This window comes from Manis javanica, chromosome 11, assembly GCF_040802235.1.
Source record: "Manis javanica isolate MJ-LG chromosome 11, MJ_LKY, whole genome shotgun sequence".
Classification (NCBI taxonomy): domain Eukaryota; kingdom Metazoa; phylum Chordata; class Mammalia; order Pholidota; family Manidae; genus Manis; species Manis javanica.
In genome coordinates this window covers 113,362,079-113,414,190 of record NC_133166.1, presented here as the reverse complement: position 1 = coordinate 113,414,190, position 52,112 = coordinate 113,362,079, and the positions used below count along the sequence as shown (strand labels likewise).

At 51.8% G+C, this 52,112-nt stretch overlaps 1 protein-coding gene and 2 long non-coding RNA genes across 5 annotated transcripts; 1 reads left to right on the top strand and 2 right to left on the bottom strand.

The window, feature by feature from the left end:
* Positions 1-829: 829 nt before the first annotated feature.
* On the bottom strand, positions 830-4,360 carry LOC140844548 (uncharacterized). Of its 2 annotated transcripts, none has more exons than XR_012123062.1 (3): positions 3,552-4,360; positions 2,277-2,562; positions 830-1,481 (listed from the first exon to the last, which is right to left on the bottom strand). It is a non-coding gene; the product is annotated as an uncharacterized lncRNA (long non-coding RNA). The 2 variants fall into 2 exon arrangements; XR_012123061.1 differs by having other exon boundaries at positions 2,277-2,458; positions 3,552-4,359.
* A 12,720-nt stretch (positions 4,361-17,080) lies between these two features.
* LOC140844547 (anthrax toxin receptor-like) lies at positions 17,081-29,241 on the top strand. Of its 2 annotated transcripts, XM_073217414.1 has the most exons (14): positions 17,081-17,238; positions 17,950-18,021; positions 19,180-19,261; positions 19,373-19,406; positions 20,399-20,478; positions 20,561-20,629; positions 20,998-21,078; positions 21,166-21,226; positions 21,774-21,866; positions 22,973-23,042; positions 23,606-23,696; positions 25,220-25,444; positions 27,379-27,465; positions 28,945-29,241. In XM_073217414.1, exons 1-14 carry the CDS (start codon positions 17,123-17,125, stop codon positions 29,161-29,163), a joined length of 1,380 nt encoding a protein of 459 aa, XP_073073515.1. In that variant the 5' UTR covers positions 17,081-17,122; the 3' UTR covers positions 29,164-29,241. The 2 variants fall into 2 exon arrangements, with proteins under 2 accessions (XP_073073515.1, XP_073073516.1); XM_073217415.1 differs by lacking the exon at positions 20,998-21,078.
* An 11,888-nt stretch (positions 29,242-41,129) lies between these two features.
* On the bottom strand, positions 41,130-46,775 carry LOC140844546 (uncharacterized). The gene is made up of 4 exons (XR_012123060.1): positions 46,205-46,775; positions 43,818-44,426; positions 42,543-42,724; positions 41,130-41,781 (listed from the first exon to the last, which is right to left on the bottom strand). It is a non-coding gene; the product is annotated as an uncharacterized lncRNA (long non-coding RNA).
* Positions 46,776-52,112: the final 5,337 nt, after the last annotated feature.

The following is a 52,112-nucleotide window of genomic DNA, read 5'->3' as shown; positions in this document are numbered from 1 at the left end:
TGTTTAAGTTTCTGTTCAAGCACCACTTTGGCTGCATCCCGTAAATTGTGGAATGTTGTGATTTCATTTTAGTTCAATTCAAAACATTTTCCAATTTCCATTGGGACTTCCTCTTTGATCCATGGGTTACTTAGAAGTGTGTTGTTTAATTTGCAAATATTTGTGAGTTTTTTCAGGTATCATTCTGTTATTGATTTCCAATTTAATTCAGCTGTGGTCAGGGAACATGCCTTCCATGCTTTCAATTATTTTAAATTTGCTAAGGGCTGTGTTATAACCCAGAATATGATCTGTCTTGATGAACTCCCGTATACTTTCGAACAGAATGCTGCTCTTCCACTGTTGAGTGAGATGTTCTCTAGAAGTCAAGTGAAATGCACTGATAGTGTGTTCAGGTGTTTCTGTCTTTGCTGATTTCCTGTCTCCTTGCGTTACCCATTCCTGAGACAGGAGTATGAAAGTATCTGACTGTAATCGTGGATGTATCTCTTTTGCCTTTTAGTTCTGTAAGTTGTATTATATGTATTTTGAGGCTGTCTTCAGCATGAACACTTGGGGCCGTCATGTCTTATTCAAGAATTGATTCCTTTGTTGCTGTGCCCTCTCATCCCGGGTAACACTCCTTATTGTGAAGTCTAGTTTGTCTGATGTGAATGGAGTCCCTCTGCTTTCCTTTGATGAGTGTTTGCATAGTAAATCTTTTTGCATTTGCATCCTTTTCTTTTTAACTTAAATATGGCTTTATATTCGTATTTATTGAGAGCATATTTGGGTCTTCCTTTTATTTTTGTATTTTGTAAGTTCAAAAATAGAAGTTAACCCACAGAATGAGTGAAAATATTCCCAATACATATAGGCAACAAAAGACCAATAAGGAAATAATGAAGAATTTCTACTAATCAACAGAAGACAGAAAACACAATAAAAAATGAGCAAAAAACTTGGAGAGACACTTCATGAAGGATGACATTCAAGTGGCCAATACATCGATGAAAAAGTACTCAGTTTCATTAGTCATCAGAGAGATGTTTACTAAAACCACAATGCAATACCACCACATGTCCCCAGAATGACTGATATGAAAAACATCACCAGCAGCAAGAGTTGGCCAGGACGTGGAGCAACTGGAACTCTTTTACACCGTTGGTGGGAATGCAAATTGGTGAATCACTTTGGAAGATTGTCTGGCAATGTCCAAACTGAGCATACATGAATCCCATGGCCAAGCAATTCCATTCTGAGGTATATATATCCCACAGAAATACATATATAATGTCGAGCAAAAACATTCACTAAAATGTTTATAGCTGCACCAGTAGAAGCACCGCAGTGGCTCCAGACCGGAAACCGTACGGACGCCATTAACAGGAGAACAGGTGAATCGTGGCGTATTCTCACTACGGGGTATCACGGAATGAAACCGGGTGGACCACGACTCTGCAACCGCACACACACCATGGGTGAGTCTCACTGACATGACACTGAATGGAGGAAGTCAGACACGAAGGATGACAGACTGTGTGGCTCTTATTTGTATAAAATACAAAATAGTGGATGTTAATCTATGATGTCAGAGTCAGGAGGGTCTCACCCTTGGGGACAGTGATTGGATGGGGGTCCATGGGGCTGTCTGATAAGAATATACTGTAACTGTCCCCTGATCTGAGTGGTAGTTGCAAAGTTGTGCTCACACTGTGAAAAAAAATCAAGTAGTATATTTATGATATGTGCACTTTGGGTATGTATGTTCTACGTCAATCAAAAATGTTAAGGAAGAAGCAAAAACAAAAAAATCCCATTATTTTTTGAGACTTTCACAAAAAACAACAGGTCGCTGATCCCTAGTTTCACCTCCATTCCTGTTTAGAGGTCCCGGTCTTTATTTTACTTGAGCTGTTTGTTTTGTTACTAATTTCATAGTTTTATTTATTGTTATCAAAGTTATTCATGCACACGGTGTAAAGGTCCAAACAGTTCTCTGGGGCTTGTTGTAGAAACCCCCTCCCCCAACCTCATCGGCTCTTGTCTCATCCCATCCGTCCAATACAGCTCACTTTGGTTGGATGGATAGTCGCTGTTCACTTGTTACGACTGCACAGGTGTGACTCGCTGCATAACCTCTCCGTTCCCCTTGATCTAATAAATGTCTTTTTGTGTACTGTTTGCATGTGCTTACCGTTCATTACTCTATAACCCCCAAATATTCCCCAGTTTGCTCACACACACTCAGTAGCCTGTCACGTACTCTGAATGACATCCCTTCTCTCAGTCCTCACCTGCTCCAGTGGGACCGGCTCCCCTCCAGCCCTGCTGAACAGCTGTGGGCTTCGGCACGCCCCTCACGGCCTTCCTGGGAGACCGCTCCCTCCTCTCCTGTGTTGGATCTCCTGTTTCATACGTACCAAGTCATCTTTATTTCCTTGTCCTGGTGGAGCAGGAAACCTCTTCTAAAAGTTTCCTGAGAAAAGGGGCATGGGAAGCAAAGCTTCGAGGTCTTGCATGTCTGAAAATGTATGTATGCCGTTCTCACACGTAAGTCATTGCTTAGTTGCTTACAGAGTCCTATATTGGAAAAATATTCCCTCAGAAATTTGAAGTCATTGCTTCACTGTGTTCTTTCCTCCAGTGGATGACATTCTAGCTCTTGATCTTGGCATAAAACCTGTTTTTCCTCTTAGTTCGGGTTCCCCAAGAGACCCTGAGACATGTGTGCACGTGGAGTCAGTCAGTGGAGACACGCAGAGGGGAGCAGGGAAGGGATCAGGGGAGAGAAGGCGGTCACCATGCTGACTGTGACTGAGGGACTGAGCATGTCTAAGGCTTAGCTCTGCATAGAGATTTTGGGGAAATGGTGGCAAACATACATCTCAGAGTTCATGTGTGCAAGGACAAGGAAACTGTGTGTGTGTGCACGTGACATCCTCACAGTCAGCGGCTGACAGCTGCTCCCAGGGAGGAGGGTAGTAATTCCCCAGCACTTCTGGCCTGCTATGAACCCCACAGAGCAGCCTTCCCTGGCTTTGGAGAGACTATCAGGCAAAAGAGAGCCAGATACTGGCAGTTAGACGTCAGCAGCAGTTCACTGAAGCGGGGCTGCCCAGGCCGTTAGCGGGGGGCGGGCAGTGATGTCTGCTGTGGCGACCTGGCTGGGCTGTTACTTGGGAACTCCCATCTGTATTCTTTTGTTTTTTCCTTTTGTCCATATTTTTCTGGACATCTCTTGTCTGGAGGGTTCCAGCCTGGCTGCCTGAGTTCTGAGCTCTCTGGTTCAAGGATTACCAGAAGATTAACCAGGGTTCCAGGGGAGGACCGGCTGGGAGTCTTGACATTCAGTGGGAGACTAAACTTTCACTTACTCTTCCTATTTCAGGATGACACCCTTGACTTCTGGGGTCCCCCTGACCAGAGACTCTATAATTGGTGCTTTTCATGGTATAAATTCTCAGACCTGTGCTGGTCGAGGCAGGGAAGTCACACACTTGCTCTCAGAGGAGAGGTATCGGGTTAAGTGGACTTTCAACCAAACATTCTGTTTTTAGCCCCATACTCACCTCCATAGGTGACTAGTGTCACTGATTCCTTTTGCAGCTTCTGTGATGTAAATCTGATTGCTTCTCTGCTTTCCCCAATCGGCTAAACTAGTCACAATTTACTTCTCAGATTTCAGAGTCCCAAACACGTTGCTGCTGCTGCTGCCGCCGCCTCTAGTGTCTCCGCTCCGCCCCGTGTGGTGTCAGTGCGTGCCCTCATGAGGCGCCCTTACCTATACGTAGGGAATGGATGGTGAGGTCAGCAGGCCCAGGGGGCAGGGTTTGGACTCCACCTCTTTCGTGTTTTAGCTGTGGAGCTTTGGATGAGGTATCCAACCTCTTTCGGTCTGTGCTCCTTCATCATTAAAAAATGAGAATGCTGCTACCTACCTCAGAGGATTGCTCTGAGGAAAAAATGAGGACACATACAGGAAAGTACAAAACATATTGTTGAGCATAGGGTTGCGACTCAAAAATATCTTGGCTTCATTTTCCTGCATTTGGAGGTTGGGGAACTGGGGTGATGACTCAAGGAAGACAGCGAGGTAGACAGCAGGCTGGGCGGCTCAGGGGCAGTTTGGTTGGGCCACACCTCCACTGTCCTCTCTTTCATCCCTATTGCCATTGCCTTAGACCCTGCAGATACAAGATTTTAAAAACATGAACTTACTATCCTATATTCTGGTAACCCCTGTCCCTATGCCAATCACAAAAAAAGGGGGTTCTGGGTTTATTATCTCTAGAAATGAATGACCGTAGAACACCAATTATAAATGAGTCAAAATTTTTTCTTTGGGATGTTAAAATCCAAAGACTCGAGGCATGATAAAAAAAACAGCTTTGGAAGAATAATTCAAGAGTTGATTTTTTTCAACACTGTCACATATATACATAAACACTGATACATGTGTGCACAAACAGACACACACACTGACTCACATCTGCATGTACACATTCAAAGAACTAGATAAAAATTCACTAGACTTTGGAGTAGGTAAGTCGGGTGGAAGCTGGGAGCTGGAACAGGTAATGTATGGAGAAACTACTGATGTCCTTTGATCTCTGCCCTCAGAAACGAAGTGACTTCCCCCTTTTTTGGTTGTGGCATCAAGCTGCTTGTGAGGAGGTTAGGATTGTTTCAGCAGGAATATAAAGAGAAGAAAAGAGCTAATTATGCATTTATTATGCATCTACTGAAATTCAAAAGGATTTTCTAGCAATGCAATAGGCTTGAAATCTGGACTCTAAGGGAAGAATAATATTCGCTTAGCTCCCGTTTAACATAATCAAGATCCAGATCTAGAGTCAACATTCTACTAAAGAAGGAGGTAATTCAATTTCTTGTCTAACATCCTCATCTGACTATAATGGTGATAATCACACCTACCTCAAAGGAATGCTTCTGAAAGGAACTCCTATGTTCTAATGTGGCAACTAGTGTCATGAGGTCAAGGATAGGATGTAAGAGGAACGAGAATCCTGCCCCTTCTTGGCGTGGGGATCAAAGAAGAGGAAAGCCGGGAGGAGTCAGGAGAGCAAAGCTGGAATCATAGAGGCTTAACGTGGAATTGGGGAAACGGCTTCAAAAACATCTAGAAAATGGAAGAACTTTCCTAAATTGGCACAAACTTGTGTCTAATTTAGATGAGTGGGCAAATTAGGGTGACCTGGCAAGGAGGTAAGGCCTCCCCCTCTAGTCCTTCCCCAGGTAGGTACTGAGCTGAGCCATGGGCCTGGCATGGGGCACAGTGTGACAAGAAGATAACGAATGGACAGCATGTGGTTGGGACAGCTTGGGTCAGGGACTAGATGAAGGACGTGGTGGACATTTAGGGGGTCCACTGGGCTTTCCAGAACCACAGGGAGGTTGCTTCTGCTCGTAAGTAGCGATGAGATCAGACCCAGCCAAGGGAGACCCAAGAAATACTCCAGCTATTGAGATGAACCAAAGGCCAGCAGGGTGACTGTAACCAAATACACATTGACCCATAAGCACCCCTCCGGTGGCAGAACCCCCAGGAGGCAGAGGACCCAATGCAATGGGCCACCCTGGGCGTCCCTACCTAGTAAGCCACATTCCCCTCCCCGTTTGCAGGGCAAAGCTGCAAGGTCTGGGGACCTGCCTAGACTCAGGGCGCGGGGGGCGTGGCCGGCAGGGAGGCGCCCCGACGTCACGGGGGTTAGGAGCTCCCCTAGTGTCGGGGGGCAGCACTACGCAGCCCATGCAAGCCTGGGTTGATCCGGAGTTGAAACGGGCCACCCCAGGCTCTCCCGGGATAGCATGGCCCCACCCACACTTCTGCTTGGGGGCCCCACGGCAGGCTGGGACAGGACCAGGGCCGACCTGCGAGGTGGCAGAGGCGGGAGGGGGGGGGCGTCTGGCAGCACAGACCCTGTGCAACTCTGATGGAGCAAATGTGGACAAACACCGCCAAGGTGGAGGGACAGAAAACCGCCACAAACTGTAGTGGCTTCATTAAGTCTGTCTGTTTCTCGGGAGGCCACCGGTCCAGGAGGAGCGGCACTTTTTGCTCTGCCGTCTTGAGCACATGGGCTCACCACACGGCTCAGAATGGCTACTCAAGCACCAGGCATCCCAGCCGCCTTCGAGGCAGGAAGAGGAGAGGGAGGGAGGCGCGCCCCGCCCTTCACAGGGACGGCCGCCGGCCACACCTCGCTGCAGGGAGCCCGGGAAGTCCGGCTGCCCTCCTGAGGACGAAGGTCGGCGGGTCCCGGGGGCACTCAGCAGCCTGCTCCGGCCGGAGGGCCTCGGCGCTGTTAGTGCTCAGGAACCGGACTCCGCAAGGGCTTCTGGGCTTCAGCGAGTGGAACTCAAGGTCCACATGCCCACTGAGCTGCTGGACTCTCCGTCACGCCCCCGTCTCAGGATGCTCTGCGCTCACATCTTCACGGTGTTGGGCCGCTAGCCGTCGGGGATTGATGGGTCATCTCCCGTGTCTACCCAGCCGCTCTCTTTTTCAGTGTCTTTACTCACAGTCCCTAGGTTATTCCCACAGAAACACTGCTTCTCGCTCCCACCTTCCCCAGGTGCTAGGGAACCTGAATTACATGGGGCCCTTGCTCCTCAACAGCTGTACCTGTGGCCCTCGGAGCAAAGGCAGCGCCTCTAACGCGGGCGGTTGTGGCGGGGGGTGGGGGCACTGGAGTCACTTCCCGACCCTCGGTGGGCGATGGGCAGTGAGGGCAGATTCTGCCTGGTCCCACCTGAAGAGAAGCCCCGTACAGCCCTTTCAGAACAAAGGTGAGCAATGAGAACCAAAAGCCTGCAAACTGGTCATACTTTGGTCCATTAATTTACTCTTTGGAAACTATCCTAAGAAAAAAAATCCAAAAGAATGCAAATATGTATAAATGTGGTCTTTGAGGCAAAAACTGTAAACCACCTAGATGTTCAGCACTGGGGACAGCATGGGCAGCCACGGAATACTCATGCTGATTGGGCTGCTCTTAAAAACGACCCTTTCGAAGAGTTTATGACAACGCAGGAAGATGCTCGTGTTACAATTGAAGTGAAAACACAGATTGCAAATATGCACTTTTACAAATCTCAACGAATTTAAAATGCATTAAAATACTGGAAGAGCACATTAAATATTTGATATTTATATTCGCTTAGTGATTTGAGCTGTGCATAGTAGAGTTCTTGTTTTCTTTTATTTGCTTTCTTTGAACTTTCTACAACAAACACACATTACTGCTATAAACTTTATTATTAGATTTACATTATCATCATGCTAAAGTCTTTCATTATGAATTTCATTTTCCCCAGACTCAGCCTTGCTCTGTGCGTGAGTCATGAGTGCATCTTGTGAACAATATGCAGGCAGGGGGGCCGCCCCTGCCGCACAGCCGACCCTGCCCTGTCTCGGGCAGAGAACTGCAGCGGAGGCCCGTGTGGGCCTCCTGCTCTTCCCCTGTGGACCCTGGACCCTGCTCCCCTTTCCTTCTTCCTCAAGCCCCAGAGAACCCTGTCCCCTGTCCTCTTCCCTCTGAGGGCCAAGGTGCCGCAGGTGGCAGGCCCCTCACTTCCCACTGTCCCCAGGGTGCCTCAGGCCTCTTTGAACTGTGGGCTGGGGGCCACCTCGTGGAGCAGGTCAGGAGGACAAAGCCACTAGGCGTGCCCCAGGCGAATCGCACAGGCACGAGTGAGCACGGCTCGTCCCCACCCGGGATCTGACTTCCCAACCCCAGTGGCCTGGATGTGGCCCAAAGACGCTCTGATGTCTTGCTGAGGATGCTTCTCAGAGGAAGCACAGCCAGGTCACTGGGGCTTGGGGCCTGCTGAGTTCTCTCTGGACTGGTCCTGGGCACCCCCAGTCACCCTGGCTGACAGCACCTGTTTGGGGAGGCAGACCTCCCTGGCCTCAGGCCCCTGCAGGGTTGACCACTGTCCTACAATGGGCCTCTGCTCCTCGAGCCTGCCAGAAGCCGGTCCTTGCTTGTCACACCAGGGTAGCATTGTGTGGGGACCCAGGCCCCTCACCCCAGGGACACTTTTATCTCCCTGCTGCACCCCCAACACCTTCTGTGGCCTTACATTTTCACCAGTTCCTGTTTTCTGTCTTAAGGAGCTTAGAGCTGTTCGTGGCTGAGTTGGCAGTCCTGCTGTTTCCAATTCTTTCATCAACCCTAAGAAAACTCCAGGTAGCAGGTGTGCATGTGCAAGGGTGTTTTTTGTGATCTACTCACCTTTACAGATTTGCCACACCAGTGGGAAGAGCAGTCATTGTTCTTTACAAATTCACAACTTCCTGTCCCTTCCCTGCAAGGATATTTTTAGAAAGCATTTTTGCCAATATTTCCCCTACTTACCACCATGAATTCCCACAGGCCTAAGGAGACCTTGGGGTGTAGGCCAAGCCTCACCCACGTGAGCTTTGACCCAGGTCTGTGCAGTCTGGTCTGGAGGGACAGCAGCTTCCGTGTGTGGATAAAATGAACGTTCCTGTGGCCAGGATCCTCAACTGGCCCTGGCTGGCTTGCTCACTACACACGTGTGAGCAATACGTTGCTACTGACTCTACATAAAGAGCACTGCCTAGGGCTCTGGGTGATACGGTGGCACGGCTGCAAGGTGCAGGAGAGCAGATCAGAGAACTGGCGTGGTGGCAGCGCTGAGGACAGAGGCCCAGAGGACGGCTGTGCGGGATGACTGCGGGCAGAGAGGCCCAGAGGCAGAGACCGGCTTGCTTCCTGCAGACTCACGCTGAGTGATGGATATTAGCGATTGACCTGCCACCGTGGAAATAAAGTTGGGTATAACCCTTTCACCCCAAGAACACTCTACTGTCATTTCTTTGGTCACATTGAACCATAGTGAACTTGCCCGGGGCTGAAACCCATTGGCAAGATAATTGGTGACAGTCGGCAGGGTTCATTGGTGACAAAGGATAAAACAATAGATTGCCCAGCCAGGGAGGATTTCCAAGCCAGGCTTTCTCCCCCTAGACACAAAGGCTTTGCTTCTTGATGGAAAACTCTTCTACCCACTAGACCCTGACCAGGTATAGCCCCCACTACCTCGGCTTATACTTTGAGACACACATTTCTCACTACTTCCACCTTCTTAGATGGTCATTTGGACATGGAATTGTTCATCATATGGCATCTACCATTTTTTAAGCCCTTCCTATCTGCCAGGAAACTGCTAGGTCCTTTAATGTCTTAATTTTCACAAAGACACCGTGAGGGAGATACTAGGCCAACCCCCATTTTACAGATAATGGAACCAAGGCACAGAGAGGTAAAGTGCCTTGTCCAGGGTCACACAGCGAGTGCATGGGAGAGCTCAGGCCTGCAGTCCCTTCGTATAACCTTGCAGAAAACGGAACTCTCCTCTCTGAAGGATGCTTGCAGTGTGTGCGTGGGATGCAATGCAAGGAGATGTAACCCAGGCCTCCGAGGGCCAAAAGGATGCTGAAAACTGAGCATGTGGTTTGTGTGAATGGTTCCAATGAGCCCTTTGCGCCCTTGACCACCTGGCTGGCGTGCAGTTGTCTCTCAGCCCTGGCCTTCCTTAGATCCTCAGACTCGCTCAGGCTGTGCACAGGCTGCTCCCTCTGCCTGCAAAGCCGCCCTCCCTTCACGTGGTCTCTCCCTTGTCCCCTGGTTTGGGCACATGCCCCCCAGTCGTAGTTAGGCGCCCTCTGCTCCCTCTAAGCAGCCTGCTGGGCGTTTCTCTCCACCATTGTACTGGCTGTGGGTCTCCCCCAAGGTGCAATTTGCCAGGAGGCAGGGGCTGGTTCCCAGGACCCAGGAAACCCCGTAGCAGGTACTCCACAGATGACTGCTGACGATTCAGCCCCTGACATTTTCTCCAATTTCTTGCCGCCCATAGTCTCTCCAGGGGCTGCCGACCCCTGTCACCCTCATATGGCCTCCACTCAACATATCCCGCCAGATTCCGGTGCCTAGAGCACTCCAAGTTCACAGCTGCTCCCTGCCGAGGAGCACAGCGCCCCCCCGGGGCTAAGCCCGGTTTAAACTGTGAGCAATGCCTGGGAGGGCGGTGGCGGCCGCTACCGACGACTCCGTGCCCCCAGCGGGTGCCATCAGCGCCAGGCTCCGCGGATCCCCAGTTCGCCCGCCTGCCCCCGCCGCTGGGGCCCGCACCTCCGCGGGCTGACACCGCCGGGGACCCTGCGCCGCCGGCCGCCCCCCGCCTCCGGCCTCAGACTCCGCGCACCACCCGCAGAGGGCCGCCCTTCCCGGGGACCCCGCTGCCTGCTCCCACGCAGACCTCGCCGCCTCCCAGCAGCAGCAGCTTGAAGTACGGAGCGGCCCGAACACTGGCGTTTTCTCCGGAAGTTTTGGGCCGGTCCAGGGCTCATTAGACTTTGGGAATGTATTCATCTCATTCATTTAACAATATGTGAAATGTGTGTGTGTGTGTGTGTGTGTGTGTCTCTCTCTCTCTCTCTCACACACACACACACACACACACACACACAGATACACTTACCGTCCAGCCACACTGTGCCTGGTGGTATGCGAGATGGGAGGAGATGGGAGGAATTTGGGACGCAGGCCCAGCAATAAACAACATAGGAAAAGGCAGGAAGTGAGGAAGATTCTTAACGTCCTCTTCAGCAGACAAGCACTCAGCCCACCTGGGGGGCTGGGCAGGTGGTCTTGTTTGATAGGCTCTCAGACCCAGAGGCCAGTTATCTCAGGAGAAATCAGAGCAGTAAACTTCCTGTATTAAGTTAATTTTAAATATTCAGGGACCGCTTAACAGGTCTGCACCCTCAGCCCATGATCACATTCCTGAAAAATCCTTAAAAGGGGGAACCCCCAACCTTTCAGGGCACTCCTCTCTCTGAGGTCGCCCACACTTTCTAAGTGTGTAACCTTTTAATCTTAAACTTTCTCCAACCTTTCAAGGCGCCTCTCCTCGCTGAGGTTGCCTGCTGCACTTTTTCTCTCTTTAAGGAACTTTAAATAAAACCTGTGCTCTGCTCCACTACTGTGTCTCTGCCCTTCATGTCTTTGTCGCGCCAGGGACAAGAACCGAGGAAAATACACAACGTCCCCCCAACATTAGTGCGCCAGACAGGTTGTTTGGTTTTCCTTAATGAAAAAATAGTGTATGCTCTTGTAACTTGCATGGCATGTTAATTTGCTAAGGATTTCCACATTTGAAACTGGGGACCCCTAAAGGAGCCTGTTCCGGAAGCCCCTGGGTCTGCCGGCCTCTCCGGGAAGGGTGTTTCCTGTGCAGAGTAAAGGTGCACAGTTTCCTGCGTTAATATGGGCACGAGCCGCATCGTACGTACTTGAGGGTTGGCTATAGCTGCGCAGTGGCCAGGAGGTATTTGCATGACAGTGTAGACATAACCAATCTAAGAAATTCATTTTATTTTCCAAAAGAATTGGTGGCTTTGACCTAATTTTGTACCTGGCAGGGAAAAGGGGATAAATAAAGAGATGAGAGAACTTTCTCCAGGTCACTTGATTCATGCAGAGGCAGACGCAGAAAGAGGAGCCGGGGCTACTGACTGAAGACCGCCTCGCACTCACTTTTGGGTGTTCAACTCTGTAAGAGAACTTGTAGAGTTAAAATTGTCTATAATGTCGTAGGGTTTAGGGCCCTTACAGATGAGATTTTGTAGTTTCTGTTTGTGGTAAGGTGAATGCCTTTAACTGGGGAGTGCCGACCCCCCTTGGGCTGGACAGCGGGTGATCACTGCCAGAATGCACCCGTGTTTCTCTAGGCAGGGCCCATGGAAGCTGCTTCAGTGGTGGTAGAGTGAGTCCAGGTTGGCACAGTCTGTTTTCTTGTTCAGCTGCCATCGGATTTAGTCTTTTTTCATCTGCTATTTTCTGGGTGTCTCGGGAAGTACCAGAGGCCCAAGAGAGCTAGCATTCTCCTTAGGGAAATTGTTTACTGGCCTTAATTTGCTAATCTTTGGATCTGTTATTTGCCAGCTGCCTTTGAAGCGGGTGACCAGGGAATCTGTAAGCCTCAGTAAACATCTTTTATTATGTAAAATCGTCATTTGGGGGTTGTCAGCTCTGCAGTGAGGAACAGGCATTTGTCGCTTCTTACTGCCTTCAGGATGTAGGAAGTTGAGGCGGGAAGAGATCTACTGGCACACGTTTGCGTCTGTCTGGCAGATGAAAAACACTTAAGAGCGATGAGGGCCAAGACTTTATCTTGTTTTTACCTCTTAGGGAAATGATGCTGTCTTAGGCTGTCACCCTGAAACACTGCACAGTTTGTTTAAAAAATTGCTGGTGTAATTGCAGAGGTTCCTTGGCGCATGCATCCGGAGAAACTCCTCATCTGAATTTTGTAGTGAGTTAACTTTTGAACATGTAAAAAGATTTGTGGCGACAAATGACTTGGGACAGGAATCCTTCCAAGATTAATTATGTGCTTTCATGTCCTTTTAAAACCCGTGTAAGGCGTTTAATCTCCTTTAAATGGCTTGATATCACCTCCAGGCACATCCTAGTTAGTTGTGAAAACCCGAGCGCTGCCCTCAACAGCCGTTGAAGCAGTTGAAGCGTGGAGGCTGCCGGCTGCAGTGTGTTGTTTGAGCTTCTGTGTCTGTGTAGTTTTCCTGACTCTTTCCTTCCTGCCCACTACTTACTTTCAGAGCTTCCTTGAGTTTCCCTGGTCTGCTCCCAATTATTTCTAATTCGACTTTTCTCCTCCATTTGTTGCTGGTTTGTAAGTCCTGTAATTTGCAGCCATCTGCACAGCAGTCCGGTACGTTGAAGGACCAAATTAATGTCATTAGTCTCCACTAGTAAGATCGTTCTGAAGGAGACGCTGCTACAAGCCGCCCTGGGGGGCTTTCCCAAGCGCACCTCTCTGCGGGCGTGGGGCAGGGTTTCTCCCGGGATCAGTCCCAGCAGTAGAATTGCTGCAGGCAGGGGACACACAGGTGAACAGTGGGTGCACAGTGTGGGAATTCTCTCCACAAACCTGCGCTGGGCAGCACGTGGTGCCCTAGCCCCCACCTGGCCGCCCCAGGGCAGGCACCTCCCTCTGTGCCCCTGCCAGTCCTGGTGGTCAGCCACCCTTCCTCACCGCCCAGCTCCACCTGGCCTTCCCGGGGAGCCGCCCGCCTTCAGTCCCCTGTCCTTGGAGCCCAGGCAGCCTGGTATGTAACTGTTCTCCCAGAAAGAGTGCCCTCCCTTCCAGAAAGGATCTGTCTCTGTCCTGGGGCGGCAGGTCCCTCTGCGCTCTCAGAGCCGGTGGGCAGCGGGAGTGCAGCGGGGGAAGTACAGCTGCCTGCAAGCCGGCTGTGCTCACTCTTGGGGTCACTTTCTCCTTGGGGTTCTTACTGGTGGAGGCACAGGGTGAGGGCAGATAGCATGTAAAGGGAGCAGCTGTCTGGGCAGAGCACAGTCCTTTACCTCAACATCTCTTCTGCTCAAAACCCGGAAACCATCCTCCTGCCCCCACTTACCTACAATTCCCAGGGTGAACCAGACCCCTGGGAGCTGTAGTTCCTACAAGAGGACAAGCGGTCAAGAGCAGGGCCTGCAGGGCAGCAGGGACGCAAGGCAGGGGACGATGCACGGAGCAGAGGGGCGCTGTGCACCGTTCCCAGGAGTGCCGGCACCTGCCGCGCTCTGGGCTCTCAGCCCTGCCCTCAGCTGCCACACTCCCTGCGTGTCTCAGACATGCGAGTAGAGGCTGTGGCCAAACTTCCCCACGAGGCTCAGGCCAGCCAGGTCCCCTCTAGGGTTTCAGGCTCAGCAGTCACAGCCCCACGCGTTGAAAACAAGAGCCCAGGGCATTCCAGAGGAGCTGCGTGACAGCTGTTCAGCCGGGTCTAGAGCAGAGGTGGCATCCTCTGTGGCCCTGGATTGGGCACGGACAGCAGATCCTGACCCTCTGACTGCCAAGTGTTGGGGGAAGCCACGTACCCTGTTGAAACCCCACATTCTCTTTCCTCAAGCACGGGTCTGGCTTCTCTGGCTTCCATTCTGCCGTAGGCCCCCAGAAAGACGGGGGTGGGGGGAGGGTTAGACAATTGACTCCAGGCGGCAGAAAGTCCCCAGGCCCCCAGGTGTGCGTGTGCAGCTCAGACATGACCCAGGGCTGACTCACCAGGAGGTCTTGGCTCCTCTCTCAGTTATGTCGGGGTTGCCTGGTCCCTGCCTGCACTCATTAGCGGGCACCTTGGGATTTCAGAGCAGAAACCCCTGGCTGGGTTTGCACCTATGGAGGGAAGTAGGCCGGGGGCTGGTTCAGATGCAGGCACATCCCCACAAGTTCCTGGGAGTTCTGTTTTGGGGGCCGCCTGCCATAGTTGTGATCTGAGGAAAACACTTCAGCCCTTCCTCGCACAGACATATGGATGTTACTGTTGCAGTTAACGAGAAATCGAAGGTTATCGGAAAAGGCTTCCAAGATGTAGACAACAGGGAGGAAGTTATTTGTCAATTCAGATTTGGTAACGAGAAATTCCCGATAAGTAGGCCCTCCTTTCCTCCAGTGACAACCGTCCCGCATCGGGCTGCCTCCCCACAGTGAGCCCAGCCTGGACACCTGCCAGTGACACCCAGGAACTAATCCGTCCCCAGCACCACCGGGCACCAGGGAGTAGCCTTCACTGCAGCTGACGCTGGGATTGGGGCAGGGTGGCCCTCAGAGCTGCGTCCCCCTCTGTGCGCCCCTGCCTGCACCCAGTAGGGGGCACCTGGGCATTTCAGATCAGAAACCCGTGGCTGGTTTTGCCCCGAAGGAGGGAAGCAGGGCGGGTGCCTGATGTTCACTGGTGGGAGTGGTCCAGACAGCAGATTCAAATCCCTCCAAATGTATCTACATATGTAACTTTGTTTTGCTAAAATACTAAGAGAGGTTTAGGAGAGTGGAGAATGTATGATATGATTCCAGAATTTACATGAAAGAGCAAGTGGGTTTTCCATGGAGGAAAGTCAACCCGTGCCCGCTCAGACATCTCTGAATTTCTAATCCACAGAACCTGTGCGCATATGAAATTTTCCTGCTTTATGTCCCTAGGTCTGCGATGGTTCAATACACAGAGCAGATAACTGGAATGTCCCGCATTCACAAAGGACACTGGCCTGCTTTCACAGCCTTCTTCTAGATCCTTCTATCCCTTGGGTGACTTCAGTGTCCCCACAAATAAACTTAGAGCAATCTTCTCTCCACCTCCCCACACTCAGTGATGTCTGTGTGGAGGCCCCCTCAGCTGCCCTCTGTCAGTTTACCAAAGGGCCGGGTTTCCTTGAAATTGTAGACTCCCTGGGAGGGTTTGGGATAAGGGACAAATGGAGGCCTCATCTTACTGCCCCTTCAAACTCCTGCCTGAGGATGCCCACAGGGAGAGCACCGGGCAGAGCTGCAGTTCACAAGGTCACCAGGGCAACCTATTGTCCATCATAATGGACCTACGTCAGCAGGGCGGGGTGAAGGTGCATAAGTAGCGGGGCCATCACCCCACAGCCCACCACTTGCTACTTGGACCCACAGGGCAGGTATCAGGTGGCTGCTGGCAGGTGCAAGGTATACTGATCAGAGCGTGAGTAGCGCTGAGGTCGGGAGTGCCGAGGACCCTGAGCCCGCGAGGAAGCAGAGGAGGTGTTGGCCTGAGGTGGCCTGCAGTTTACGGGGCCCGCCTGGGCCCCCAGGGACTGGGCGGAGGCAAGAACAGCGGCCCCAGGATGCGGGGCCCCGTGCTGGTGGTCTTCCTGCTGCTGCTGCCGCCATCTCCGCTCCCGACCACCAGGAGCACCCTCCGCCACCCCACCCAGGACCAAGGTCACGACCCCAGCTCCAGGCTCCAGGAGAGCCCAGCAGCTGGGGAATCCTGCTGGAGCACTTACGACGTGTACTTCGTCCTAGACTCGTGAGTGGCCCACCTGCTCTAGTCGCTGCCATAGAACAGTGCTGTCCCTGGGGTCAGTAGGGGGCCCCAGGCTCTGAGAGAGGGAAGCAGGGACTGTCCGGTCACATTCAAGGAACAGACTCTCTGCGGACTCCCTGGGGCAGAAAGAATGCCCCAGGCATTTGTTCCCTGGGACTTTCCTCTTGAAAAGGATTGAAGGCCACCATGTGGTTTCTAGAGGACTCAGTCCCTCCAACCACATGGCCCAGATCTGTGGCCTGCATGCCCCTTAATCAGCAGGCGGGGAAATTGCTGTGCTGGGATTGGGGTTCCTGGGGTTCCTGCGTCTCTGTGTCTCCTGCTGCTTTGGGGTTCCATGTGTGCGTGATCTTTCTGTCCCTCTCTGTGTAGAAGGTGGTGGTCACTTCAGTCTCCACTCTTCTTCAGGGTGAAAGACTCTGTGTGTAAGTGTAGATCTGGTGGAGAAGGTGACTTCAGGCTCTCTCTACTCCACCATTTACCCAGAATCCTGTTTCACTGGCTCTTGTTACCATTTTTGGCTTGAAGACTATTTTATCTGATATAACTATGGCTGATTTCTTCTGATTTCCACTTGCATGGAATTTCTTCTTCTATCACTTCACTTTTAACCGACATATATCTTTAGAGCTGAATGAGTCTTTTGTAAGCAGCAAATATTTGGGTTTTATTATGTACTCAGCCACCCGGTGCCACACACATTTAGAGTGATGCTTGGTGTGTAAGGCCTGGCTGTATCATCTTATTGTTTGCTTCTGCTTGTCTTGTATGTCCATTCTTTCTTTTTCCCTCGGTTTCTGCCTACCTTTGTTGTTTTCCGTGGAAGTATACTGTTTCCAGTTTAAACCTCTGTTTGGTCAGTGTTTCTTTGTGGAAACTAAGGCTTAGAGCTTCCCAGTCTGTCTTTTTCACACTTCATGCCACTAGTTTGTCTGTAATTTCATTTTTAAATTTATCAAGGAAATGCTTGAACATAAATTTAAGATAGAACACATTACAAATGCACACAACACACACACACACACATACACGCACACACACGCACACACACACACGCACGCACGCACACACACACACACACGCACGCACACACACACACACACGCACGCGCACACACACACACACGCACACACACACACACACGCACGCACACACACACACACACACGGAGGAGCCTGCTAAGGGCCAGTGGAAGGCAGGGAAGGCAGCAACCGTGCTCACATGATACATGCACCTCCGTCTCTGACTCACGTCTTCTTCTTTTTCAGATCACAAGGTGTACACAACTGGATGTTCACACAGAGCTTTGTGCGGGATTTGGTGAACAGATTTAAAAAGTACGGCTTTTCAGCTCTGTGTTGCAGGGCGATTTCCTCTCTGAGTACTTTGCTGTTTAGATGCAGTGGACCCGGGCCTGCCTCAGGTCGCAAAGCTCAGGTCACTGTTCCGAACAGGAGAGAAGGACAGATCACACTTGTTTCCTAAAATCTCTGCAGCCCTGCTTGGCTCCTTCCTGGGGGTCTGTCCTTGTTTTCAGGGGCACATCTTCCCTGGAGGCCCTCACAGATTAGGAAATATGAATGGCTGAGGAGGGAGCATAATTTCTTTGAGGCGAGGGGGAGGGAGGTGGGGAAGATCGTCCAGGGAGGAGGAGAAGGGAAAGGACCAAGAATCTGTCAGGAGGGGAGAGGGGCGGCCAGCGAGGGAGGCCCTCGTGAAGAGCAGGTAGCTGCCTGTCTCCTGTGCACGCAGCAGCCCTGTGCGCGTGTGTGTGAGTGAGAGAGAGAGAGAGGCAGAGAGGGAAACAGACTTCCGGGCTTTGGGTCCGCAGGGCGCTCTGCCGCACTCTGACAGGAGGGCTGCGCGCCTGCCGGGCCTCATGATCCTTCACTAAAGTGATGAGAACTTGTGGAGTCCAGGAAATGGGCTCCACACTAAGAGACAGAACGGAGAGCAGGGAACTTGGGGGGCGCCCCCTGCCTGTTGCACACCAGCATCACTTTCACCCTGTGTGTATAGTTGCTCACAAGTCCATGTTTCCTCCCAAGCCCTGAACAGCGCATGTCATTCATTACATACTCGACGCAAGGCCACGTCAATATGCAGCTGACCTCGGACAGGTAAGTGTTTCATTGATCCCCTAGAGCAGACCCAGCGATCAGGCCACAGGGAGGGCCAGGGAGCAGAGGGGGTCCCTGAGCCGCACCGAGGAGCACACGGGTGTGCAGGCACGGTGTCCTGGGCCCTCCCCTCTCTGCCCACCCCCACCTACAGCCCTGGCCCCCCGGGCCCCACTGCAGCCTGTGCACTGGCCCTGGCCGGACCCTGTGCTGGTAGGCAGACTCCTCCCCTCCGAGTCCAGCCCTCCATGCTCAACCCTTTCCCTAGAGCAGGCCGACTGCGAAGATTCCCAGATCAGGTGGAGCAGATGTGGGGGCCTCTAGGGACACAGCCTGGCACCTGCGGTTGTGTGTCACTTTCTGCCCCGGGCCACTGGGGAAGAGGGGACAGTCAGAACCAGGGACGAAGGGATGGTATCACCCAAGTGTGGGTGCTGCAGTGGAGGGGAGCGTGTTCCCCCCGAGTCTGGTGAGGGGAGCCCAGGAGTGGGTCCTGAACACCAGGCTGGGGCAGGGTGCTGGAGGAAGGCCCCGTGGGCCTGCATCCCAGGAGGGTCTAGGCGGGAGGCGGGAGGGGATGGAGCTTCTGAGTAGCAGGGAGGTTCAGATTCTCATGGAGGAAAATGGTTGGGAGTGGGAGGAGCAGCAGAAGGCCCGAGGACCCTGCACTGGAGGGGCCCAGGGCCCGTGGACAGGAGGGGCCACGGTGACCTTCCCAACCTAGCCTTAAGGGTGGGAGAAGAGTGCGCCCTCACCAGGGCCCCCGGGGGGCGGGCGTGCTGCCAGTCACACTGTGATGGAATCACACTTGGCATCTCCCCATACTCACCGGGGGCAGTCAGGGTGTATCCCGGGGTGAGGTCCCCAGTTCTGCACGGCTTAGACAGAGCTGAGCGCAGAGAGCCCAGGCCACACCTATGGGGCTAGACAGACGCATGCCCTCCCCACCCCACTCACCGGATACGGGACTGGGACGGTGGGAACCAGGCCAGCCAATGCCAAAGGCACGGGGCAGAGGGCCGGGCCAGGGCTGCTTGACGTGGCCCTCACCCGTCCCGGAAGGGCTGCTCGTGCAGACGGACAAGGACAGCCTGGGGCCGCTTGTAAGAGGCAACCCCTCATTCCATCTCCCACCTGCTCTGATTTTTTTCTTTTCAGAAATAAAATAAACACTGGTCTTGTCGATCTGTTGAATGTCATACCTTCAGGAGCCATAAATATGCAGCACGGATTGAAAAGGGTACGGAATCTGGATTTCTGGGATGTGCCTCTGCTTTATGAGGTTGGCAGAGGGTCATCACTGGGTCGTCTCACTGTCCCCCCCCCAACATCTTCCTTCCTTTTGCTGCAGGCGAATGAGCAGATGGAAAGAACACGTGCTGCAGGTAAGGGAGCTGCTTCCTCCTTCCTGGCGGTGGAGTCCCGGGAAAGAGCCAGGCCTGGGCCTTCCTGAGGCCGGGGCGGCCCTGCCCAGGCCGCGTCCTGGCGCTGACGCCGGGACCAGCTGCTTGCCCTCTCTGAGCGGCAGCCTCCCGCTCTGAGGGGTGGGGCTGAAAGCCACCCCGTGATGTTCCGCAGCACAGCCAGGGGTCCCGCGGACGACGCCATGGTTCCTAGGAAGTGGGGGGCGCTGGCCCTGGAGCCGGGCTGCAGGAAGGAGAGAGGGGGAGACCCAGAGGGTCCTGGAGCGGCGGGGCCTCAGGGTGAGGAGGGAGCCCGCGCTTCCCCCTGCTGAGCAGGCGCTCCGCCCTGACTCCTTCTCCCTCCAGCTCCCGCCCTTGGGCTGAGGCTCCTGCTCTGGGTCTCCCGCAGTGTGAGCGACTGTGCCTGTCCCAGAAGCATCCTCACCTTGGCTGTAGGGTCTAGGGAAGCTGTGTGGCCCCGGGAGAGGCACTGAGCCTGGGAGGGGGTCTACTGCTCACCTGCCTCTTACTCGAGCCCTGAGCCTGGGTGTGCAGGTGCCCGCGGGAGAGCTGTGGGTGAGGCCCAGAGCTGGAACGGGCCTGCGTGGCCGGGCGGGAGTCGTGCACAGTAGGGGTGCCCCCTCCTGCTTTTGCTCCTCTGGAAGGCTGGTGCTTGTCCTGTGAAATTGCTGGCGTTGCCTTTCAGGGCTAAGGTTGTGCCATCTGGGAGAAGTGACAGTTCTGTAGGAGGAACCCTAAGCTGGGCTCAGTCTCCTCATCTGCAAAGTGGGTCCTGGGCTGGAGGCCCTCCTTGTTGCATGATAAGCTGCAAAGCCTTCCAGGCATGTGGTGGCAGGTGCTCAGGTCGGGGTGGCCTCTCCCCAGGAGGGTGAGGCATGGGGAGCAGTGCTCGGGTCCTGGAAGCCGGTGGCCGTTGCTCTCATTGACCCAGTCACGCCCTGCCTCTCCCGCAGGAGAGAGGGTCCCCAGCCTCATCATCGCGCTGACAGGTGGACCACTCCTACCAGAATCCTTTGCGGAGACAAAAGTTGAAGTGAGTTAAGCCCATTGTTACCAGCCTTTGGGTCCACATATTTGGACCAAATTTATTATACCCAACACTTCCTCTTTCTCAGGCTGAAAAATCCAGGCAGTTGGGGGCAACTCTGTATTTCGTGGGTGTGCAAGATTCCCAGAAATACCAGGTAATTCTGAGCAGCGAAAGAGGGGTCCCTTGGGAGCCTCGCAGGGGAAAGCTTCAAAGACGGCGCTCTCAGGGTCGCCCAGACGATGGGCCTCCACCCCCCAGGAGGTCCCTGGGGAGTAGGAGGGGGGGCTGTCCGCTTAGGCTGGGCCCAGGGAGTTGAAAGATGTGCAAGGTGGCCGTTCAGAATGAGTAGCAAGTGTTGTGTAAGACCTGCACAGCAGAGGTGAGGGTGGAAGGGTTTTCCCTCCCCTGAGGGTGGGCTGCTGGAGGTGCCAGGGTGTAGCCCTCCGTGTCTGTGTCCTGGGATGGGGACCTCTGGGTCATCACCCCTGGCTGTGGGCCCAGGCTGTCTCCTCTCCCTTTCAGCTCCTGGAAATTGCTGGCACAGTGGGTCATGTGCTTGCAGTGGACACCGGATACAGCGGACTGGAAGACATCATTGACCCCGTGAGTGAGGGGGATGGAGGGGGCTGCACGCCGTGCCCCCGCCGTCCACACCCGTGACCCTGCCACTCCTCTCTCTCTCTACTGCAGCTCATAGCCAGGTCTTGTGTAGAGATTACGTCTGTGGACTTCTCCTCTCTCTGCACTAGAGGTGATAACTGGGGTCGCTGTTGTAAACGCAGGAGTGTGTGTGTGTGTGTTTTGTGAATGTGCCATGTGTGTGGTGGGAGTGTTGTATGTGGTTCCAGTCTGTGTGGTGTGTATGAGCGCACCGTGTGCATGTGTGTGTGTGTGTGCGTGTGTGGCACATGTGGTATGAATGTGTATAATCTCAGGGTTGCCTGGTCCCTGCCTGCGCCCATTAGGGGGCACGTCGGGATTTCAGAGCAGAAACCCCTGGCTGGGTTTGCACCTATGGAGGGAACTAGGCTGGGGGCCTTTAATGGATGGACTTCATGGGTCATGGGAAGTGGGGAGAGGCACCTAAGGCTGCACCCAGCCCAGGCTCCCGGGAGTACGCCGTCAATGACCGAAAGGAGAAGATTTGGCCAGGGGGTTGCCCAGATGTGGGTTCAGCTACAGCTGCACGCCCCAAGGGTTCATGGGAATTCTGTTGTGGGGGCGGCCTGCCATAGCTGTGATCTGAGGAAAACACCGCCACGCTTCCCCACACAGATGTCTGGATATTACTCTTGCAGGGAAAAAGACCGTCAAGGTTATTGGAAAAGGTTTTCAGGGCGTCCGCAACGATGACGTTGTCTGTCAGTTTCGCACTGGGAAGGAAATCATCCGTAAGCAGCCCCTCCTGTCCCCCGGTGACAGCTGTCCCCCAGCAAACCAGGGCCCATGCTGGCCATTCACTGTGCACACCCCAAAAACCAGCAGCATGGACAGTGGAAGGGGTCACTGGCTGGGTGCTTGGGCACCTGCCGCTCGTGCCCAGGACTGAATCGATCCCCAGCACCATCATACCCCCGGGAGCAGCCTGTCCTGTAGCCCTGGCGGGGTGTGGGGTGGGGTGCGCCCTAAGAGATGCACGCCCTCCCTTTCCTGGGCTCTCCCTTCCCTTGGGAGGCAAGGACTCGAGTCCATGAGTCTATGGGAGGGAAGTCGACGCAGCCCCAGGGCTCTGAGTCTCTGCCAGGTCTGCCAGGATGGTGTGTTCACTTGAGATTGAAACATGATGCCATAAAAAACCCTAAAGGCTCCATTCCAAAACTACTGGAACTAATATCTGAATTCAGCCAATTCTCAGGATACAGAATTAGTACACAGAAATCTGTTGCATTCCTATACCCTAATGATGAACTAGCAGAAAGAGAAATCAGGAAAACAATTCCATTCACAAATGCATCAAAAAGAATAAACTACCTAGAAATGAACCTAACCAAGAAAGTGAAGGACACTCTTAAGAGAAATTAGAGAGGACACTAATAAATGGGAGTTCATCCCATGCATGTAATACTGGTTTGAAAACTCCTTTCCAGTCACTCATGCCTGTCCAGGCCCCTCTGCGTGCTGGGCTGCCGTCCCATCCTCCTCCTCTCCGGACTGGGCACATCCAACGGGAAAGTCAGTTTGCACCGCTTTGGGTATTTTTGCCCATTTAATCCTAGCCTTTCCCCACCCAGACACCAATCCTTTCCCCTGACCATACTTAGCATTGAGTTTTCATTCTGAGCTCCAACGAAGGGTAAGAATGTTCAGAAGGTCGCAGCTGAAATGACAGTCGGGTCAGCAGCACGGCACTTGGTGTGAGGCAGGTGCTCCCAGGCAGGCAGAGAACGGAAGCCGACATCCGCCAAGGGGCGAGCTCTGCTTGCCAAGGGCCACAGGAGGGGCGTCGGGGATGTGGGGACATGTCCATTGACATTATTTGCGTGTCACTTTCTTCCAGGAATGAAGGCTTTATCGGTGGAAGACACCTCCGTTACCTGCCCAGGACTGAAGATGAATAATCGGGGCCGGTAAGCGTAAAGCTCAGGGAATGTGGTCAGTTATGGGCACTATGGCGGGACCAGCGTGCGTGATGCGTCCTCTGGAGGAGCTGCTCACACCAGTTCTGGGAGGGCTCAGGGCTTCCTCTGCACCCACCTGTGCGGGTGGTCCCCTGAGGGGCTGTGATCCCCTGTCACCCAGGCTCTCTCAAGGAGGGCAGGATGCAGGAGGTGCCGGGCCCCAGGGACGGTACCTGTGGCCCAGGCACCTTTCAGGGCCAAGCCAGCATGCTCTGTCATGGAAAAGAGTTTGGGAGGTGACACCAAACAGCCCGCCTGGCCACTTGGCCCGTGGCCACGAGGGCATCTGGGCCCTGCAGGGCTCCTCACAGCCTGCTCAGCCTTCATTGCACAGGGGGCCTCATCTGTCCTGGGGTGGGCCCTCCTGCCCCGTGCTGCCCCCTACTCAGGGTCCTGAATACCCGCTGATCAGAGCTGTTACAACGAGGACCACGGTCGGGTGCAGGTTGAGCCAAGCGCACGCACGGTGCCGTCTGGGCTGCGGGTCACCGTCTGCCCTTTCTGTGCTCTAGGGCCGTCCTCATCGATATCAGCCTGGATAATGGCCTCACCTTCATCAAGAAGGATTTAGAGATCAGCAGGACGACCTGTGCGACGTCCAGGGTGAGACTACTGCCGCCCCCTGGGACTGTACTCTGTGCATCCCCGGACAGGGAGACACACTGGGAAGCCAAAGGCAGGAACAGTGTCCAGGGCAGGCCCAGCAAGTCGCTTGGGCAGCTGGGCACCTGGGCAGCACCTCACAGCCACGGCAGCCCCTGAACCTTTCCCTGGGGAGCGGTGCCCCCGCTCAGGCTTCAGAAGTGCCCTCGGGGTACCCCTGTGAAGGTGTCTGCGGCCGTGCAGCTCCTCTGCCCTGTTGCAAGCCCAGGGTCCCTGAAGGCACATGGCACCCTGCACTTGGAGCTCCAAGCAGACTCCGGGACAGTGCTGAGAGCGGCCCCTTGACTCCCACCTTGCCGCCTCCCTGGCCTGGGTCTCCTGGTGGGGAGTTCAGAGCTCCCTCTGGGTCTGGCTTAGGTGGGGGGTGGAGGCTGGAGGCTGTGTGCAGGGAGCTAGAGTCCAGGCCCTCAAAACTGGGGTCTCAGACCCAGGAGCCCTGGAGGCTGGGACCCCCTCCGGCCCTGCATAGTGGAGGTGAATTCCACTGCACTGGTGCTCGGGCCCCGCTGCGGGTACAGCCCCTGCTCCCACGCCTGGCTTCCGACAGCACTGACACTCCTGGGCATGTCTGTTTATACTTATCCCTGGATGTCTGCTCCCGGCAGCAGACGGAACTGACCCACTTGCCCATTGGGGTCCCACCTGGTGACAAGCGCCCTTCAACAGGCACATTGGGAGAAGAACTCAGGAGCCAACCGGTGTCTACTCCCAGCACAGTGGCTTCCCCCCCGCCCTGGCCTGGCCTCCCCTCTCCTCGGCCCTGCCTCCTGGGCACGAGTCCACGTCGCCCTGTCCCTCTCCCCCTAACCTGAAGCATCGCACTTGGGTGACCGGTTCAGGCCTTGCAGCCCCTGACTGCACAGATACAGTGGGCTTCTCCGTGACTATGAAGAAGAACAGGACAGGAGCCCCCATTCCTTACGGGCCTGCCCTGTACCAGGATGGGGTTTGAACCCTAAACCTCACAGGTGTCCCCTCACTCGCTCCTCCGGATGTGGAAGTGCAGCTCAGAGGGGCTGAGCAGCTCTGGGTAGGGGCCAGGGAGGGCCAGGCTATGGGGAGATAGACCCAGGGTGCTGCCCTGATGCTGCAGACCCCCTTCATCCCGGCCCCAGGAGCCCCCCTGCACCCCATGTGTGCCTTCACTGGTGGGCACCTCCCCAGGCCCCTGTGCTGTCAGCCCGGGCATGCAGTGGGCACTGCCTGTGGCCCAGCACGGAGGATGCCGGACACCCTGGCAGGGTTCTGGGTCAGAGCCTCTGAGCAGGGTCTGTGGCCCAGGGTGCTTCAGGGCCCTCAGGGCCCAGCCCCTGGCTCCTAGTCCTGCTGTGGCCTCTCAGAGTGGGGTAATCTGAGTGTAAGGGGGAAAGGTGGATTTGGAGGTGTGGGGTGGGATGCCAAGTGATGGGCACCACAGGAAGCTGCCCAGGTGCACGAGGACTTAACACGTGTGCTTTCCTCAGGAGGGGACCCCACCTGCCTTACTGGGTGCCACACCACCGCCTGCCCAACAAAGAGCCCTTCCAGATGGTGGGCCGGAAGACAAAGAGGATACTCAGCCAGATGGAGGGCCTCCCAGAGGGGTGTTCCTCAGTTTACACTCTCTCTACTGGGCTGTGCCCCTCCTGACGCTGCCCTTTTTCCTGGTGCTGTGCTGCTGCTGTATCTGGCGATGGCGCAGTAAAAGTGTGAGTGACCCCTGACTACACAGCCCTGTGGCCCAGGCACTCCCCAGCCGTCCCCCAAAGTATGGGGACTCCTGGCTGCCCCGGGATTCCACCTGTGGGAAGGTTCCCGTCAGTTCTGAGGTCATCACCTGCGCACATGGGGGCTCAGAGCCACCCTCCCATTCCTGGGCACACAGCCTGGCCTCTGAGGGGCTTTGTGCCTCAGGCTTGGCCCAGAGAGGGGACCTGTGAGCGGCCCTACCCCTGAGGAGAAGTGACCCCAGGCCCGACTCAGGCTTCTGAAGGACCCACAGGGACAAAGGCCAGGGAGGGGCCTCTGCTGTGGATTGGAGGAAAGCACAGACCCTGCCTGGGCAGCGATGGCCCCAAAGGGAGGGCCAGGTGCCCCCCGAATGCTCTCCTCTGGGTCAGCTGTACCTTTCAAAACACACATGGCCTCTGCCCATCTCTGGAGCCCTGTCCTTCCTTCCCAGTCACTACTCAGGGCCCAGTTGTCAGGGCTGGGCGCCAGGCTGGGCAGGGGACAGATGTGAAGTGCCCCCATTCCTGCCATGGCAGCTCCAGGACTGGTGTCTCGATGGGCCTTGGTCCCTGAGATACTGGGGGAAAATGTCACCTTCATGGCATGTGGCCATTGTGCTGCCTAACCAGGGCAACAGCAGAGGGCAGAGGCGGGCCCCGGGTAGGGCGGGCGCAGAGGCCCGGCTAGCTGGGCTCCCAAGGGCAGGCCCGGGAGCACTATGGGAGGAAGGACCCCGGGGGTGTGAGGGCGCAGCCCCAGCAAGACGCCGGAAGGCCTGAGGTCTGCACACTGGGGGCCTGAGGACAGGAAGCCAGGGTGCCAGGTGGACTTCCCTGAGGGCCGGGCACAGGGGCGGTTCAGGGTGTGCGGAGGAAGGGGGGAGGAGCAGGAAGGGAAGGGGAGGATCTCTTGTCTTCATAAGACGTATAGGGTGCTGATGAAAACCCCCCGTTAGATGCCTGCAGCAGCACCAGGCATCCTAGGCTGAATGTCTCCCCGGGGACCCACAGGGAAGGGTGGGCTCAGCGCAGGCAGGTGGAGCCAGCCGACCACAGACCCACACGCAGCGAGCACTCAGGTGGACACCCAAGGCCCTGCTCTGTCCCTCTGCTGCAGAGCAGGCCCCCTCCTGTGTACAAGGCTGAGCCAGAGCCTTCCAACCTGTGTTTATCACTCCATCTTTCTATTTCCCAGAAGCCACCACCAGCACCACACAAGGTAGGTCGTGTTTGCTTTGGTTGTGATGGTGTCAGAGCCTGCGGGCACACTGGCCTTCACAGTGAGCCCCCCCGCAGCCTAGGGCAGTCTCCCCCACCCCCAGCCCTCATGACCTGGGCAGGGAGAGCTGGCAGAAGAGGGTGACAGGGCCATGGTGGGCCCCCTATAAGATGTGGGGCTCCCAGTGTCACACAGAGGACACCCTTCTCGTGCTCCCTTCAGAGCCTGACCGAGGGCCTCTGTCACTGAATGAGCAACTCAGGGGCCTGTTTCAGCAACTGCTGTGATTCCCTCTGAGACAAGGGGCTTTTGTTCAAACGCCTGTGTGTAGGAGGGTCTTCCATAGGACGCAGGTGGGTTATGGTAAAGGGGCTCGGTTTCAGACCTGGTCCCCTCCTCTGAGTCCCAGAGTCCCAGGGCCAGGCTTCTCTAAGGAGGGCTGCCCCGGGAACGAAGGCGAGGTGATAGAATTTCTTGCCCTTTTGGGGAGCAGCCTTATTTGCAAACTAAGAGTTTGCCGGGTTTGCACTAGGGCGGCTCTCTCCTAAGGGACACGGTGCTGCCCCTTGGTCCTTGAGTTCTCCCAGCAAACACTGGCGGAGTGGCCAGGAAGTGACAGGTGCAGGGCAACAGCCACAGTGTCCCTACCCCAGGAGCTGCCCGCCAAGAAGCAGACACTGTTTTCTCCTTCTAGAGCCCAGCCGCACTGGCCCAGAAGTGCCCCTCGGTCATTGTATCGTGCTGTAGGAATCCTGATAAAGAGAAGATGAAGGTACCAGAGGTGAGAAGGGCCCTAGACAGGTGCTGATGCCCCAGGCTGGGCCGAGGGCAGCCAGGGGCAGGCGGCTCCTGCCCCACAGACACGGGCCCAGAAGGCCTGGCTTCTGTGGTGGTGAGGTTATGGGTGCTGGGCTTTGATCACCCGGCATCACAGTAAGGACATCATCTGGGCCCTAGAGGCCTGGGACAGAGAAAAGGCGTGAGGGCCCATATTCCCCACCCCCAGCTGGTCCCCGTCCCCGGGTCTCCCCTTATCACAGGCCCAGGCTTCTAGATGTGGGTGGCTGCCCGACAGGTGCCCCCGTCCGCGGTGCTGGCAGAGCTTGTCGTCCACTCCAGCCAAGCTCGGGCTTCCTCGGCCCTTGGGTGGATTGGTGAGAACACACGGGACGGCAGAGATCGCCCAGGTCAGGAAAAACCATGGAAGTTTTGTGCCAAGTTCTTCCTGCCATGAACACTCCCCAAAAAGCAGAGTGTCACCTGCTGCTCCTGCAGACGTCTCCTCAGCAGAGTGAGGGAGAGGACTGCAGGTTCCCGGGAACCCACTGAGGAAGGGAGACGGGCACCTGGAGGAGGGGCCTGAAGTAACCCCCACCCCAGAACCAGGGCCCCATGCAGTGAGGAGAACCCCGTCCTGCAGGGCACAGAGATGACAGGGGTGGATGGGCTCCCGGTTGCAGGTGTTGAGAAAGAAAGAGCCCTGTGGTGTCTGTCAGGCTCTGCCCCGGTCTCCCTGATTCTACATTAGTTTTGACAGATCCATTAAGTCCTTCTAAGTGTCAAGGGGCAGATGAGAGCCGTCCTGCTCTCCCTGCAGGCAGTGTGGGGCCCCGGGGAGCCCAAAACACACCTGCCAGAGATAGAAGCCCCTTGCTGGGGTTCATTCTGCCACAGTGCCTGCCCCATGCAGGGCAGGGTCACAGGCTTTGCGTGCACGCAGGCCAGGCTGCTGACAAGGGCAGGGCGTGGTGGTGAGGAGTCTAGCAAGCCAGCTGGGCCCCGGGGCTGGAGGCCCGGGCAGAGGGGAAGCACAGCTGAAGGTGGCAGCTGCCAGGAGCTGCTTCTCGGGGAGGGTGGTTGTGTGAGGCCTGGAGTAGGATAGGGCAGAGCCAGGTGCCCAGGGGAGAGGAGACGCTCGAGGAGGCCTGAGCAGGGAGGCCAAGGGCCCGGCCAGGCAGTAGGCACACAGGAAGGTGAGTGTGGACTTCCGGCCAGAGACAGAGGCGCCCAGGACAGGATATGGGCAGACTGCGCTCTGAGGCTGCATGCAGACAGGTTCTCGGAAGCCTGATGTTAGCACGCTACACGGTGCCGCTAGGCAGACCTGGGTGTGTATCCGTGGAACTCGGGCCATTAGGACAAGGGTGGGCTTGAGAAGACAAGGAACCTGGCAACCCCAGGAGTGAGGGAAATCACAGCCTTCAGCCCCCAATTCCAGTGGCTTGTCAGTGACATTTTCTCTCTCTCCTCTTCTCCCCAGAGGTGTGATTCTGCCGTCCCCCTAATGATGCCCCATTGTGAGTCGTTGTCCTGCGGCACGTGGATCTACCATCAACCCAGCGTCCATTGCTCCCACTTCAGCAAAATCTGCTCATGGTGCCAGCGTGCGCAACCCATTCGCTACCAGCGGAATGATGCCATTCATACCTGCTGCAACCTGGAGGCTCTGGAAAGCAGCTGTGAAAGTCTCAGCCCATAACGCGATTTCTACGGCACCCAAATCCCCGTATTGTTTTTTTAATATTTTGGTGTGATTAATATACACTTACATGAGCAACACTGTGGTTACTAGATTGTCCCCATTATCGAGTCCCCCCCACATACCCCATTACAGTCACTGTCCATCAGCATAGTAAGATGCTCTGGAACCACTGCTTGTCTTCTCTGTGATGTGCTGCCCTCCCCGTGCCCCCCCACATTAGTGTGCTAATCATAATGCCCATTTCTCCCCTTATCCCTCCCTTCCCACCCATCCCCCACAGACCCTTTCCCTTTGGTAACTGTTAGTCCATTCATGGGTTCTGTGAACCTGCTGCTGTTTGGTTCCTTCAGTTTTTGCTTTGTTCTTAGACTCCAAAGATGAGTGAAATCATTTGATACTTGTCTTTCTCCGCCTGGCTTATTTCACTGAGCATAATACCCTCCAGCTCCATCCATGTTGCTGCAAATGGTAGGATTTGTTACCTGCCACTTGAGGAGTATCAGACCCTCAGTTATCATCCCAGGTTGCTGTGGGGCTTGATGTAAGTCCCTTTTATGTATTTTATTTTTTATTTTTATTAAGGTATTATTGATAGACACTCTTATAACGGTTTCACATGAAAAACTGTGGTTACTACATTCATCCATATTATCAAGCCCCCCCATACCCCACTGCAGTCACTGTCCATCAGTGGAGTAAGATGCCACAGAGTCACTATTTGCTTCTCTGTGCTACACTGTCTTCCCTGTGATCCCCCCCACACCATGTGTGCCAATCATAATACCCCTCAATCCCCTTCTCCCTCCGAACCCACCCGCACTCCCCCACCCCTCCCCTTTGGTGACCGCTAGTCCCTTGGAGTCTGTGAATCTGCTGCTGTTTTGTTCCTTCAGTTTTGCTTTGCTGTTACACTCCGCAAATGAGGGAAACCACATGGTACTTGTCTTTATCCACCTGGCTTATTTCACTGAGCACAATACCCTCCAGCTCCATCCATGTTGTTGCAAATGGTAGGATCTGTTTGTTTCTTATGGCTGAATAATATTCCATGGTGTATATGTACCACATAGAAGAAACTTCATTTAAAATAAACTTCGGAGGACTTTCTATACCAGAGATTGAGCGGACAGGCTCTGTGGTTCTGCGTATTGTTCAGGGGCAGTGGAAGAAGCAGTTCCCGCGGGCAGATCGCGAGGGGCCAGTGGGGGTCAGGCTGAAGCTGTTACCTGAGTATAATCCACAAGGCCACAGAGAATGTCTTGCTTCAGAAGTAGCAAAATGACAGATTGTAGAAAGTGATATGAAGGCAATGAACAGTTTGAGAGGGAGTGTAAGTCCCGGGAGAGGAAATCCTGGGGAAAAATACCTCACAAACTGCAGTCCAGGGCCGGCTCCCCCCGCAGCTCTGGCAGAAGCAAGCAGGCCAGCAGCCAGCGCCTCCCCTTAAACTCTCAGGTTCAGACACGTCCTTGGTTGCCCAGGCAATTACCCGTTGACATGGAGATGCACTTCTCTCCACTCCTGAGGTTATGCAAATGCACTAAAGCCGGCGAGATACTCTGGAAATGCTACAATTTTACCCTCAGGGAGTTAGAGAGATAGTGTTTCTAGTAACAATCAGTTACTAGAAAGAGTGGCGTGGAAAGGCCTCCCTAAGGTGACTTGAAGTGGGAGAATGAACAACCCCAGCATTCCAGGGAGCAGCTAGTTGGAAGTCTCACGGCAGGAAAGACCTTGGCATATTCTAGGACAATGGCTTTCTTTCTTTTTTTTTTTTTTTTTTTTTTTTTTTTTAATGTGCTTTGCTGGATCTTTTTTTTTTTTTTTTTTGAGAGGGCATCTCTCATATTTATTGATCAAATGGTTGTTAACAACAATAAAATTCAGTATAGGGTGGTCAACGCTCAATGTACAATCATTAATCCATCTCAAGCCTAATTCTCGTCAGTCTCCAATCTTCTGAAGCATAACGAACAAGTTCTTACATGGTGAACGAATTCTTACATAGTGAATAAATTCTTACATGGTGAACAGTACAAGGGCAGTCATCACAGAAACTTTCGGTTTTGATCATGCAATATGACCTATAAACAATCAGGTCAAATATGAATATTCGTTTGATTTTTGTACTTGATTTATATGTTGATCCCACATTTCTCCTATTATTATTATTATTTTTATTTTTAATAAAATGCTGAAGTGGTAGGTAGATGCAAGATAAAGGTAGAAAACATAGTTTAGTGCTGTAAGAAGGCAAATGTAGATGATCAGATGATCAGGTGTGTGCCTATGGACTAAGTATTAATCCAGGCTAGACAAGGGCAGCAAGACATCCACGGATGCAGAAGATTTCTCTCGAAGCAGGGGGGGTGAGGTTCTGAGCCTCACCTCTGTTGATCCCCAAATTCTCACCTGATGGCCCCCCTGCGACTGTGCCTGTCTTAGGTTGTTCCTCCCTTGAGGAATCTTACCCGTCTCTGGCTAACCAGTCATCTTCCGGGGCCATACAGGGAAATGTAAAGTTGGTAAGTGAGAGAGAAGCCATATTGTTTGCAAAGGTTAGCTTTTTACTTCTTTGCAGATTTATGCCCTGTGGCTTCTATGCCCAGCATTTGTCTCGAGGTATCTTTACCACCTGGAGGAATTATGATACTCGGTAAATTCGATCTGAGGCACGAATTCTATTTAAGGGTTGTAATTAGGAAGGAAGAAGAAAAGCTATAGATGTAGCATATGAAGGAAACTTGGGAGGATTGATTATTTCTTTGACATATCTTCTTGTAGAGTACCTTAAGTATGTATAGGTTTTAAACTACTAACTAATTTGCACACACATATTAACATAATAGGAATACGGTGACATAAACAAAGCAAATCTATAATTACCATCCATCTCCAGTGAAGCCAAGAAAAACAGTTAGGCACCCTAGGCATTTGTGAAAATTTATCTATGATATGATGGATATTGTCCAACTGTACTTGAACCATCAGACAAATTAAAGCAGCCCATTTCTGGGATCTGTTCACATCCCATATGTTCTTTTAACCATAGATAGTCTATAGTCATGAGATTTTGGGGTGCTACAACTTGCACCCCTCCCAACTCCTGGTTGAGTTCCAACAGTACAGATCCGGTCAAATTCGTTGTCTCACTGTATGCACATGCCAGCCTAGACATCTCCCTCCTCATTCCTATGGCAAGTCCAGGAGACGGTGGGCTGGATGCAGCCACAACCGCAGCATCGCCCGGATCCCTGTGGAGGCTTTTTGATGATCATCCCCCGGCACGAGTCCTCCAGAGAGTGCTGATGCCGGAAGCTCCTCCTCATATCGTATCTTAGTTCATTTTCTGGGTATCCAAGCTAGGCCTTGATCTTCTGCATAGAAACAAAGAGACCCTTTGCCCACACTTTGACATGCCCTCTATACCACTGTGCAGAACTCATTGGAGGTCAGCACACAGTAACTGCTTTTTTTTTTTTTTTTTTTTTTAAATTAAGAGAAAGGAATATTATCAGAAAAGAGTACCTCCATAGCTGATCATCTGACACCCTTTAAGTGATCAACATTAAGGATATTTAAAGCATGCGTTGATCTTTGATTTACCAATAGTTTTATCCTGTTAAGGAGTAATCCCCCTTTTCTTTCTTTCTTTCTTTCTTTCTTTTTTTTTTTTTTTAATTTTTAATCTACACTTACATGAAGAATACTATGTTAACTATGCTCTCCCCTATATCAGGTCCCCCCTAACAACCACATTACGGTTACTGTCCATCAGCTTAGCAAAATGTTGTAGAGTCACTACTTGTCCTCTCTGTGTTGTGCAGCCCACCCTCCCCTTGTTCCCTCCCCCCCATGCATGCTAATCTTAATACCCCCCTTCTTCTTCCCCCCCCTTATCCCTCCCTGCCCACCCATCCTCCCAGTTCCTTTCCCTTTGGTACCTGTTAGTCCATTTTTGGGTTCTGTAATTCCACTGCTGTTTTGTTCCTTCAGTTTTTCCTTTGTTCCTATACTCCTCAGATGAGTGACATCATTTGGTATTTCTCTTTCTCCGCTTGGCTTATTTCACTGAGCATAATACTCTCCAGCTCCATCCATGTTGCTGCAAATGGTTGGATTTTTCCACTTCTTATGGCTGAGTAGTATTCCATTGTGTATATGTACCACATCTTCTTTATCCATTCATCTACCGATGGACATTTAGGTTGCTTCCAATTCTTGGCTATTGTAAATAGTGCTGCGATAAACATAGGAGTGCATCTGTCTTTCTCAAACTTGATTGCTGCGTTCTTAGGGTAAATTCCTAGGAGTGGAATTCCTGGGTCAAATGGTAGGTCTGTTTTGAGCATTTTGATGCACCTCCATACTGCTTTCCACAATGGTTGAACTAATTTACATTCCCACCAGCAGTGTAGGAGGGTTCCCCTTTCTCCACAGCCTCGCCAACATTTGTTGTTGTTTGTCTTTTGGATGGCAGCTATCCTTACTGGTGTGAGGTGATACCTCATTGTAGTTTTAATTTGCATTTCTCTGATAATTAGCGATGTGGAGCATCTTTTCATGTGTCTCTTGGCCATCTGTATTTCTTTTTTGGAGAACTGTCTGTTCAGTTCCTCTGCCCATTTTTTAATTGGGTTATTTGTTTTTTGTTTGTTGAGGCGTGTGAGCTCTTTATATATTCTGGACGTCAAGCCTTTATCGGATCTGTCATTTTCAAATATATTCTCCCATACTGTAGGGTTCCTTTTTGTTCTATTGATGGTGTCTTTCGCTGTACAGAAGCTTTTCAGCTTAATGTAGTCCCACTTGCTCATTTTTGCTGTTGTTTTCCTTGCCCGGGGAGATATGTTCAAGAAGAGATCACTCATGTTTATGTCTAAGAGGTTTTTGCCTATGTTTTTTTCCAAGAGTTTAATGGTTTCATGACTTACATTCAGGTCTTTGATCCATTTTGAGTTTACCTTTGTATATGGGGTTAGACAATGGTCCAGTTTCATTCTCCTACATGTAGCTGTCCAGTTTTGCCAGCACCATCTGTTGAAGAGACTGTCATTTTGCCATTGTATGTCCATGGCTCCTTTATCAAATATTAATTGACCATATATGTTTGGGTTAATTTCTGGGGTCTCTAATCTGTTCCACTGGTCTGTGGCTCTGTTCTTGTGCCAGTACCAAATTGTCTTGATTACTATGGCTTTGTAGTAGAGCTTGAAGTTGGGGAGTGAGATCCCCCCTACTTTATTCTTCTTTTTCAGGATTGCTTTGGCTATTCGGGGTCTTTGGTGTTTCCATATGAATTTTTGAATTATTTGTTCCAATTCATTGAAGAATGTTGCTGGTAATTTGAGAGGGATTGCATCGAATCTGTATATTGCTTTGGGCAGGATGGCCATTTTGACGATATTAATTCTTCCTAGCCATGAGCATGGGATGAGTTTCCATTTATTAGTGTCCCCTTTAATTTCTCTTAAGAGTGACTTGTAGTTTTCAGAGTATAAGTCTTTCACTTCTTTGGTTAGGTTTATTCCTAGGTATTTTATTCTTTTTGATGCAATGGTGAATGGAATTGTTTTCCTGATTTCTCTTTCTATTGATTCGTTGTTAGTGTATAGGAAAGCTACAGATTTCTGTGTGTTAATTTTGTATCCTGCAACTTTGCTGTATTCCGATATCAGTTCTAGTAGTTTTGGAGTGGAGTCTTTAGGGTTTTTTATGTACAGTATCATATCATCTGCAAATAGTGACAGTTTAACTTCTTCTTTACCAATCTGGATTCCTTGTATTTCTTTGTTTTGTCTGATTGCCGTGGCTAGGACCTCCAGTACTATGTTAAATAACAGTGGGGAGAGTGGGCATCCCTGTCTGGTTCCCGATCTCAGTGGAAATGCTTTCAGCTTCTTGCTGTTCAGTATAATGCTGGCTGTGGGTTTATCATATATGGCCTTTATTATGTTGAGGTACTTGCCCTCTATTCCCATTTTGCTGAGAGTTTTTATCATGAATGGATGTTGAATTTTGTCAAATGCTTTTTCAGCATCTATGGAGATGATCATGTGGTTTTTGTCTTTCTTTTTGTTGATGTGGTGGATGATGTTGATGGATTTTCGAATGTTGTACCATCCTTGCATCCCTGGGATGAACCCCACTTGGTCATGGTGTATGATCCTTTTGATATACTGTTGAATTCTGTTTGCTAATATTTTATTGAGTATTTTTGCATCTATATTCATCAGGGATATTGGTCTGTAATTTTCTTTTTTGGTGGGGTCTTTTCCTGGTTTTGGTATTAGGGTGATGTTGGCTTCATAGAATGAGTTTGGGAGTATTCCCTCTTCTTCTATTTTGTGGAACACTTTAAGGAGAATGGGTATTATGTCTTCTCTGTGTGTCTGATAAAATTCCGAGGTAAATCCGTCCGGCCCCGGGGTTTTGTTCTTGGGTAGTTTTTTGATTACTGTTTCAATTTCTTTGCTTGTAATTGGTTTGTTTAACTTTTGTGTTTCTTCCTTGGTCAGTCTTGGGAGGTTGGATTTTTCTAGGAAGTTGTCCATTTCTTCTAGGTTTTCCAGCTTGTTGGCATATAGGTTTTCATAGTAGTCTTTAATAATTCTTTGTATTTCTGTGGAGTCTGTCGTGATTTTTCCATTCTCATTTCTGATTATGTTGATTTGTGTTGACTCTCTTTTTCTCTTAATAAGTTGGGCTAGAGGCTTATCTATTTTGTTTATTTTCTCAAAGAACCAGCTCTTGGTTTCGTTGATTTTTGTTATTGTTTTATTCTTCTCAATTTTGTTTATTTCTTCTCTGATCTTTATTATGTCCCTCCTTCTGCTGACTTTAGGCCTCATTTGTTCTTCTTTTTCCAGTTTTAATAATTGTGATGTTAGACTATTCATTTGGGATTGTTCTTCCTTCTTCAAGTGTGCCTGGATTGCTATATACTTGCCTCTTAAGACTGCTTTCGCTGCATCCCACAGAAGTTGGGGCTTAGTGTTGTTGTTGTCATTTGTTTCTATATATTCCTTGATCTCTATTTTGATTTGTTCATTGATCCATTGATTATTTAGTAGCATGTTGTTAAGCCTCCATGTGTTTGTGAGCCTTTTTGTTTTCTTTGTAGAATTTATTTCTACTTTCATACCTTTGTGGTCTGAAAAATTGGTTGGTAGAATTTCAATATTTTGGAATTTACTGAGGCTCTTTTTGTGAGCTAGTATGTGGTCTATTCTGGAGAATGTTCCATGTGCACTTGAGAAGAATGTATATCCTGTTGCTTTTGGATGTAGAGTTCTATAGATGTCTATTAGGTCCATCTGTTCTAGTGTGTTGTTCAGTGCCTGTGTGTCTTTACTTATTTTCTGCCCGGTGGATCTATCCTTTGGGGTGAGTGGTGTGTTGAAGTCTCCTACAATGAATGCATTGCAGTCTATTTCCCTCTTTAGTTCTGTTAGTATTTGCTTCACATATGCTGGTGCTCCTGTATTGGGTGCATATATATTTAGAATGGTTATATCCTCTTGTTGGACTGAGCCCTTTATCATTATGTAGTGGCCTTCTTTATCTCTTGTTACTTTCTTTGTTTTGAAGTCTATTTTGTCTGATGTTAGTACTGCAACCCCTGCTTTCTTCTCACTGTTGTTTGCCTGAAATATGTTTTTCCATCCCTTGACTTTTAGTCTATGCTTATCTTTGGGTTTAAGGTGAGTTTCTTGTAAGCAGCATATAGATGGGTCTTGCTTTTTTATCCATTCTATTACTCTATGTCTTTTGATTGGTGCATTAAGTCCATTTACATTTAGGGTGACTATTGAGAGATATGTACTTATTGCCATTTCAGGCTTTAGATTCGTGGTTACCAAAGGTTCAAGGTTAGCTTCTTTAGTATCTTACTGCCTAACTTAGCTCGCTTATTGAGCTGTTATATACACTGTCTGGAGATTCTTTTCTTCTCTCCCTTCTTATTCCTCCTCCTCCATTCTTCATATGTTGTGTGTTTTGTTCTGTGCTCTTTTTAGGGGTGCTCCCATCTAGAGCAGTCCCTGTAGGATGCCCTGTAGAGGTGGTTTGTGGGAAGCAAATTCCCTCAGCTTTTGCTTGTCTGGGAATTGTTTAATCCCACCATCATATTTAAATGATAGTCGTGCTGGATACAGTATCCTTGGTTCAAGGCCCTTCTGTTTCATTGCATTAAGTATATCATGCCATTCTCTTCTGGCCTGTAGGGTTTCTGTTGAGAAGTCTGATGTTAGCCTGATTGGTTTTCCTTTATAGGTGACCTTTTTCTCTCTAGCTGCCTTTAAAACTCTTTCCTTGTCCTTCATCCTTGCCATTTTAATTATTATGTGTCTTGGTGTTGTCCTCCTTGGATCCTTTCTGTTGGGAGTTCTGTGTAATTCCATGGTCTGTTCGATTATTTCCTCCCCCAGTTTGGGGAAGTTTTCAGCAATTATTTCTTCAAAGACACTTTCTATCCCTTTTCCTCTTTCTTCCTCTTCTGGTATCCCTATAATACGAATGTTTTTCCTTTTGTATTGGTCACATATTTCTCTTAGTGTTGTTTCATTCCTGGAGATCCTTTTATCTCTCTCTATGTCAGCTTCTATACGTTCCTGTTCTCTGGCTTCTATTCCTTCAATGGCCTCTTGCATCTTATCCATTCTGCTTATAAATCCTTCCAGGGATTGTTTCACTTCTGTGATCTCTTTCCTGACATCTGTGATCTCCTTCCGGACTTCATCCCACTGCTCTTGCATTTTTCTCTGCATCTCATCCCACTGCTCTTGCATTTTTCTCTGCATCTCATCCCATTGCTCTTGCATTTTTCTCTGCATCTCTGTCAGCATGTTCATGATTTTTATTTTGAATTCTTTTTCAGGAGGACTAGTTAGGTCTGTCTCCTTCTCAGGTGTTGTCTCTGTGATCTTTGTCTGCCTGTAGTTTTGCCTTTTCATGGTGATAGAGATAGTTTGCAGAGCTGGTACAAGTGACTGCTGGAAGAGCTTCCCTTCTTGTTGGTTTGTAGCCTTTTCCTGGGAGAATAGCGACCTCTAGTTGCTTGTGCTGGGCAGCTGTGCGCAGACAGGGCTTCTGCTTCCCGCCCAGTTGCTTTGGGGTTTATCTCCGCTGTTGCTGTGGGCTTGGCCTGGCTGGGGCTGTTCCTCCAAAATGGTGGAGCCCCATTGGATGGGGAGCGGCCAGGAGGCTATTTATCTCCGTAAGGGGCCTCTGTGCTCCCTGCTGCCCAGGGGGTTAGAGTGCCCAGAGATCCCCAGATTCCCTGCCTCTGGTCTAAGTGACCTGTCCTGCCCCTTTAAGACTTCCAAAAAGCACTCTCCAAACCAAAACAACAACAGCAACAATGAGAGAGGGAACAGAAAGAAAGAAAAAAAAAAGGAAAAAACAAGCGATTTTTTTTTTTTTTCCCTCAGTTGCCGGTCCCAGGCACCCACTCACTGGTCCTGCTGCCCTGTCTCCCTAGCACCAGGGTCCCTGTCCTTTCAAGGTTTCCAAAAAGCACCCACCCACCGGTCCCGCAGGGAAGCAACGCTCGATATTCTTTGTCCTCAGGCACTGGTCCCAGGCACCCGCTCACCAGTCCCGCCGCCCTGCCTCCCTAGCACCGGGGTCCCTGTCCCTTCAAGGCTTCCAAAAAGCACTCGCCAAAAAGAGAGAAAAAAAGGGGAAAAACACGCGATTTCTTCCGTCCTCAGGTGCCGGTCTCAGGCACCCACCCACCGGTCCCACAGGGAAAAACGCGGGATATTCTTTGTCCTCAGGTGCCGGTCCCAGGCACCCGCTCACCAGTCCCGCCGCGCTGCCTCCCTAGCACCGGGGTCCCTGTCCCTTTTAGGCTTCCAAAAAGCACTCGCAGAAAAGAAAAAAAAAAGGGGAAAAACGCGCGATTTCCTCTGTCCTCAAGTGCCGGTCTCAGGCACCCGCCCACCGGTCCCGCAGGGAAAAACGTGGGATATTCTTTGTCCTCAGGCGCCGGTCCCAGGCACCCGCTCACCAGTCCCACCACCCTGCCTCCCTAGCACTGGGGTCCCCGTCCCTTCAAGGCTTCCAAAAAGCGCTCGCCAAAAAGAGAGAAAAAAAAAAAGGAAAAACGCGCGACCTCCTCCGTCCTCAGGCACCGGTCTCAGGCACCCGCCCGCCGGTCCCGCAGGGAGAAACGCGGGATATTCTTTGTCCTCCGGCGCCGTTCCCAGGCACCTGCTCACCGGTCCCGCCACCCTGCCTCCCCAGCAACGGGGGCCCGTCCCTCTAAGGCTTCCAAAAAGCGCTCGCCAAGAAAAAAAAAAAAAACCGCTCCGGTTTCTCTCCACCCGCCGGGAGCCGGGGGTCCCGCCGGGCCGGGGCTTGTATCTTACCCCCTTCGCAAGGCGCTGGTTCCTTGCAGGTGTGGATGTGGTCTGGATGTTGTCCTGTGTCCTGTGGTCTCTATTTTAGGAAGATTTTTCTTTGTTATATTTTCATAGCTCTATGTGTTTTTGGGAGGAGATTTCCACTGCTCTACTCACGCCGCCATCTTGGCTCCCTTGTCGCTTTTTTTCTTTTTTAACCACAGTATACGGGATTCAGAAAAACACATTTTACCCTGCATTACACACGCATCTAAAACAAAGGTGTCGTGAAATTCTTCATAAATTGCTGAGATGCACTCTGGTATTTTCTTCAACATCAGATTCATTGAGATATAATTTACACACAGTGAACTGCATTCTTTTGAGGTGCACAGTTTTCTGTTTTTGACAAGTGTATACAATAGGATACATCGCCACGATCAAGTCAGAGAACATTCCATTTCCCTCAATACTCCTCTGCTCCTTTGCAGTGAACTCCCTCCCCAGTGTGAAATTACTGGTCAATAGTGATCTGATTTCTGCCCCTACAGATTTTTTAAATAGTTTTCCTTGATGTGTTTGTGTAGAGGCTTATTGATTTTAATGATCTTTTCAAAGAACGCAATTTGGCTTGATTTTTCTTTATTGTTCTTCTCAATTTAATTGATTCCTGCTCTTTTTTTATTCCCTTCCTTACTCATTTTGGATTTAATTAGCTTTTCTTTTTCTGGTTTCTTAAGGCAGAAGATTAGCTTTCTGATTTGAACCTTCTCTTATTTCTGGTTTAATGTTTAAGTTTCTGTTCAAGCACCACTTTGGCTGCATCCCGTAAATTGTGGAATGTTGTGATTTCATTTTAGTTCAATTCAAAACATTTTCCAATTTCCATTGTGACTTCCTCTTTGATCCATGGGTTACTTAGAAGTGTGTTGTTTAATTTGCAAATATTTGTGAGTTTTTTCAGGTATCATTCTGTTATTGATTTCCAATTTAATTCAGCTGTGGTCAGGGAACATACCTTCCATGCTTTCAATTATTTTAAATTTGCTAAGGGCTGTGTTATAACCCAGAATATGATCTGTCTTGATGAACTCCCGTATACTTCCGAACAGAATGCTGCTCTTCCACTGTTGAGTGAGATGTTCTCTAGAAGTCAGGTGAAATGCACTGATAGTGTGTTCAGGTGTTTCTGTCTTTGCTGATTTCCTGTCTCCTTGCGTTACCCATTCCTGAGACAGGAGTATGAAAGTATCTGACTGTAATCGTGGATGTATCTCTTTTGCCTTTTAGTTCTGTAAGTTGTATTACATGTATTTTGAGGCTGTGTTCAGCATGAACACTTGGGGCCGTCATGTCTTATTCAAGAATTGATTCCTTTGTTGCTGTGCCCTCTCATCCCGGGTAACACTCCTTATTGTGAAGTCTAGTTTGTCTGATGTGAATGGAGTCCCTCTGCTTTCCTTTGATGAGTGTTTGCATAGTAAATCTTTTCGCATTTGCATCCTTTTCTTTTTAACTTAAATATGGCTTTATATTCGTATTTATTGAGAGCATATTTGGGTCTTCCTTTTATTTTTGTATTTTGTAAGTTCAAAAATAGAAGTTAACCCACAGAATGAGTGAAAATATTCCCAATACATATAGGCAACAAAAGACCAATAAGGAAATAATGAAGAATTTCTACTAATCAACAGAAGACAGAAAACACAATAAAAAATGAGCAAAAAACTTGGAGAGACACTTCATGAAGGATGACATTCAAGTGGCCAATACATCGATGAAAAAGTACTCAGTTTCATTAGTCATCAGAGAGATGTTTACTAAAACCACAATGCAATACCACCACATGTCCCCAGAATGACTGATATGAAAAACATCACCAGCAGCAAGAGTTGGCCAGGACGTGGAGCAACTGGAACTCTTTTACACCGTTGGTGGGAATGCAAATTGGTGAATCACTTTGGAAGATTGTCTGGCAATGTCCAAACTGAGCATACATGAATCCCATGGCCAAGCAATTCCATTCTGAGGTATATATATCCCACAGAAATACATATATAATGTCGAGCAAAAACATTCACTAAAATGTTTATAGCTGCACCAGTAGAAGCACCGCAGTGGCTCCAGACCGGAAACCGTACGGACGCCATTAACAGGAGAACAGGTGAATCGTGGCGTATTCTCACTACGGGGTATCACGGAATGAAACCGGGTGGACCACGACTCTGCAACCGCACACACACCATGGGTGAGTCTCACTGACATGACACTGAATGGAGGAAGTCAGACACGAAGGATGACAGACTGTGTGGCTCTTATTTGTATAAAATACAAAATAGTGGATGTTAATCTATGATGTCAGAGTCAGGAGGGTCTCACCCTTGGGGACAGTGATTGGATGGGGGTCCATGGGGCTGTCTGATAAGAATATACTGTAACTGTCCCCTGATCTGAGTGGTAGTTGCAAAGCTGTGTTCACACTGTGAAAAAAATCAAGTAGTATATTTATGATATGTGCACTTTGGGTATGTATGTTCTACGTCAATCAAAAATGTTAAGGAAGAAGCAAAAACAAAAAAATCCCATTATTTTTTGAGACTTTCACAAAAAACAACAGGTCGCTGATCCCTAGTTTCACCTCCATTCCTGTTTAGAGGTCCCGGTCTTTATTTTACTTGAGCTGTTTGTTTTGTTACTAATTTCATAGTTTTATTTATTGTTATCAAAGTTATTCATGCACACGGTGTAAAGGTCCAAACAGTTCTCTGGGGCTTGTTGTAGAAAACCCCTCCCCCAACCTCATCGGCTCTTGTCTCATCCCATCCGTCCAATACAGCTGTTACGACTGCACAGGCGTGACTCGCTGCATAACCTCTCCGTTCCCCTTGATCTAATAAATGTCTTTTTGTGTACTGTTTGCATGTGCTTACCGTTCATTACTCTATAACCCCCAAATATTCCCCAGTTTGCGCAGACACACTCAGTAGCCTGCCACGTACTCTGAATGACATCCCTTCTCTCAGTCCTCACCTGCTCCAGTGGGACCGGCTCCCCTCCAGCCCTGCTGAACAGCTGTGGGCTTCGGCACGCCCCTCACGGCCTTCCTGGGAGACCGCTCCCTCCTCTCCTGTGTTGGATCTCCTGTTTCATACGTACCAAGTCATCTTTATTTCCTTGTCCTGGTGGAGCAGGAAACCTCTTCTAAAAGTTTCCTGAGAAAAGGGGCATGGGAAGCAAAGCTTCGAGGTCTTGCATGTCTGAAAATGTATGTATGCCGTTCTCACACGTAAGTCATTGCTTAGTTGCTTACAGAGTCCTATATTGGAAAAATATTCCCTCAGAAATTTGAAGTCATTGCTTCACTGTGTTCTTTCCTCCAGCGGATGACATTCTAGCTCTTGATCTTGGCATAAAACCTGTTTTTCCTCTTAGTTCGGGTTCCCCAAGAGACCCTGAGACATGTGTGCACGTGGAGTCACTCAGTGGAGACACGCAGAGGGGAGCAGGGAAGGGATCAGGGGAGAGAAGGCGGTCACCATGCTGACTGTGACTGAGGGACTGAGCATGTCTAAGGCTTAGCTCTGCATAGAGATTTTGGGGAAATGGTGGCAAACATACATCTCAGAGTTCATGTGTGCAAGGACAAGGAAACTGTGTGTGTGTGCACGTGACATCCTCACAGTCAGCGGCTGGCAGCTGCTCCCAGGGAGGAGGGTAGTAATTCCCCAGCACTTCTGGCCTGCTATGAACCCCACAGAGCAGCCTTCCCTGGCTTTGGAGAGACTATCAGGCAAAAGAGAGCCAGATACTGGCAGTTAGACGTCAGCAGCAGTTCACTGAAGCGGGGCTGCCCAGGCCGTTAGCGGGGGGCGGGCAGTGATGTCTGCTGTGGCGACCTGGCTGGGCTGTTACTTGGGAACTCCCATCTGTATTCTTTTGTTTTTTCCTTTTGTCCATATTTTTCTGGACATCTCTTGTCTGGAGGGTTCCAGCCTGGCTGCCTGAGTTCTGAGCTCTCTGGTTCAAGGATTACCAGAAGATTAACCAGGGTTCCAGGGGAGGACCGGCTGGGAGTCTTGACATTCAGTGGGAGACTAAACTTTCACTTACTCTTCCTATTTCAGGATGACACCCTTGACTTCTGGGGTCCCCCTGACCAGAGACTCTATAATTGGTGCTTTTCATGGTATAAATTCTCAGACCTGTGCTGGTCGAGGCAGGGAAGTCACACACTTGCTCTCAGAGGAGAGGTATCGGGTTAAGTGGACTTTCAACCAAACATTCTGTTTTTAGCCCCATACTCACCTCCATAGGTGACTAGTGTCACTGATTCCTTTTGCAGCTTCTGTGATGTAAATCTGATTGCTTCTCTGCTTTCCCCAATCGGCTAAACTAGTCACAATTTACTTCTCAGATTTCGGAGTCCCAAACATGTTGCTGCTGCCGCCGCCTCTAGTGTCTCCGCTCCGCCCCGTGTGGTGTCAGTGCGTGCCCTCATGAGGCGCCCTTACCTATACGTAGGGAATGGATGGTGAGGTCAGCAGGCCCAGGGGGCAGGGTTTGGACTCCACCTCTTTCGTGTTTTAGCTGTGGAGCTTTGGATGAGGTATCCAACCTCTTTCGGTCTGTGCTCCTTCATCATTAAAAAATGAGAATGCTGCTACCTACCTCAGAGGATTGCTCTGAGGAAAAAATGAGGACACATACAGGAAAGTACAAAACATATTGTTGAGCATAGGGTTGCGACTCAAAAATATCTTGGCTTCATTTTCCTGCATTTGGAGGTTGGGGAACTGGGGTGATGACTCAAGGAAGACAGCGAGGTAGACAGCAGGCTGGGCGGCTCAGGGGCAGTTTGGTTGGGCCACACCTCCACTGTCCTCTCTTTCATCCCTATTGCCATTGCCTTAGACCCTGCAGATACAAGATTTTAAAAACATGAACTTACTATCCTATATTCTGGTAACCCCTGTCCCTATGCCAATCACAAAAAAAGGGGGTTCTGGGTTTATTATCTCTAGAAATGAATGACCGTAGAACACCAATTATAAATGAGTCAAAATTTTTTCTTTGGGATGTTAAAATCCAAAGACTCGAGGCATGATAAAAAAAACAGCTTTGGAAGAATAATTCAAGAGTTGATTTTTTTCAACACTGTCACATATATACATAAACACTGATACATGTGTGCACAAACAGACACACACACTGACTCACATCTGCATGTACACATTCAAAGAACTAGATAAAAATTCACTAGACTTTGGAGTAGGTAAGTCGGGTGGAAGCTGGGAGCTGGAACAGGTAATGTATGGAGAAACTACTGATGTCCTTTGATCTCTGCCCTCAGAAACGAAGTGACTTCCCCCTTTTTTGGTTGTGGCATCAAGCTGCTTGTGAGGAGGTTAGGATTGTTTCAGCAGGAATATAAAGAGAAGAAAAGAGCTAATTATGCATTTATTATGCATCTACTGAAATTCAAAAGGATTTTCTAGCAATGCAATAGGCTTGAAATCTGGACTCTAAGGGAAGAATAATATTCGCTTAGCTCCCGTTTAACATAATCAAGATCCAGATCTAGAGTCAACATTCTACTAAAGAAGGAGGTAATTCAATTTCTTGTCTAATATCCTCATCTGACTATAATGGTGATAATCACACCTACCTCAAAGGAATGCTTCTGAAAGGAACTCCTATGTTCTAATGTGGCAACTAGTGTCATGAGGTCAAGGATAGGATGTAAGAGGAACGAGAATCCTGCCCCTTCTTGGCGTGGGGATCAAAGAAGAGGAAAGCCGGGAGGAGTCAGGAGAGCAAAGCTGGAATCATAGAGGCTTAACGTGGAATTGGGGAAACGGCTTCAAAAACATCTAGAAAATGGAAGAACTTTCCTAAATTGGCACAAACTTGTGTCTAATTTAGATGAGTGGGCAAATTAGGGTGACCTGGCAAGGAGGTAAGGCCTCCCCCTCTAGTCCTTCCCCAGGTAGGTACTGAGCTGAGCCATGGGCCTGGCATGGGGCACAGTGTGACAAGAAGATAACGAATGGACAGCATGTGGTTGGGACAGCTTGGGTCAGGGACTAGATGAAGGACGTGGTGGACATTTAGGGGGTCCACTGGGCTTTCCAGAACCACAGGGAGGTTGCTTCTGCTCGTAAGTAGCGATGAGATCAGACCCAGCCAAGGGAGACCCAAGAAATACTCCAGCTATTGAGATGAACCAAAGGCCAGCAGGGTGACTGTAACCAAATACACATTGACCCATAAGCACCCCTCCGGTGGCAGAACCCCCAGGAGGCAGAGGACCCAATGCAATGGGCCACCCTGGGCGTCCCTACCTAGTAAGCCACATTCCCCTCCCCGTTTGCAGGGCAAAGCTGCAAGGTCTGGGGACCTGCCTAGACTCAGGGCGCGCGCGAGGGTGGACACGCCCTCCCCACCTGGGTCCCACACGCTCACTAACAGCCCGGCCTGGAACCACAGTCTCTGGCTGGGCAGGAGGACAGCTGCCCTCCCCTGTCCTGCCTTGACACCAGTGACCTGGGTTCTGTCTGGCTGTGGCCACCCTCTCCTCAGCCTTGTGCGATGCAGGGGCCCCCACCGGCGCCTTGCAGGTGCGCGGCGTGGCCGGGGCGGGCGGCGGCGGGGGCAGGGGTCGGTGCGCAGCCGGGGCAGCGCGGGCGACTCACCTGCATGGACGCGGCCCCGCGGAGTTGGCAGCGGCTGGCGGCCCGGTGTGCGCCCGCCCTGACTTCCGCGTGGGGCTCGCCGCTCCCTCCCCGCCCCTGCCACCTGCTCCCGCCACGCCCCTGCCCTTCCCTGGCGCCTTCCGGGGACCCCTCCCGCCTCCGGAGGCCGTCGCCCCCACCTGCGGGGACGCTTCCCGTTCATTGGGGGGGGGGCTGCCTCAGTCCTCCTTGCTGACCCCAGGACCCCACCCTCATCAGCCCCCGAGGCCGATCCCCTAAGAGGAGAAACCGCGGCGGGAGGGCCGAGGGTGGGGCAGATGCCCAAGAACCCAGCCTTCTCCCGGCCTGAGCCTAGGCTTTGTGGGCCCGGTGGGGAGGGCAGCCTCGGGGTCCTTAGGGCGGGGGGCTGGCCCTGGGCTGCAGGACCGAGGGGCGGCTTCACCGCTTCCTGTGGGTCAGCCGCAGACGGCTCCAGGCCCCCAGGGCGGGCCTGTCCTTTGGGAGACAGTAACTGCCCCCGGAGGAGGTTGGGGTGAAGCTGGGACTCGGGGCAGGAGCTCAGCTGGGCAAGGCACACGGAGACGCTGAGCTGCGTGTGGGGGCGTGGCCGGTAGGGAGGCGCCGCAACGTCACGGGGGTTAGGAGCTCCCCTAGTGTCGGGGGGCAGCACTACGCAGCCCATGCAAGCCTGGGTTGATCCGGAGTTGAAACGGGCCACCCCAGGCTCTCCCGGGATAGCATGGCCCCACCCACACTTCTGCTTGGGGGCCCCACGGCAGGCTGGGACAGGACCAGGGCCGACCTGCGAGGTGGCAGAGGCGGGAGGGGGGGGGCGTCTGGCAGCACAGACCCTGTGCAACTCTGATGGAGCAAATGTGGACAAACACCGCCAAGGTGGAGGGACAGAAAACCGCCACAAACTGTAGTGGCTTCATTAAGTCTGTCTGTTTCTCGGGAGGCCACCGGTCCAGGAGGAGCGGCACTTTTTGCTCTGCCGTCTTGAGCACATGGGCTCACCACACGGCTCAGAATGGCTACTCAAGCACCAGGCATCCCAGCCGCCTTCGAGGCAGGAAGAGGAGAGGGAGGGAGGCGCGCCCCGCCCTTCACAGGGACGGCCGCCGGCCACACCTCGCTGCAGGGAGCCCGGGAAGTCCGGCTGCCCTCCTGAGGACGAAGGTCGGCAGGTCCCGGGGGCACTCAGCAGCCTGCTCCGGCCGGAGGGCCTCGGCGCTGTTAGTGCTCAGGAACCGGACTCCGCAAGGGCTTCTGGGCTTCAGCGAGTGGAACTCAAGGTCCACATGCCCACTGAGCTGCTGGACTCTCCGTCACGCCCCCGTCTCAGTATGCTCTGCGCTCACATCTTCACGGTGTTGGGCCGCTAGCCGTCGGGGATTGATGGGTCATCTCCCGTGTCTACCCAGCCGCTCTCTTTTTCAGTGTCTTTACTCACAGTCCCTAGGTTATTCCCACAGAAACACTGCTTCTCGCTCCCACCTTCCCCAGGTGCTAGGGAACCTGAGTTACATGGGGCCCTTGCTCCTCAACAGCTGTACCTGTGGCCCTCGGAGCAAAGGCAGCGCCTCTAACGCGGGCGGTTGTGGCGGGGGGTGGGGGCACTGGAGTCACTTCCTGACCCTCGGTGGGCGATGGGCAGTGAGGGCAGATTCTGCCTGGTCCCACCTGAAGAGAAGCCCCGTACAGCCCTTTCAGAACAAAGGTGAGCAATGAGAACCAAAAGCCTGCAAACTGGTCATACTTTGGTCCATTAGTTTACTCTTTGGAAACTATCCTAAGAAAAAAAATCCAAAAGAATGCAAATATGTATAAATGTGGTTTTTGAGGCAAAAACTGTAAACCACCTAGATGTTCAGCACTGGGGACAGCATGGGCAGCCACGGAATACTCATGCTGATTGGGCTGCTCTTAAAAACGACCCTTTCGAAGAGTTTATGACAACGCAGGAAGATGCTCGTGTTACAATTGAAGTGAAAACACAGATTGCAAATATGCACTTTTACAAATCTCAACGAATTTAAAATGCATTAAAATACTGGAAGAGCACATTAAATATTTGATATTTATATTCGCTTAGTGATTTGAGCTGTGCATAGTAGAGTTCTTGTTTTCTTTTATTTGCTTTCTTTGAACTTTCTACAACAAACACACTTACTGCTATAAACTTTATTATTAGATTTACATTATTATCATGCTAAAGTCTTTCATTATGAATTTCATTTTCCCCAGACTCAGCCTTGCTCTCTGCGTGAGTCATGAGCGCATCTTGTGAAGAATATGCAGGCAGGGGGGCCGCCCCGCTGCCGCACAGCCGACCCTGCCCTGTCTCGGGCAGAGAACTGCAGCTGAGGCCCGTGTGGGCCTCCTGCTCTTCCCCTGTGGACCCTGGACCCTGCTCCCCTTTCCTTCTTCCTCAAGCCCCAGAGAACCCTGTCCCCTGTCCTCTTCCCTCTGAGGGCCAAGGTGCCGCAGGTGGCAGGCCCCTCACTTCCCACTGTCCCCAGGGTGCCTCAGGCCTCTTTGAACTGTGGGCTGGGGGCCACCTCGTGGAGCAGGTCAGGAGGACAAAGCCACTAGGCGTGCCCCAGGCGAATTGCACAGGCACGAGTGAGCACGGCTCGTCCCCACCCGGGATCTGACTTCCCACCCCCAGTGGCCTGGATGTGGCCCAAAGACGCTCTGATGTCTTGCTGAGGATGCTTCTCAGAGGAAGCACAGCCAGGTCACTGAGGCTTGGGGCCTGCTGAGTTCTCTCTGGACTGGTCCTGGGCACCCCCAGTCACCCTGGCTGACAGCACCTGTTTGGGGAGGCAGACCTCCCTGGCCTCAGGCCCCTGCAGGGTTGACCACTGTCCTACAATGGGCCTCTGCTCCTCGAGCCTGCCAGAAGCCGGTCCTTGCTTGTCACACCAGGGTAGCATTGTGTGGGGACCCAGGCCCCTCACCCCAGGGACACTTTTATCTCCCTGCTGCACCCCCAACACCTTCTGTGGCCTTACATTTTCACCAGTTCCTGTTTTCTGTCTTAAGGAGCTTAGAGCTGTTCGTGGCTGAGTTGGCAGTCCTGCTGTTTCCAATTCTTTCATCAACCCTAAGAAAACTCCAGGTAGCAGGTGTGCATGTGCAAGGGTGTTTTTTGTGATCTACTCACCTTTACAGATTTGCCACACCAGTGGGAAGAGCAGTCATTGTTCTTTACAAATTCACAACTTCCTGTCCCTTCCCTGCAAGGATATTTTTAGAAAGCATTTTTGCCAATATTTCCCCTACTTACCACCATGAATTCCCATGAAGGCCTAAGGAGACCTTGGGGTGTAGGCCAAGCCTCACCCACGTGAGCTTTGACCCAGGTCTGTGCAGTCTGGTCTGGAGGGACAGCAGCTTCCGTGTGTGGATAAAATGAACGTTCCTGTGGCCAGGATCCTCAACTGGCCCTGGCTGGCTTGCTCACTACACACGTGTGAGCAATACATTGCTACTGACTCTACATAAAGAGCACTGCCTAGGGCTCTGGGTGATACGGTGGCACGGCTGCAAGGTGCAGGAGAGCAGATCAGAGAACTGGCGTGGTGGCAGCGCTGAGGACAGAGGCCCAGAGGACGGCTGTGCGGGATGACTGCGGGCAGAGAGGCCCAGAGGCAGAGACCGGCTTGCTTCCTGCAGACTCACGCTGAGTGATGGATATTAGCGATTGACCTGCCACCGTGGAAATAAAGTTGGGTATAACCCTTTCACCCCAAGAACACTCTACTGTCATTTCTTTGGTCACATTGAACCATAGTGAACTTGCCCGGGGCTGAAACCCATTGGCAAGATAATTGGTGACAGTCGGCAGGGTTCATTGGTGACAAAGGATAAAACAATAGATTGCCCAGCCAGGGAGGATTTCCAAGCCAGGCTCTCTCCCCCTAGACACAAAGGCTTTGCTTCTTGATGGAAAACTCTTCTACCCACTAGACCCTGACCAGGTATAGCCCCCACTACCTCGGCTTATACTTTGAGACACACATTTCTCACTACTTCCACCTTCTTAGATGGTCATTTGGACATGGAATTGTTCATCATATGGCATCTTCCATTTTTTAAGCCCTTCCTATCTGCCAGGAAACTGCTAGGTCCTTTAATGTCTTAATTTTCACAAAGACACCATGAGGGAGATACTAGGCCAACCCCCATTTTACAGATAATGGAACCAAGGCACAGAGAGGTAAAGTGCCTTGTCCAGGGTCACACAGCGAGTGCATGGGAGAGCTCAGGCCTGCAGTCCCTTCGTATAACCTTGCAGAAAACGGAACTCTCCTCTCTGAAGGATGCTTGCAGTGTGTGCGTGGGATGCAATGCAAGGAGATGTAACCCAGGCCTCCGAGGGCCAAAAGGATGCTGAAAACTGAGCATGTGGTTTGTGTGAATGGTTCCAATGAGCCCTTTGCGCCCTTGACCACCTGGCTGGCGTGCAGTTGTCTCTCAGCCCTGGCCTTCCTTAGATCCTCAGACTCGCTCAGGCTGTGCACAGGCTGCTCCCTCTGCCTGCAAAGCCACCCTCCCTTCACGTGGTCTCTCCCTTGTCCCCTGGTTTGGGCACATGCCCCCCAGTCGTAGTTAGGCGCCCTCTGCTCCCTCTAAGCAGCCTGCTGGGCGTTTCTCTCCACCATTGTACTGGCTGTGGGTCTCCCCCAAGGTGCAATTTGCCAGGAGGCAGGGGCTGGTTCCCAGGACCCAGGAAACCCCGTAGCAGGTACTCCACAGATGACTGCTGACGATTCAGCCCCTGACATTTTCTCCAATTTCTTGCCGCCCATAGTCTCTCCAGGGGCTGCCGACCCCTGTCACCCTCATATGGCCTCCACTCAACATATCCCGCCAGATTCCGGTGCCTAGAACACTCCAAGTTCACAGCTGCTCCCTGCCGAGGAGCACAGCGCCCCCCCGGGGCTAAGCCCGGTTTAAACCGTGAGCAATGCCTGGAATGTTGCCCTGTCCCGTCATCTCCCCCGTGAAGCCTCCCAATGCCCCGTCAGGACCCCCGGCACTGGAGACTGTCTGCTGACCCTTTCTGAGTTAGATGTGCCTCAGAGCAGGGCCCGCAGGGTGGCAGCGCGGGGCGGAGGCGGGAGGCGGCGCGGGCGAGCACCGGCGGCGGGTGGCTTGGGAAGAGGGGGCGGCGGCCCCAGGACTGGGGGTGGCAGCCGCGGGCCGTGTCGGTGGGCGGCGGGAGCGGCTGTTGGGAGCGCAGCGTCGTAGGAGGGCGGTGGCGGCCGCTACCGACGACTCCGTGCCCCCAGCGGGTGCCATCAGCGCCAGGCTCCGCGGATCCCCAGTTCGCCCGCCTGCCCCCGCCGCTGGGGCCGCACCTCCGCGGGCTGACACCGCCGGGACCCTGCGCCGCCGGCCGCCCCCGCCTCCGGCCTCAGACTCCGCGCACCACCCGCAGGGGGCCGCCCTTCCCGGGGACCCCGCTGCCTGCTCCCACGCAGACCTCGCCGCCTCCCAGCAGCAGCAGCTTGAAGTACGGAGCGGCCCGAACACTGGCGTTTTCTCCGGAAGTTTTGGGCCGGTCCAGGGCTCATTAGACTTTGGGAATGTATTCATCTCATTCATTTAACAATATGTGAAATGTGTGTGTGTGTGTGTGTGTGTGTGTCTCTCTCTCTCTCACACACACACACACACACACACACACACAGATACACTTACCGTCCAGCCACACTGTGCCTGGTGGTATGCGAGATGGGAGGAGATGGGAGGAATTTGGGACGCAGGCCCAGCAATAAACAACATAGGAAAAGGCAGGAAGTGAGGAAGATTCTTAACGTCCTCTTCAGCAGACAAGCACTCAGCCCACCTGGGGGGCTGGGCAGGTGGTCTTGTTTGATAGGCTCTCAGACCCAGA

Bases quoted from the DNA above. Each gene is read 5' to 3' on its own strand.
- LOC140844547 (XM_073217414.1), top strand. From the start codon at position 17,123: ATGATACATGCACCTCCGTCTCTGACTCACGTCTTCTTCTTTTTCAGA. The intron at 21,227-21,773 runs GTGATAACTGGG...TTACTCTTGCAG, and splicing joins CTCCTCTCTCTGCACTAGAG to GGAAAAAGACCGTCAAGGTT. The intron at 23,043-23,605 runs GTAAGCGTAAAG...TCTGTGCTCTAG, and splicing joins AAGATGAATAATCGGGGCCG to GGCCGTCCTCATCGATATCA.